Source organism: Sinohyriopsis cumingii, chromosome 15 (genome assembly GCF_028554795.1).
Source record: "Sinohyriopsis cumingii isolate HCF-2022 chromosome 15, ASM2855479v2, whole genome shotgun sequence".
In the NCBI taxonomy this organism is placed as follows: domain Eukaryota; kingdom Metazoa; phylum Mollusca; class Bivalvia; order Unionida; family Unionidae; genus Sinohyriopsis; species Sinohyriopsis cumingii.
The window spans coordinates 76,139,196-76,208,092 of NC_142975.1; the positions used below are offsets into that span (position 1 = coordinate 76,139,196).

General features: G+C 34.8%; 1 protein-coding gene across 1 annotated transcript; it reads right to left on the reverse strand.

The window, feature by feature from the left end:
• Nucleotides 1-37,676: 37,676 nt before the first annotated feature.
• LOC149782099 (uncharacterized) lies at nt 37,677-49,670 on the reverse strand. The gene is made up of 5 exons (XM_089934824.1): nt 49,609-49,670; nt 48,371-48,492; nt 46,510-46,557; nt 44,320-44,496; nt 37,677-38,907 (listed from the first exon to the last, which is right to left on the reverse strand). Exons 2-5 carry the CDS (start codon nt 48,483-48,485, stop codon nt 38,669-38,671), a joined length of 579 nt encoding a protein of 192 aa, XP_089790950.1. The 5' UTR covers nt 48,486-48,492; nt 49,609-49,670; the 3' UTR covers nt 37,677-38,668.
• Nucleotides 49,671-68,897: the final 19,227 nt, after the last annotated feature.

Below are 68,897 nucleotides of genomic sequence, written 5' to 3' on the forward strand. Positions count from 1 at the left end.
TCGATCCAGAATCAAACACAAAATTTGTTCTCTGTGCTACGTTTCACTGACGGATTCCAGTACAACATACCTATCCGACCTCACCTATGTATACACACCAACAAGATACTTACGCTCCTCTTCTGACAATCGTATACTAATTAATCCCACTACGAAAACGGAGTCATATGGACAACGTTCTTCTGCAAACCAGGGCCCAGCAACGTAAAATGAATTGTCCACTGAACTCAAACACAAAGACACAGTTATCACATTGAAGAATGATTTTAAAACTCACTTATTTCGACTGCAAGAACAATATTAAAGACCTAATAATGTTTCCTTTAGCTGAATTAACAATTAGTCTTGAAAATTAACGATCTGCTTAGGACAATATAAACTGGATTCACTTGACAAAGATTTAAATATTCATGAATATAGATTCTAAGTTAGCTAATGATCAAATGTATCATTGTTTATTATTATTATTATGTGTCTTTCCTGTTCATGTTGTATTTGTTAAATTTTAAAGAAAGACCAACTTACGTTTATACCAAGAGGAGCCAGCACATCCACCGAATTGCAATGTTTGCTTTCGAACAAAATCCTTATATAGGCATCAACATATCAGGACTGTGCATAATTATTGAGTTGCCGTATAGTTTAATATTCACGTTGACCATAGCAAAATCAAACATCCGCCATGCGAGACCTTCAATAAGATTTAACATTATAACACTGTATTTTCTGTAAGACACCACTAGCATGAAATAGTATTAACTACTTAAGTGTTTTGGTGGGATTCATTTCGTTTTTTTGGAGGGATTTTGGAAGTAAAGCAAAAAACAGATGCACGCACACTTGCATATATACGACAGTAGTTGAGACGGTAAAGATATTTCAAGGTTTGTTAACAGGAAAGGTCAATAGTTGAATTGTACGCGGACACTATTTAAAATAAAATTATCATACTATTCATCAAGTTGACATTTTAAACGTTAGAAGGAGTCCAGTATGAAATAAACATTCTTCAGGAAAATCTAAATGTGTTCAAAAGCACTTGCATTGGTGGCAAAACGTACTTGTTGACTTTTTCGTTACACGCATTGCTGCTGAGGATATTTGGACATTGAATTGTTATATGTCTGAATCTGAAACACAGAAGCATGGCGACATAGGCTATATCTCGCTTCTACACAGGGACAGAGAGTCAACTCGTATTCTATGCCAAATTCAAGCTTGCTCTTTTTCGTCCATACATGAAGCAGGCATTTCAAGTAGAATGCAAATTTCTAAAATTGTTTATTTAACTTTCATTCAATTGTTTTTTATTTTTTATTTTACAAATCTTGATGTCCATATCACCAATGCCCGAAGCCTGTATCATTTGCTCATAGCACATCATTTCAACCAAATTACCGTGCCATCTAACCTAAATTACTCTCTACAACTAATCCTGTGACGCAGTCACTGCTATCTCTATATTAGCATATGCGAATAGATGGCGGATCCGCATAAGCTATAACAACTAAAGTATGTTTCGTCTCTATTTCTGTTTGGTAGACTGCTATTAAATTTGGAATATTCAAGACATGTGGTTATTTAATAAAATCTGTCATATGGTATAATGATTTTCATCCATAATTTTAATGACATAATTTGAAATCCATCATGTAATCAATTACGTAATGAAAATAAAAGCAAAGAAAAACAAAACATTTTATAACCGGTTAGTTAGAGATCCCAGGGTTTATGCGAGTGGTATAAACTGCTCGCCTTTACCGATCACTACCGGCTGTCCATTTGTGGCCTTGATATTTATATATTATTTGTGACACAAGTATTGTATTATAAATCCATTCATAAATTTCAAAATATTTTGCATCAAAATTGAGTTTACTAACCGTGCAAGGTACATGATATGTTAGGCCCAAAAACTGTATACTATGAGATTAAAACATATTGTGTATATGCCAAAAATAAAACCTTCAAGGGACGGGTCAACGTTTCTTTTTCTTTAAACACGACATAAGAAAAAGAAATGTAAATAATTGATATTTATTTGAGCTTATATCGTCAGTATGAGCATGTATTTGCTGTTAGATTGAATATGGATTGACGTTTAGTATAAACACAGACACAATGATATTTCTTCTAGTATGAACATGGATACATCACATATACGTTAGGCTAAGTTAATTCGTGTATTCAATACTTTCACAAGATGGTTAAGAGCTACAATTCAGTCAGGTGTTTCTGAAAGTTCCAGATTTCCGCAGTAAACATATTTCACAGTGTATGAAGTTCTTCTGGATACACTTAGGCATTTTGCCCTTAGTAATTTGTCGGTAACATCCCTATTCTGGTATATCCTTCATCTTTGTAAAGGAAGTAAAGGAATTCAGTTTGGTGCATTGGATTAAATAGTCTTATTAACATAGGTATTTCAAAACAAGCCATATATCATACATTTTTTTAACTTTACTCTTTATTCTTCTATCTTAGTGCACTCACTGACAGCCGTGAAGGAAGGGAATTATTTGTATCCAGTTCTATGATCATTACCATTTTTACGTTTGGAAACGAATATGCTTCAAGGAATGTAAGAGAAACACGTGTATAAAGTGATGAAAAGAGAAGGCCAAGGTTGAAGAATATAATGGTGTTGAGAAAGATAATCTTGATCATGACAATGAACATAACATGCATTCGTGTATTGTAGGTGCAATCACCTCCCACCTTAAGTAGCAGTCACCATTGATGATGAGCAATGCTAGGAGATAAGGCTAGTCATACCTCCTTGACTTCAATCAACCCAAAGCAAAATTAAATTCCATGAAGCTATAATTGATTTACTATTCGGGTTCCTAATTGAATGTATTCAATTTTCTTTCATTCATGCTTAATTTATTTATTTATTTGTTGTGCAAAGTGGATATTTTTACAAGATCGTTTTGCGCCAACGCTATTTAAAATGGTGAAAAATTGCATAGGTTGGAATGATTTTGTTGTGCTCGACTATGTTAAATTACCCATCTAAACATAGAAAACAACTACATGGCACAGTGTACGAAACAGCCCACTGTCGCTACATGATTAAATGAAATAGAAGAACTAAACATTCTGTAAGACATGTGGTCGCAAATGTATCAGAATAATTACTTTAAATTAAATACATTTATAACCTTGAAAAGTTTCAAAATTGTGCTAAATACTTTATTATAGACTAATACTTTCAACAATGTACAGGACAGATTCAGTTTGTTTGCTGTTCTTCTGTACGACCCTTTTGTCCCCAAAAGGTTCGGAAATATATCGAAACCAGCAACGAAGAATGAAGATCATAACAACTTTGCGTACTTGTGTTACATAAACAATTAGCTAAAATATTGTAAGGCTGATTTTGTTTTGTGTTATTTTCAATTTAGAAGAAATCGAGCAATCATATTTATAGCAAGGTCGATGTAAATAAGTTTCCTCCTTGAATACGACAGCACAATAACAACTAAGATACAAATGAAATAATTAAAGGAAAGAAATTAATTTTTTACAGTTTTATAGTCAATTGATATATCCCTTTGAAGAAGTCATTTAAAGTAGTGAATCTCCACAATTGTATCCCCACAGGAAAAGGGATATTATCATATTTAAACTGCAGAAAATTATCAATTTTGAGACCAGTTATGGGAGCGGAGGGATTGTCTTTATGTACAATGAATGGTATCAGTTAAATATATTTCTTCCAAGTAGGATTTAAACTTGTGATTTCAGAAAAGTATAACAAGGTCCCGTTGCAACAAGTCCGTACTCGATATAATCATGCGCATATCTTCCCACCTTTCACCTCCAAGCTAACTTGTGTCGTATAGTAAATATATTTGTCATTCAGCTACCATTCACAGGCCGTCAAATCCACATCCAGGGTTTCACCCGCCTATACAACCTGAAAACAATCCGAAATGTATCACGTAGGTCATATGCTCTGGAGCCCTAAGTCACTCTGCCAACGACCACCACCAAACGAGCATGAGCCGCGAATATCGATAATGTATTGCCTAGATCCATTCACTGGAGCCACAATCCACTCAACCACGTGCTCATTCCCATTTTCCACCTATAAACAATAAAGGAGAAAGATCGAAGGAAAGGATGCCGTTTGATTGAGAAACTTCTTCGCTAGGCAAGCGAAATTGAACACTCAGCAATATGTATACGCCCTTTGCACATCTCTTTATAAATGCAAAGAATGTTCATGAAATTAGAGTTATCAATTGACAACTATGCACCAAAAGAGAGAAATGTGCGTATTTCTGAATAAATATTTACTGATACGGTAGTCAGATGCTGATGATGGGCACTGTTTATTTAAAGTAAATCTCTTCAAAAATATAAACTTAACGAATAAAATAAAGGACTTCAAAGTCCATAAATAACGAGATTTATGTTACAAAAAATTATATTGTTCAGGCATTTGTTTGCTTGTAGTAGATAAATAATGAGAGATCTGGAAGAATACAATTAAATTCAAACGTGTAATTACGTTTCTTGCGTAGACTGTGGCTAACCCATAAAGAAATATAATAAAAACGGTGTGATGGAGGTATTCCGTATTTTTAACACAAAGACGATAATGCGTACAATTTTGGACGAGTTAAAAAATGGTCATAATTACGTGAGAAACAAAACCAACTTTCAAGAGAATGAAAATTTTGGTTTGCTTATTTCAAGCAATATTCGTATCTTCGTATATATCAGACAATAGTAGACTTACAGAGTATGTTCAATGATGACAGCATCGAGGTAAGCCGAATCAGCCCTGATGGCAAAGATATTAAAATCAAAACATGTGGAGCGATTAAATTTTGTTTATCATGCTCATTAATACTCTGACTGCGTCCACATCATTAACTTGGCCATCTGAAGAACGCATCAACTTAACATGGAGACTCTAAACCGATTCCAAAAAAAAAGGTATCATTTCTTGAAAACAAAGATTCACAGTAGCAAATGTCAACTCAATATCTCAATTAACTGTTATGGAATCAACCGTATTAATTTCAAACGTTGGCATAATTTGAATTTAATAATACTGTTCAAAGAATCGGACAAATGTTGCAAATTTCTGAAACTAAAATTCTCCACTGGAGATGACTGTTTTGCTACTTGTCGCTTAGACAAGAAAAAGGTTTTAAGCATATTGTACTACCAGCTGTATTTATACCTTTTAAAATTATTAAAGGTCTATACGTCGGAGCTGCACCAAAACGTGGACTTTAAAAAGTGAGAAATGGAATAGTACTTAAGAGAAATTCACTGCGCTCTTAAAAGTTGAGTGGCTGATACAAACGTCAATCAATACTGGGACAACTTAAACGATTGAGAAATAATATGCAAACTGATATCACATACATCTCTAAAGGGTGGGAATTGGTGAAATTGTACAAAGTCTGATATATATATAATCGATCTGATGCTCTGAGAAAGGTTACATCTAAAGTTAAACAGGCAAGGAAGCATCGATTGTTGAAAATATATATTAGGACACTTACGAATCTAACATTATTTGACAAAAATCAGTCGAGAGTTTAAGCTACAAAATAATATTTGCAGAGAGCTATTTTCGTACCTTCTCGGGGTGACAGCTTAAAGATTCACATTGGTTAAAGTAAATATGAAGGCTTAAAGAAAGCTGATATTACGGGCATTCATGACAACCAGTATGACGAGTAGAATATTCAAAAGATTATGAACATCAGGAGAATAAATGGCAAAATCAGAGTACACACTCGATATAATGAATTCTTTTATAATTGGGGACCAAACGAAAGCATGCCGCAGTTAACATTGAAGGTAGAAGGGCAATACATAGGTAGAATAATCAAACGTAAAAAATCTTTAAATTTTAGCAAAATAACGAGTGTCTAGAATATGATAGATCTATTAACATCAGTACATTGGAAAATGAGAGAGTTGAATCATGCACAACACGTAAATGTAGTATTAAAAATTAAAATTGGGTAGACGTTAGTGAAAAGATATAGATCACATGGTGACCTGAAATGCTGGCAAAATTTAATAACTACTCAATGTGGATGGCAACAACTACTTGCAAGATTTCATACTGGCAGACCAGAGTTAAATATATTAGAGAATGGGCAATAACAGTATGCAGATTATACGATTATTTCCATATGCGAAACTTGATGTCTGAAAGAAAGATGATGGTGCGTTCAAACTGAAACACAATTAAACTATTTGATCCATAACAATTCATAAATCCACCACTTGGTGATTGGATATGTATTGATTGAGATATTGAAGACCTCACAAAAAGTGAATCAGAAGAGCATAAAACTTTGCACCTTTTCTGTTTTAGCTTTTTACAATGATGAAGTCCTGAATGATAACAGTATTTGAAGGTTTGAAGGTTAAATCAAACTGATAGATAATATACAATCTGAACAGTTGGTGCACAGGTACAGCAAAATAAAAAGTGTTGCTCAGTCAGTTGAGATTGCGTTCGATCGCTATTAAAATATGATGGGGCTACTGAACTTAGGACCGCAATGATGTAATGCAGGTGAAACATAATGATACAATTCCAGCAGTGCATAATCGATTCAAACCAGAAACTTAATTAAGGTGATGGAGGTGACGGTTCGTTTTTGTTAACAAGTGATGTTATTATGACATTGGGTGATATGATGAATACAACAACGAATAGTAAATCATGTGGTTCGTTTGAGAGTGACCTAATTCCAAAAGTCAACATCGATATATTTCCAAGACAAAAGAAACGGAGGACTTTAGGATAAAAAAAGATAGAGTGGGTAAGATTATGTTGACACAATGGCATATGATACTAATGTCTTTACTGTTGAAGTCCCTGTGTAAAAACCATAGCTGCAGAACAACAAGGCTGAAGTTCCTCAGGATTTTAGTTGTTTCTACTGTCAGTTCAATTGATCACGCACGAGTTTCCCTGCACGCGGCCATGGGTGATTTCAAAACATTCAAACAATAAAATAATAATTATTTTTCAAATCTACGCAGATGCTTTATTTTGATCCTCATTGTTATGAACACTGCTCTGGTTTTTCTATTCGAATAGGTTCCTCGCTATAATAATGCCAAATCCAACGTGCGTTGAGGATATCATCGTTCTATGCACCAAAGCTTCCATCGATCTTCTTGATTGCTTTATTTACAAATTTGGCCAAAACAGAGAGAAAATACCTTCTCTGAAACTACTCTCTATATCAGATGATTGACTAATCAAGCATTGGCTGTTTCAACCCGCTGCAAATGTCCATTGAATACAGCCAGTTGTTATGGTCTTTTTCCTTATCGATGCACACGTTGAGATCTTCACTGTGTTTTTCATCTATTAACATCAAACTTCTTAAACTGTTCTTTAGACTTGATTAAGTTCACAATTTTTAGCCTCTTAATTCGTTCCTCAAGAAGAGTGAACATATCGTATAACGTCTTTGATTAAAGATGTTATATACTTCTCTGTCATGTTAATCATACGGATTATATTTATCGTTTGCATATGTATGTTCTTGCACACGTGTAGAATCTACTTCGCACAAAAGTATGTTTAATATGATAAATGGGTTGTGTCAACCCACTAGGTAACTTGGAAGTTCCATTCCCTGTCCTGTCTTTTTCAACTGCAAATGTGTTATCAAATATTAGTCTAGGAGCATGTACTGTTCTAATGTTCCCTTTCCTCGACCTGTCAACTATGACGAAACGTTTCACAGTACAGTGTTCTAGTTTTGTTAGTGTAATTACGAATCAAGTTCATCAAGTCATTCATTGCAACTCCCAGATGTATCCGTTCCATGTACTTCTACATACGTATCAACGAAATGTGTTCTAAACTACCAGTTTACTAAACTACATCTGTGCTAAAACCGATTGATAAACTCTTTGCATCATCTATCCATATCCTAGTGCTGTCCGCCAACTTATGATCTTCCTACGCACGATTGTCATAATTATTTTACTACAACAGCTTCATCACCTTCAGCCAAGTTTTTGATATTTGAATTCTGAGAAACTGCATACGTCTCAATTGGTTTGAGAATTTGTTCGAAAATGAAAGTTGCTCCATTTAGCCAGGAAATATACCTGAAACTCGGAAAATGACTTTCCAACAGGAATTCTATAATATTTCAAAAGGAAGGGCGAAAGAGATAAAGGGTAAACGTTCACTCAAAAATGCTTTGGAAAACACCGATGCGCAACGAGGTGAAGTATATGTAAAATATTTTTCAATTTTAGTGCAGTTAAGATCTAAAGTTCATAGTCAGGTTGGAAAATAAAGTGAACGATAAATCAGAGATTTATCCCAGATACGTTTAGCTAGGTAACAAGCAGCCATCCGTAAATCTGTGAAAAAAATCATTCGCAATTAAACTGATAACTGTTTTTTTTTTTGTTGTTGCTGACAAATCTATATTTTCAACCAGTCTTGTTAAAACAGCTGAACAGTGCAATTAGCTTACTGATGATGATAACGAACATATATGGTACTACTGTATTCTTGTGATCCTAAATCTATTCATTGAACGTAATTTAGCATTTGTAGACGCTTTTAATTTACATCAAAAAACGAACATTTAGTAACAACATGTTCAGCAGGGTCAAAAAAGGTCTGACCAAGCAATAGGAATGATATGTCTCATATTCACGTCGTTTTATTTACAGTTTTAGACCTTGTGAAGTGTTGCTAGATTCTGAGGAAATGAGCTGATAGTGCAGATAATATCTTTAAATTTTATTTGGAGCTGCCTCGTCAAGTTTAACGATGTTGTAGATTATTGACATTGCGTTACTTTTGATTCAAGTGCGTTTTTCGGACTGCATCTTATCGGCTTTTGTTGTCTATTCGAAAGTATACAAATAAAATGATTCGGCAAAGGCCAGTAATCATTACAAAGTCAAAAGCAAAGATTAGAAAGTGTAAGTTTTGAAAAGATTAATATCAAGGCTGTAAGCAGGTAAGCTCAAATGTGTTTATAAACAGGCGCATTGTGTTTTTCTGCAACTGCAGTTGGTACAATAGTCATTAAACATATGCGAAAAGTCTTGAACGAAAAAGTGATTCGCAATAGTATTTTTGTCTGTGACGAACAGTTCAGTCATCGGTAGCTCAATCGGTATCAATAAGTTCATCACCATACCTACCGTACACCAAGTTGGCATGCTCTAACATAATCATAAAATGAACGAATACATTGAAATAAACCGCAATCGGATGAAGAAATTTAAATATATATAGCTGCATTACTATTTGTTGGTCAAAACAAAGCTCTCTCTCTCTCTCTCTCTTTATATATATATTTAAACGAGGACGTTATTACTGGTATTTTAAGAAATTTGATCTATGAAAGAACGAATTGTGGTAATAATGAAAAGTTTCATTTTCATGTTTGAAACGTAGTTCAAAGCTGAAAGTAACACTTATACAGTAAACATAGACAAATAGAACGCTATATGAAGCAGATACCTGAATCCAGATGAGTCATACTGATGCATAATACAACTACAGTAATTTCTTGAGGTATCAGCCCTTTGTGTTTCGCCTGGACTAGGTTGAAGTTAATATTTATTACCTGCGTCGACCACGTTGGAGTCATCACAACTGTCCTCGATTTGGCTAGATGCTTCCATGTTCTTCAAGGATGCAAATTATAATGCTGACGACATCCAGTTACCCTCGAAAACGTTAGGAATGCGGCTGGGGATGCATAAGTTCCAACAATTTGCGTAACAAATATCAACTTCAACCTAGTCCAGGCGAAACACAAAGGGCTGATAAACGCACTCGACAACGTTTTCTGCGTCATCCTGCTAAATTATATCGTTGACTTCTGCTTGAAACTTTACGTCATCTTCTGTACCAAGGACACTATGACTCTGACCCACAAAAAATGATGACGACGCAATTATCCGCGTCGTAGAAGGCCTGTGATTACTGTCCGTGACTCCAGACGCTAGGAGTGAAAACCAACGTGATAAATTACATGCGAGAATAACAGGTCATGACCACAGGAATACAAACCATCCGGTTCTCCTGTCAAATAATCCCTCAACAGGGCATCTCTGCATTTACGCTTGTATTCCTAGCCCTCCTACTCTGAGCGCGTAATAATTACCAGGATAAAACCCTAATAACTAACAGCGCGGCCTGTGCGTACCGTCAGATAATGAGCCAGATAAGTCGTTACTAGAACGAGGATTCGGGTCTGTAGATTATCCAGAAATATTTATCGGACACTAGCCGATCCTTTACTTCAGCTTGCAACACCGTCACTTATTCAAGCAGGTTGTTGTGGTAACGTACTTGAAGGCGTGTGTCCTCCAGGATCACCGGAGCAGCAACTTCCGAATCCTTACCGCCTACTTCTTGGAAAGAACAATGTTGATCGAGGGGTTTGGAGAGTGAATGAGAATGGTCGCTGCTCCACCACATCACTCACATTTATACTCAAGGCATATGCACTTGTACGCAAAGCCTCCTCATTTCCCCATAAAAGTTTATATTATATAGTAGTAGAATCAATTGATCAACCTGGATCATATGTCACGATTTGCTTCCTTTTATGACCTGATTTTCTTTGCATACATTTGTCTCCGTTCTGTTCATATGTAATGTTTTGTAGCCAGTGCTAAAGATTTTCGATGATTGTGTTCGAGCTTTAACTGTTTGTTCCATTGTTCATAGAGCTTGAGTATTACCTTTACCTTGCAATTAAAGCAGGTCCGGTTAAGAGTTCATCCCATTAACCTAAGATTTTACTGTGTTAGCATATTTGACGCACGTATTACTCCCTTTTCTATTCTTACCTGCTTTTACACTTTATCTCTCAGCAATTGTAATCTTTTTCTTTCATTCAATGATTGTAGTCACGTATCTAAATGGATTCAAACATCGGTGCATTTTTATAGACATGGTATTCATACTCACATAATTGTTCTTTTCTTGGAATTGTGCGTGTGAAAGAGTTTTGTTCAGGTTGTTTAATATTTCTAAATTTCTTGCTACTACGCAAGTCTTTATAAGCAAATATTTGATATCAGAGACAGAGTCAATAACATTAATCTTTGAATCTTCGGTTGCAAGAAGTTTTCCTTCTAATAACTTCATAGTAGGTAAGCGATTATGGTCCATATTCTTTAACAACCTTTGAATATTGGTTTAACCTAAGTCACTATAATCATTTTGCATTCTATCCTTTAACATATTTATATGACATATTTGTTGCTGATCCTGCTCCCATGAGTGTGAATAGCATACTTTAAGTCATTTTCGAGGTTTTGACTTGAACAAGGATCGTGCCATTTAGTCCGAAAAGGATTTTGAGGTGTGAACAAGAGATTCATAACTTTATCACCAGGCTGAAAACTTCTTTCCGTTGTTGTTTTGTCGTACGACCTATTGCTGCATTTGGCGAACCAGTAGCATAATAATGGTCCTTTACCTAAGTCGAAGCCAGTTAACTAGCACATTTTGACCATAATAAGTTTGTCCGATATTGGAGATAATGCCCGTAGATCACTGAAGTTATGAAAATGGAATCTTCTTTCAGCCGAAGATTCAGAGATTAATGTTCGTGATTATGTCTCTGATTTTAAGTAGAAGTTGTCAAAGACTTGTGAAGTATCAATAACTCTACTGATTCAAAAATCTAATTAACATAATTAGATTTTTGAATCAGTAGAGTTATTGATACTTCACAAGTCTTTGACAACTTCTACTTAAAATCAGAGACATAATCACGAACATTAATCTCTGAATCTTCGGCTGAAAGAAGATTCCATTTTCATAACTTCAGTGATCTACGGGCATTATCTCCAAAATCTAGTTCTGACTGAATCTCTATCAGCAAATACAGCAAATTAATACCATCTTCGCAATGCTTGACTTTGTCAATGCAATATAACCGAAGAATATTCTTCAAAGTTTGGTAAACCCTTTGCAAAGTCTCTAGATTTTCACGGTGATAAAAGATTCAATCTGTACGAATCCTAATTCATGCTTGACTCGGCAAATTGCAGAAATATAAATTGACTCTTGATCAGTCTGGACTGATTTGAGAAAGCTAACAAGCGTTTTGAAAAAACTTTATCAAACCTTTTATTATGTCTTTAGTTTAATATTTTGCAAAGGAATTGCTTCTGGAAATCGTGCGGACAAACTTATTATGGTCAAAATGTGCTAGTTAACTGACTTCGACTTAGGTAAAGGACCATTATTATGCTACTGGTTCGCCAAATGCAGCAATAGGTCGTACGTGACCCTTATGTATCATCCGATTGATCATTCCTCCGATTTGACAAGTGTGGCAAGATCTACCGTATTTAGCAACATCACTTTTAAATTTGCAGCCAAGGAAGTTTCATGGGATAGATTTTTTACACTCCTGTTTCCTGTCTTCAGAAAGAAACTTTTTTAGTACAATTGTTACTTTTCACCGGTGAGTACCCCAGGTAGTCTCCATTTTCTCATAAGGACCGCATTTGTTTAACCAAATAACACATTGAGACTAATGTGGCTTCGAGTTTGCTAATAGACGTCTGAAACGAACTGAATGCTGTTTCCAATAAATACAGATCTTGGAATGGAATCCAATTTCTAATAATCCTAAATGATCTATCACAAGTCCAATAATGTAGAATGACCTGAATGAATTCCAATAACCTTGAATGTGCTTATCTTCCAGTAGTATTGATGGATCCCATTGATGTAATCTAAAATGTCTTTGAACGAATTCACGACAATCCCAAAGACTTACTTTAGTGCAAAATGTCAATGAAGATTATCTAATTCCAATTAAAAATTTAAACAAATGGTTACTCTCAAAATACATTTGAACACAAAAGTAAATCATTCCACAGAAGGAACTTCCAACAGGACTGCCTTATTTGTTTACGACATCCTTTATATACAGACTGTCACCTGACCTATGACGCAATAATATTTTCTGGAAAACTTCACTAACTCGTAAACAACATCAGGTTTTGAACTTGAATTTTAGTAAATATGACACAAGTCAGGTAAGCACAACCCTCATATATGTCAAAGGTTTGGTAGGTCAAAACTCTACCTTCAGTCACAGACAAATATTAATCACACATCACATAAATTAAATAGGCCTAACATGATATAACCCATGATGCAAGTTTGATTTGGAAGCCGAATGAGAAGCATGGACCATTTAGTGATAACAGGTAATTGTTGACAGACGGCCACACAATGGGCAAGCACAGGACCCTTTCATAAGCTAACTTGGTCTTATGACAAGGAACTAAAGAAGAAAGATGTGCATCAATCCCATATATCGGCTAGTCACAGAAAGATAGTGTTGCAAAGATCAAAAGGAGTACCACGAATACCATATTATATACTCACCCATACTTAATCCACCTCAATGTAAATACATTACATCTGCCATGATTTTACATTTCTACGCAAGATGTAGTGTGGCAGATAATCCCCTTCCACGCTTGCTCTGCGACGAATCTCTGTGTTGGAGGATAAATACCTACAGATCGCAACATACAGTGACTCAGCAGGTGGGGAGTTCTCAATATTACTGACCGAAATTTAGAGAGCCAAATATTTTTTGAAAAGGGTCTTGCATATTTAATACATCTGTGTTTATCAGATTATTTACCGTATGCATCAATACGCAGTTATTGCCGATTTAAAACAGTTATTTGCATTAACAATAATGAATCCACTAAAGTTATGTCATGATCTTTTCAAAGTAGATCATGAACTGCTCTTGAAAGTTTGCATTTCATTTTTAATTTATGCAACAACGTCTGAACAAAATTTATAGTACCGACTTGATGGGAGGCAAGCCTTTCATCCTCCCGTGAACAGAATTCATGCTAATCTTATAAAAGATGGGTAGTCTATTGAATAAACAGTTTCAAAAAATAATTCCAGGTGGAAACAAAGTCAAAATTGTAACAAAGTACAGAAAGCGTTGAATTTACACCTCAATGTGAATCACAAGCTCAGAGATTAATTTCTGATTGCGGTACACAAGAAAAACAAAAATACGCGTTTAGGAACTTAATTATATTCATCCTTAGAACAGCCCGAGTCTAATTCAACATATGTATGTACAGTAATTGACTGATTGTTTAATTGTTCGGAGGCGCTGGAGGTGGTTAACGCTAGTGCTAGGATTTTATTTCGACCATGATAGTCTGTTTCCTTTATTACAATATACGATTGCTTCAAGTAAACTGCCACATAGTGTAAGAACGAAAAATCAAAAATAGCACTATTTCATGTTTAATACCTCGCAAAAGTACACTACTAAGCAGACGTAGATACACAGGAACGTGGACAATGCGTTTATTGAAAAGTTCATCAGATTTCCAAACATCATGTAGTCATACATTTAAACATATACCCTCTCATAGCCAAAGATACATCCGAAATTTATAGCAGGTTTTTTGAGGTCACTGTACAGAATATCCAGACCTGATAATTGTCTTGGATAAATCTTAAGTTTGGATATGTACATTTCATCAACATTTAGACTTCGACCTGGAACTAAATTTAAACCCAAATTGTTCTTGATTACGAAGCGTGAATATGAGTTAAAGTCAAATGACGTTCTGGTCAAGATTTTCCGACAATGATGACAATGTAGCAAGAAAAGCTCAACTGTTGAAATATACTTTTAAATATTCCAGGGTATATGGTGGAATGAGGGACAAAACATTTTTGCAAGTAAAATACGTCATGCCAAATATGGATATGGGCATAACTTGGGCCCATATATCACTTCGACCTAAAATTAAATTATATTTCCTTTCTCCGGGTTTCGATGAGGGCGAATCTTTTAATAATTCAGAACCTTCTACAAAGAAATGTGGACAAAACATTTCAAGACCCACTGTTTATTTTCGCCAGTTTTCAAACCAAGATACATAATTATTATTCTGAAAATAAGGTATTAATTCATATAACGGATATAAATGTTGTTTATTTCTTTTCTTTTCTAGAACTCAGAGAAAGAATATTTTGTTCGTTGAGTTACCAGGACGCTGATTTTATTTATACAAAGTATCTTAGGCATAGCCACAAACAATCAAATGGCCTGTAGCTTATTGACATTAGCTCCTAATTGTACGAACTCTAGCGAATGTGTGTTTCAGTGTTCTGCATGTGTGTGTGTGTGTGTGTGTGTGTGTGTGTGTGTGATTCCTGAGGTGTATTCAATGTTTACATAAATCAGTACTTTTCATTTCCCAGCCAATGGACAATATAATTAATTGATCTTACTCCTCTGACATATGTAACATTTCAAGTTGGTACACGTTGATCCATAAAGGAAGAAGCTTCTGGCAACATCCAGGATACCACACTCATTAGCAGCATTGTCATCAAAATCCCCTCCATTCCGGAAAAAGAGTCCACCCAAAGTTGAAATCGGCTTGCTGTTCAAACCCGACCAAACACCGCTAGCTGCCTCTGTGGCTCCCACCCAGAAATCACATGGACCAGCACCTGCAAGAAAGTTATGGTTTTTCTCAGCATTATTCTACTTGACCCATCTTCAACTAGTCTTTGACCTGGACAAAAACCACTATGTAATATGTAAATTATGTTTACAAAATGAATGTCAATATCTAATGTGTCGTGATGCATTATTTTAAAGGAGAATTAATTCGATTAGATCTTGGATCTGCCAGGTTGAATATCACTATAGAAGGCGTAAATACCTCATTGAAATATACATATTGTAAGCTTGGTCTCCATTCTGTACACATATCTAGTCTGATAGCAGCATTCATGGCACCCAATGAGTCTGCTAACAGCACACACATTTATTCCACTTACAGCATACACATTTAGTCTACTTACAGCACACAACACATATTGAGTCTACATACAGCGCACACAACACACATTTAGTCTACTTACATCAGACACATTTTTCTACTTACAGCACATACAAACATCAATGTAGACTACTTCACAGCACACACACCACATATTTAGTCTACTTTCTGCACAAACAACATATATTTAGTCTACTCACAGCACACACAACACACATTTAGTCTACTCACAGCACACATATTTAAATCTACTTACAACACACATTTAGTCTACTTACAGTACACCTATTTAATCTACTTACAGGACACACAACACATATTTAGTCTACTAACATCACTCATCACACATATCTAGTCTACTTACAGCAGACACAACACACATTTAGTCTACTTACTGTAAACACATTTAATCTACGTACAGCACACTCATTTAGTCTACTTACAGAACACAAAACACACATTTCGTTCACTTACAGTACAAACAACGCAGATTTAGTATGCTTACAAAAACATTTAATACCCTTACATCACAAACATTTCGTCAATTTACAGCACTCACATTTAGTATATTCACAGCAAAAGCAACACAAATGTAGTCTACTTACAGCACACACAACACAAACTTAGTCTCCTTCCAGCATATACATTTAGTCTAGTTACAGAACACACATTGATCTACTTAAAGGACACACATTTAGTCTAATTAAAGCGCAGATAGCATCCATTTAGTCTATTTACAGCACACGCAACATCCATTGAGTCTACTTTCAACACACAGCACACATATACTATACTTACGGCCGCTTCGGTGGCCAAATTCGTTAGAGCGTATACCTCAGTTCGGGAGATCGCGGATCCGAACCCCGACCGAGTCATACCAAAGACTGATAAAAATGGTACTAACAGCTGCCTCGCTTGGCGCTCAGCATTTAAAATTAGTGTGTGTTAGGACTGGTCGGACGGGTGTAAGGATAATGTGACTGGGTGGGACATGATGCAACATGTCTGCGACATAATGCCTCAATATAAACTGCCACGCTGCACACATCGTAGCTATATGACTGAAAAATTGTTCAAGCTACGCTACGAAATCCAAATCAAACACATGCTCTACTTACAGCACACATATTTAGTCCATTTACAACATACATCATACACATTTAGTCTACGTACAACACAAACAACACAAATGTAATCTACTTACAGCACACATAACACATATTAAGTATACTTACAGCACACACAACGCACGTTTAGTCTACTTAAAGCAAGTACATTTAGTCTTATTACAGCACGCACATTAAACTACCTGAAATATATATTAAGTCAACTTTCGGCACAATCATTGTGTCTTCATACAGCATGCACTTGGTTTACTTACGGAATACATTAAATCCATTATCAGATTAAAGAAACTAAATGCACGTTGAAAAGATGGAAGTGCCATGTACATACATACAACAAAGACGGTGTTAGTTCTTTCATTGACTCAAACAGTGTGTTTGAGGTTAGACGAACCAGGAACCATCTAGCTTTACGAGACGAATTGAACAGCAAATTTTCCATTGATTATGTATCTACAGCACAATGCAAATCGTATGCTTGTCCCATAACGTTTGGATTTACATCATTACGTGACCCATATGAATGTCCCATGACTTTTGTATTCAAATCATTACATGAATCATATGGATACCCCATGACTTCGGTAGTTACATTTCGTAACTTGTGTATTTACACCTTTACATGAATGTCATACAACCTCTGTATTTACACAGTTGCATACAACCCTACACAGGGTATATTAATATTCCATTATGTTCGTTATTCCATCATTACGTTAATCATATAAATGTCCCATGTCGTCCGTATTTACATCATGACACTAATCATATGAATGTCCCATGACTTCTATATTTACACATTTACATACAACACTACACAGGGCTTATCAATATCCCATGACTTTTGTTTACAGAATTACACAATTATATACAACACTACACAGGGCACTCGAATATCCCGTGACTTCTGTCTTACTTAATTACATATATCATTATACTAGGTCATGGTTGCAAGGAGCATGAAATTATATCTCCAAGACTACTAAATTTTATTTGTATTAATCTGATAGACATTTAAAAAATTTAGGAAAATAAATGCAGTTCTATAAAAATCGATATTTTTTGCATACGTCTGATATAATTTAATAACAGACGATATATCTTGACTGTATTTACCCACCATGCTGCCATGGCGACAATGACCACTGAACTATTCAACATGCATATATTAAAGGCCATTTTAAATTTCAATAATTGACAACTAAATAGTTTAGCTAACCTTGATATATTCAGCTAATTGTTGATATGGGCTAAACAGCTTTAGGAAAATGTTTATTAGATAAACGATAATACATATATTCTGACCACGTTCTTATTTTCAAAAACGATGGACAGATAGATAGATAGATAGATTGATAATACCTTTATTTGCGTCGGCGAATGCTCTAACCATGTCAAATGTTACTAGATCAAATCCCAGAAGGTCTCCGCCGTCAGTCTGACACGCCGTTCTTGCATCTGTGAACGATTTTCCTATTGGGAAGGCTCGGATGCAAGTACTTGATTCCGGAGAAGCAGATGTGTAGTTGGTAGGACACTCTGTGAAGAAATAAGGTTGTACAATTATAATAATTGCAATGAATATATATATATATATATATATATATATATATATATATATATATATATATATATATATATATATATATATATATATATATATATATATATATGTCTATATATGTGTGTTTGTGTGTGTGTATGTGTGTGTGTCCGAACGCAAATAGTATAAACTCCGAAAGACTCATTGATGTTGGATATTTTGAAAGAGTGGCTCTTCTTCATCACTTTCAATATGATGGTCTTGTAATTGGATTTAAGATGCATTTTTAGAATATTTCTATATATCAAGATTAAGTCAAATGGTTTGTTTCAAACTACTGCGGAAGTGGGAGAGAGTGGACGTAGGAGAAGACAACGGGGCAAATGGACCATGACTTCTGGATTCCTAATGTATAGGCCTACTGTCATCAATGTACGGTTAAAAATGTCCAGTTTTCTTTTCATGTTAAGGTTACGACTTTTGTTATCAAATCGTAATATTTGATGAATAGATCTTTAGGAAAGCTAACGTTATTGCTTGAAAACAAATTTGTGTTCACGCGTCACATAACCTTTCACTTTTTATTTGAAAGCCTAAACGTTAATAGGTTCATTTCTATGGTACAAGAAATCCACGGATAAAGTATCTTGAATGTATATAAATCAAAGCTGAACTTATTGCAGTGAAAATAAAATACTAAGCAGCAAGAAAAAGACATGGTGATGACGGATATTAAAATAACATAACATTCTGCAATACTGTAGTTAGAATATAATGATAGACGTAAAATAAAATGATTAGCAACGTTAATGTTCAATGCCCTGAGATTGGAATTCTAATCTTCTAGTCGAAGTTCATTCTGATAATAAGCAATCAAACTCAGATTAGTATAAGACGCAATACATTATAGATGCTGTTTAATTGTTGACAGATTCGAAATTGTTTTGTTTTTTTCACTGTTATATTATATGTTTGTTATTATCTTTATTTCATACCATATTCATTTGAATGGAGTAAACATCACAGTAGTTTACACTTGAACGTTATTGAATTTCTTGCAGCAACAGATACTATAATGAAACAGGTTTTCCATTGCTGCAACGAGTGTTACAGTGTACAAACAAAATCATTTTGTCATGTTGCTATGCAAACAGATTTGCTTTTGTAAGGCACCCAGTTCTATAATTTATTTCATGGCTAATATTATTTACGTTATTATACACGTATCATATTTGTCATGTGTTTCACGTGCAAGAGCATCTCATGACATCACACCTTACAACATAACTTTACTCAAATGCGAAATGACCGATGTATCTGAATATATTTCCAAGTCGTTTCTCTGCACATCTCTGAGATTTAGAAAAATAAAATGAGTAATTTTAGTCATGCGATCAATATAATTTTACCCATGCTCTCATTATTAATTATAATTATGAAACTCGCTCAATAATTTCAATAGTTTGGTCATGAAAGCAGCATATTTGCAATGAACACTCAAATACGATCCACTGTATAGCGGATAAACATGTGATGCATTTTTTAAAACAATGTCATTGTGCAATCGTCTCAAGACATAAACAATACAAAAAGACATAAGAAAGATAAATGACATGTATATGTATGAATGAAAAGCACTAAAGAACGAATTTAGACAGCAAAGAAAAGGGTTAAAGTAGCTCTAGAACTTACGATGTCTCCTGGAGATCGCAGCTAAGAAAAAAAGAAGGATGAGGAGACCTGAAATAAAAAGCAAGACAATGATACTTATATGTATTAGTATATAATTTCAAAAGGACTATAGCCAACTGAATACATTGTGTTAGGGAAGTGCAGGGTATTATAAACTGATCAAGGACGACTGAAATTTTAAAAAATGAAAATAAACAAGGTCTTTGGAATCAGGATAAATATCACGTTTCCCAATCTGCTAGTTTCAATATAGAGCACAAATCCATCAACTGACCTAAAGAGTTATCTTATTTCATAGCTCAAGTCACGTTTTCACATGAAGTATATATATATATATATATATATATATATATATATATATATATATATATATATATATATATATATATATATATATATATACACAACTCCAGGTGCAAAGCCAAAAAAGTCTGTAAAATTCAATGAACAATTTTATTCCCTGAAAATCAAAGTGAAAATTTAAAAAGAACTTAGAGAAATACGATTTCAAACCCAAATAGTCCTAAAAATGTTGTCACAAGTCCAAAAGTACCGGTTTTTCCGAATGAATTCCAATTGGTGGTACAAAAAAAATTAGAATTTCGAATGTGTGCTGATGTGTTAATCGTCTTGATGTAGCACAATGATATAATCCAAAATGCCCTTGAAAGAATTCACAGTAAATCCCAAATAGTGATTTAGTCCCAAATCAATGAGTTCTTTATAACTTCAGTGAATTATTTAAGTAAATGAATAATGAATATCCTCTCATCTGTACACAACTAAAATAGTGATTCCTTTATGCAGTTGTTATGATTTGGAATGAATTATTATGGTGTCAACAACGTCAATATATGAAAAATAAAAACACAATAAGAGAACCAGGATGATTGCTATTTTCCTATCAAATCTGTCAACATCTCGCTCCTAGCACATTCTTAATTTATAAAACAAAATCTGTACATTGAACTCAGTGTATATAGTCAAAATGTTCATAATTTTAAAACAAGACAATAAAGACGCGAGTTGTCAGGTAGGCCTCTTTCTCAGTTACTGACAATGGTCAGCTACACAATATAGATATACATAAAAATGGAAAAGACTTTGGGTAGAAGAGTCTTAAGTTTTAGAAAACATACCAAAAATACCACTCAGTCCTCCAAACCCTCCGGGGAAACCATATTACTGTGAAAAGACTCCGCCGACGAGAGCAGACAGTGTCATACATAGACCTCCGATTTGTACAAGCTTCATTATGAACTTGAAAGAGACAAGAAACGAATGTTGTTGGGAACAGGTGGACACAGGTCATAATTAATATATCTGGATCAACACACTGGAAAGTTCAATATTGAGCCAGTACCTTCGGGTAGTATACACAGACATTATCTGTCACATGGGTCCACGTACTCAAGTCACAGTACTAATGATACCAAATTTCGGAGTGGTAAATAGTTGATGTACGGGTTTCGACGATTCTGATTGGTTGATAATGATAAGTAAAAATTCAGTAAACTTATGTACAAAGCTGATTCTTTCAATAATTAAAATGAGAATGAGAAACGTTATACTAACTGGTACATTACTTATAGCATAGCTTGCAGCTATTAAGAGTTCCGAAACAATTTAAGCATATCATTGCAAATTGAACTTGTGTTATTAGTATATGCAATGATCTACATAAGTTTAAACGAAATAGTAAGACCATAAAACATTGCTATTCTAAGGGTATAAATATAAACTCAATCAATAATATCATTAAACATCTTCGATAAATAGTTCCTACCATCGAGCGTCATCCGATGAGTAATAGTCTCCTAAACCTTTAGCAGAATTAGCAATAAGATTTGAGACTTAAAGTTCTCCTTAGGACAACATAAATTTGTCTCACTTGACAACATAAATTTGTCTCACTTGACAACAATAATTTGTCTCACTTGACAACATAAATTTGTCTCACTTGACAACATAAATTTGTCTCACTTGACAACATAAATTTGTCTCACTTGACAACATTTTAAAAACTCATGAATGTAGATTCTATGTTAGCTAATAATCAAATGCGTTGTTTTTGAATTAATTTCTTTTCTGTTCATATTGTATTTGTTAAATTTTAAATAAATGCCAACTTACGTTTATATCAAGATGAGACAAAACATCCACCGAATTCCAATGTTTGCTTTCGAACAAAATCCTTATATAGGCATCAAGATATCATGACTGTGCATAATTATTGAGTTGTCGTATAGTTTAATATTCACGTTGCCTAATGCAGAATTAAACATCAGCCATACTTAAGTGTTTTGGGGTGGGTCTTTTTTATTTGTTTTGGGTTTTTTTTTGGAAGTAAAGCAATAAATTAATGCACGCATATTTAAATACATACGACATTAGTTGAGACGGTATTTCAGATTTGTAAACAGGAAAGTTCAATAGTTTAATTGTAACACTATTTTAAATAAAAGTATTACACCATTCATCAAGTTGATATTTTAAAAGTTAGAAGGAGTCCCTTTGAAATACACATTCTCCTAGAAAATCAAAAACACTTGCATTTGTGGCAATACGTACTTGTTTACTTTATAAATAGACGCATTGCTGCTGAGGATATTTCGACACTGAGTTGTAATACATCCGAAACAGAAACACAGAAGCATATAAAATTGAAGGATTGGTTTGAAAATGATATTGTGATAAAACATTTAAATACAAATTTAAATAATTGATGTAAGAAACAGAATTGACCTGAAAGTTATCAATGACTGAAAACAATAGGCGTGAAGTTGGACTAGTGAACTATTACCGAAACAGGAAAGAGCTTTGTTCTAATAAATTTTGTTAAAATTAGTTATAAGACAATGTGCGTAAAGAAAACAAAAGCTAAATTTTGCTGATAATTAGTTATAAGACCGTGTGCGTAAAAGAACCCACATCACAATTTCAGGTCTAGACATTAGATAAAAATGTTTAGGCCAAGACACGTTATGCGGGTTAAACTAGGGTTGACTCTTATACTTGTCTAGCAGGTTGTCTGTTTGACGCACAGATAATTCATGCATGCTACCAGCTGAGGACAAATTCATAATGCAGGTTATTTATCTGACGCCAATATACGTTGTGCCGGCAGTGCATTTGTGCATTGTGGGTGGCACAAATATCGTATAAAAAATCCATTTATAGATTTCACATTATTTTGCATCAAACTTGAGTTTATTAACCTTGCAAGGTAGATTATAGTATAGGTCCCAAAATATATACTATGATATTTTAACATAGGTTATCTGCCGAAACTAAAATGAACTGAGTAGCTTAAACTTGTCAAAGAAGTGTCAACATTTGTTTTCCTAAACACGATACATGAAAAGGAAATGTAAATAGTTGCTATTCAAATTGAATTTCTTTGCCAAGGAATGCAGACTGACGATTGGAGTAAACACTATTATCAATACAATTATTTTGAAACAAGCGATATATAATATATGCTTTGAACTTTACGCTACTATCTCAGTCTACTCACTGAATTAGCCATGAAGGAATGGAATTATTTGTAGCAAGTACGCCTGATCGTTACACATTGTCTCGTGTCGAAACGAATATGCTTCAGAGAATATAAGAGGAACACAAGTACAAAGTAAAGAAAAGAGAAGGCCAAGGTTGAAGTAGGTAATGGTGATGAGAGCGATAATCGTAATCATTGCTGGCACTACTGTCTTGTAGGTGCAATCACGTCTCACCTTAAGTAGCAGACGACATTTATGATGATCAATGATAAGAGTTAAGACTAGCCATAACACACTGACGGTCATTTCGATCAGCCCTTTGCAAAATTTAATTCCAGGTAACGAGACTGATTCAATATTCAGGTTTCTAATTGAATGTATTCAATTGCTTTTCATTCATTTTAATCTATTTATTTATTTCCTATGACAAGTGGATATTTTCACAAAATGGTTTAGAGATAACGCTTTTTAAAATCATGGAAAACTTCACTGTCCACCTCCAAGCAAACGTATGTCGTAAGTAAATATATTTGTCATTTAGCTATCATTCACAGGTCGCAAAAGCAACACAGCCATAGATTCAACCCCTCCCCAAAAAGAAAAGAAACCGACATGTATATCCTAGCTCCTATGCCCCGACGCAGTAATTTAGGCAGCCACCGACAACCTCCCAACAATCCCGTGCCGCGAATAACGATATATATTGCCCAGCACCAAGCACATGAGCCACAATTAAATCAACCACGCGCTCATTCTCATCTTCCACTTACAAATAACGATGAACAAAAGGTCGAAGGAAAGGATGTCATGTGCATGGCAAACTCATTCGCTAGGCAAACGGAATTGAAAACTCTATATTTATAAACACAATGGACATCTCCTTATACATGCAAGTATGTTCCTGAAATTAGGGCTATACATTAATGATTATATACCCAACAGAGAGGAATACTATTTCTGAATAAATATTTAGTGATGCAGTAGTCGGATGAGGAAGGTGGGCACTGATTCTTCAAAGTAAATGAGCTATTCATAAAAACATAAATTTATCGCATTTAAAAAAAGAGTTTAAAATCTCCAGTTGACGGATAACGAGAGTTATGGCACACTGGTTATATTTAATAAACAATTCCTATTTTAGAGGGTTGTGTTTATTTGAAGTAGTCTAATAATGTATGTAACAACGACGGACGTAAATCTAGTGGACCGTTTGTCATTGACTTCATTCCAAAAGTTAATATCGTTATATTTTAAAGACTTAAAACAAACTGATAACAGTAAGATAAAAGACTGTAGGGGAGAAACATGAACAAAAAGTGGGTAAAATTATGTTGGCACAAAGGAATGCTAATCTCTTGACTGTTCTTGTCCCATGTGACAAGCCTTGCTGCAGAACAACAAACCCGTAGCCCTCAGGTTTGTAGTTGCCTCTACTGGCAGTACAGTTGTGCATGACGCATGAGTTTTCTTTGGCACAAACAGATCGGGTAATTTCAAAACATTTAAATAAATAAAATAATAATGTTTGAAACTAAACAAAGAATGCTTTATTTTAATCATTATTGTTATGAAAAGTGCTTCCTATGATGAAAACAAAATGTGTTATCAAATATAGCTCAAGGAGCTTGCATTATTCTACTGTTCACTTTCCTCGATATGTGAACCATAACGAGACTTGTCACAACACAGTGCTTTAGCTTTGTTAGTATGTTTCCTAAACTACCTTTTAATTCAGCTACCGCTGTGTGATAAATGATTGATAATACTAGTATCGTCTGATTCTTATTTCTGTCCATTACGCCACCATCTTCCTACACACTATTTTTATATTGTTTCACTACAACAGCTTCATCTCCTTCAGGCACCTTTTTATATTTAAAATCTGCGAATCTTGATAAGTCTCAAAGGATACGAGAATTGGGGATGAAGACAAAACTAGCTCCATTTACCAAGGAAATGAACTTGAAATACTGAAACTTAGTTTCCAAGGAAATTCAACAATTATATTTCAAATGGAACGTACAAAGAGCTCAAAGATAAACGATTTTACGATGTGAAACGAATCGGAAGTAACTCTGAAATATTTGTCATTTCTATGGCAGTTAAGCTTAAAACCCATCGTCGGATGTAAAGATTCACTCTGTGTCGTAATTGATAAACAAACAATATTTCAATTGAAACATTGGATATTTTGTACAATAAAGTGAAAGAAAATTACAGATTCATCACAGGTACATTTGAGCCAGGTAACAAACAGCCATAGGGATACCTGTGAAAAATTCCTTACCAATTAAATTGATAACTGGTTTCTTTGTTGCTGATAAATCTGCATTTTCAAGCACACTAGTTACACTTGTTGAATAGTGTTGGAAATTTGCTCGTTGATGATGATACAGAAAATAGATGATTTAACTTTATTCTTGTGAGCTTAAATCTATTCATTGGACGTTATTTAAATATTTTGGAGATGTTTTAACGTTATCTCAGGAAACGAATATTGGTTTAGCGAAAACATGTTCATCCGGATCAGGCTACAGGTATGACATGACTCACATTAAGATCGTTTTACTGACATTCGTAAACCTTGTGAAGTGTTACCACATCTTGAAGAAATGAGTTTATAGTGCATGTAGTATCTTTCAAGTTTTACTTGATTTGGAGCTGCGTCTTCGCGCTTCAACAATGGTATATATTTTAATGCTAAATACTTTCATCTTATTGACATTGTGGTACTTTTGCTACAAGGGGTTTATTTTCGGCATGTATTCTAGCGGTTTTTTGTTGTCAGCCCTCATTGCATTGTTATATGTTGTCAGACAAAGCTTGAAATAAGTGTGTGTTGTTAAATCAGTTACCTTGTTTTCTTCAAACACCTTGGGCCAGGTTGTGTTGCCATTTTAATTTACCAAATAAAATTTCAGATAATATTTCACATTTTATTGGAATTATGTTAGTCATCTTTCAAATACTTTTAGCTTCACCGTGTACTTGTGTATAGGTTATTTATAAATTGTATTACCGAATAAAAATAGGATATTCAACGAAAACCAATACCAGTAAGATTGAAACAGATCCTGACAATGTCAGTTCGTGAAGAACAAGGATCCCAAGAAGAGAGTGACTTAGTATGCAAATTGGAAGAAGCAGCAGTATAATGTAAAACTCTCTAAAATAACACAACGTGACAAAAATGAAATAATATCAAATAAAACAATTCACTTAAAAGATGCTGTAGTAGCTGCTTAATATATCTTGTTGATTGGCATAAAATGTAAAGCTGCTGCTCAGCACGTGACGCCGATACTTGAATCAGATGGATCATACCGATGCAAAATAACACAACAATAATCACTAATGTTGTTTTACGACAATCACTAAGTTTAAGTCATGAGCAATATAATACGATCAATCGTAAATAGTTGTACATGTGTGAGTGAGCGAAAATAAACGTTCTTGTAAGATAGTTTCATTATTCTGGATGACTTTCATTTCACAAGTCCTCGAAGTGAAGCTCAGTACAAGAAATCTATGTTAGTTTATGGCCATCTTCGCAAGACACAACCTATAATCCGCAAATCTTTTTTTATTATCAGTTGATGCTTGTGCTGATATTTCCTAGCTTTTCATGAGATGGCATATACAAAAGTACGTTATTTGCAAAACAATGTAACAATCTCCTACACATCAATGAAATTCACTTTTCATCGATCGCTACATGACTTTGTTTTAAGTTGAAACTTCGACTAGCTCATTCAACCAGAGCAAAAGGTCATGCTATATTAAAATGAGCTGTTGAAAGGGTATATATCAGCGTTTCAAGGTGTGAGTAAAATCATCAGCACAAGTGAGAATAAATATCAGAATTTGAAAATGTATACGGTCGACTTGCATCTCTTATGCATCTATGTTCACTTCGAACTTGACATCAAACCATAATTTCATTTTTTTAGTATAAGAATCTTAATTTTTACAATATTCCACACAGTGACTAACGCTACGCATGCGATATTACGATACCATCTTTTTCATTAGGCCTCAGGTTTAACGTATGTAGAAAATAGGTGTAAATTCAAGCCCATTTTGAGCCTGTACCTGAACTGTCACATAAAGCGATCGTATACTGTCATTTAGACAAGGACATATAAGTGTACCTCGCCTCACTTAAGAGAGATAATTCTGCTAGAACCAAACATGGTTAAAAGCTATTCTAAGTACGAAAATAATTGGATTGCGAAAAAAGACGTTAAAAATGTACAAAACGGCACACTCACTTTTTTAAATAAGCCGTACTATCTACCATATATTCTCCAAATGATCATCACTCATAACGTAGCAGGAAGTACAGTAGGTATGAGAGAAATTCGTTGCTTCCCAAGCAGTTTCTAACAAAGGTCAACAGCAGAAGGGAAATGTTCGGGTTGCTAGAGCGTTGGGCGAAAACCGACGAGGAGCCAGAGGTGCCTGTCGAAGGAGAAGATGGGTTTCTTGACGCGCTCCAAAGAAACAAAGCAATTGCAAAAATTTGCAGAGAAATTTAAGACGCTTGTTGAAAAATTCAAGTAGGGTCAGTGTAGCGTTCATCATCCACCTGGAGGACCTATGAGACTATACTCTCACCTTCGGCCTCTACATTCGCGGTCGCACCGCTCGGCCAATACCTTAGAAGTGGTGAAGCGAGCATACTACACACACACGCACAGAGGCGCGTGATCAGTAAGGATTATGTGGGCTACCGACGACTGACATACCAAATGCATTACGGCGACTAGCCCAGCGTAATCTTTTCCGCCATCGTCAGCGCAGCACCAAGGTGGCGACGGCACTAGCCAGTAGTGACGACCGCCTATCCAATGGAAAGTACCGTGGTCTCGCTCGCATTTAGCACTACGAAGATGGTGTTGCACGGCGGCCAAAATCATGCCAAACAATCCGCAGACCGAGTTCACAGAGGCTACCTAATAAAAGACCGATGATCTGTTTAATGACCTGGCCATATTCCTACTTTGGTCATTGACCCAAGCCTGTGCCTATCTCCATAGTAAAGTTGACACAGGAAGGCATACGTTATGGACCCCGCTTGTCATGGGGGGACTCGGTGCTTTGCGAACGCAGCATCTGTGACTACAATTCAGCTTACAAAATCGAACTCATCAACAACGGAGTAGTGGCGCTATTTAACGATGCCTCTACATCTTTGGCAACCATTAAGTGTATGCATGACTCGACCACGTCTGATTCGCTGCTACCGTCCTCGATTTGGCCAGCTGCTTCGAAGAAAATGTTCTTAAAGGATGACAGTTATAATGCTCATGAAGATCCAGTTTACCATGAAAAACGTTAGGAATGTGGCTGTGGGTACATAAGCCACAACAATGTGTGCGGCCAATACCAACATCAACCTGGGCTATGCGAAGCATAAAAGGTCTGCTAGACTCACTCAACAACGTTTTCTGAACCAATTGACATCATTTGCTCCTGCTAGGAACAGTTCAAGATCATCTTCTGCACCAAGGACACTATGTCTCTGACCAGCAAAAGACCAATGATGACGGCATAATCCATATCACACTAATAAATACTCAAGACATATACACTTACACGTGACGCCCCTTCAATACCCCTAAAAGATTCCTTTATATATTGATCAACTTATCTTTCGGTTTCTTCTCCGCCTATATAGTGCAGTGAATTTGCCATGTTTATGCAAATACACGTCGAATCATGTAACAGGATTGCATAATGTTTCTTCATTTTCTTTCCTCGAAATGTGTTCGGAAGAGGCAATCAAGCTAGTGAAAGAAAGTTTAAATGATAGCATTACCATTCTTTGCGTCACTTTCAGAATGCAGTTTACATACCTATATGTCAGGTTTTGCTTCCTTTTATGACATTTTATCAATATTTCTCCGTTTAGTTTAAACGTAATGTTTTGTGGCCCAGTCATGAAGAGTTTCTAAGATTGTGTGCGTACTTAAAACACTTTGTTCCATGCTTGATAGAGCCTGAGTACTGCTTTACCTTGCATTTAAAGGCTGGTCCGGTTCAGATTTCATCCCATTAATCTAACCTTTAAAGTGGTAGTATTCTTGACGTACGTATTACTCCCTTTCTTAATCTTTCCTGCTTTAACGTTTTGTCTTTCAGCTGTTTTAATCGTTCTACTCAATGATTATATTCACTTATATTTATCAAGGATGGATTTAAAAACCGTTGCATTTCTATAGACTCGGGATGATTATGTGGGTTTCTTTGATTGCAAACCGTACGTATTTGTTGTAGTATACTGAATATAGCCCGTCCTTAAAGTAAACTAATCCCTGTTAAAGAATTGTCATTTGTGGTATTTTTTTCAATTGCCCGTTCCAACACATCATTACATTTATTGTCTGAGCTAATGCCCCAGTTACAATGGTCAGATCAAATATAGTGTTGCTACTAACATTTGCAGAATTCCCCAGCTTTAGTGCAAACTGAAGATGTCGACGTCATGTTGGAAAACAAATACAGGTTTGTCATTATTAACAAAGCTAGAAGTGTATGAACTTTGGGGTTATTTCCTGCTCTTTCCTCGAAGTCTTCATTACGTGTCATTGTTATGCTAGAATTATGTGTACAACAGATGCTGTAATACACATGCCAAATTATGTGTTGCACCACGCTCAACATATTTCAAACTATGTCATGATCCTGCCTAAAATGGTATCATTAGGACTGATAGTTATGTTTTATTATGAAATCACTTTGACACACAGTTTTGCTCTTTGGATTACTAAAACATGTTACAGAATACATTTCCTTGTAATCTAGACAAGTATGCAAGCATTGAAAAGGGCATCAAACTATCCACGAATCCGAGACATAATCGTTACAAATATAGTTGTCGTCCTACTTACAGAGGTATACGTGGTCTGATATGTAATCAATCTGACGGATTTGCACCATGTATTGTGCTTATATGTCTCTTCAACAGGATAGATTGTCTTCAAATAAAATCTATAATAGTGTTTTTTGACTGTATATGTTTTAGTGATGTGCTACTTAGTTTTTTCAAGTTTGGGTGTCATTCTGAGTAAGTATGGTTAACTCACTAAACAAACCTTTAGATGAAATTAAAGTAGAAGGAACAGCAATTACAACTCTATTTTTGGTTCAATAGTTAAATATAAAAAACTTTCACATATTTTATACACCAGTATTAACAAACGTTTAATGTACCCACAGTCTGGAGCATAGAATTTGCCTGTGGTATTTATTATGTCGGTAAATATTTACAAACTTGCGCACATGCCACACACTTCATATCGTGAGTTTAATACAAGGTACTTCTCCAGTGATACAATCTGTGGACCAGCCAACAATCGTTTAGAAGGTGGAAGTGTGATGTTAAAATGCCAAATCTGTCTTTAGTTACTGCATGTATTTTCCAAAATGTCTTCAAAATGGATGTGTTTTTTATCTTATAAATATGATTAACATTTAAATGTCCGTTTGATGATGAAAAATGAATGTTCATAATTAAAGGGCAAATGCATTAGTTGTCTACTTAAAAACTGCAATACACCTCCTTTATTTTAGGAAATCAGGTACCGTTTTAGAAAATACAAACGTTATTTGTTGATAAATAATTACAGTTCATCATGTATTCTTAAATATTGGTCTTTCTTTATGACTATATATATATATATATATATATATATATATATATATATATATATATATATATATATATATATATATATATATATATATATACAAAATTAGAATGAATGATGCTGAAGGATAATTCATGCAAGCGCTTATGCTTAGTGTTATACTTTTACAGGAATGTGCATGATTTAGTATTGCCGATCAGATAATATTTTTGACTAATAAATACATACGTTTTTTGTTTTAAGGGGTGGAAAGAGTGAGTCTGATGCGACACATGGATACCTTGAGGCTGTTTATATATTTATCAGTCATATCAACGAATTATTTACCCCGATTCGGAACGAAACACGAATGCGGTTTGATATTTTTTATATACATCCCACCAGATTTTAAATATTTTTCACCTGACAATGTGAGTGTGAATCAATTTTTAACGTAGCTCTAACAATTTCCAAGTCATATAGCAGTGTGGCAGTTTATAGTGACAGACAGGTAGCATGATGTCCCACTCATTCTAATTATCCATACAGCAGGCATACCAGCCCTAACAATAACCTCTTAATGATGAGCGCCAGGCGAGGCAGCTGCTAGTACCATTTTGATACATCTTTTATCATGACTCGGCCCGGGCGCGAACCTGCGACATCCCATCTCCGAGGCGGACGCTTTAACCACTTAGACTACCGGAGTGGTTCACTTGACAATATGAATAGAATTGAAAACAAATTGACATGTATCAAAGTTAAATTCTTCTATCGACGCATTAATTAGGTAAATAAAATTCATGGATGGATATGATATTGCTTCTATTGCTTTATCTACTTGTATAATATACCATGAGAATCCCTCTAATTATACATTAATTACCTGAACTGTTTACTGGTCATTGACACAAACTATGACTGATCAAATTCAGTAATTGTTCAATATCTAAGGAAAAAAGAAACGCAAATGCAAAGCAAGACGCAATAAGTTCTAGTCGGTTAATCTACCGCTTGCTTTAGGTTATATTAAGATCTGGAAATTATACATTTCCTCTGAGAGCTGAGTGATCTAGGTTTTCTAGGTGACTGGGAAAAGTCTGGCCTCTTTCCATCCAGTGAATAAAATTTGTCACCAATTGAACCGTTTCCCCATGTTCGTTTGGTATGGATCACTGAAGGCTGTTTCCAACAAGGAGTGGATTACAATGAGAGGGTTTTGTGGCAATTCCTCTTATTATTCAGCGAAGCAGCAAATGCAGTTCAATTGGGTGGTTACTCATGGACCACTTAATTATGATCTTGCTGGCTCAGATGTAGTATCATTCCTGCATCAGTGTCGCAACCAGGGTTGGCTGTTGATAGTAATTCATCCGGAAAGTCCCTAACCAGAAGTTACGATATGTACAGATGTCAAATATTATCAAACAGCCATGATAACCTGTATTCCATTCCTATTTGGATCGACTCCTCCTTCACATCTGCTTTTGTCTGGGTAGCCTTGTAAAGGTAAAAAAAACCATTGGTTTTGGAGAAAGTAATACGAGCAAGAAAGTCGTCAACTTTCAATGCTTATGTGTGAATGTGGCATGTAATGAGAGACTGGTGCAAAGCCAACAATACCTTCAGGGATCATGCATGAGTGTATATTAGTCATGCTAAACATCTATCAAACCCACGAGCCAATTGTGGATTGGATGGATCGTTCACCTATTTTCCAAAATCGAATCTCTCATAGATTAATTCAGATAGATTTGATACTTTGGCAAGAACCTTGCTGAAGTTTCTATCATATAAAATATCTTTAGCGATAGTTTTTGTTTTATCACGCAGGATGAGTGAATAACATGCCTTTTAAAAGGGCCACAACTATCTCCAGGTTAGATCGGTTGATCCCATGGACCTAATCATGTAACCAATCTATGCAACCAACAAAATTCTGCCATCAGTGTTCAATCAGAATCAACATAAACTCTCTTATCTTCAATAGATACATCAGATGCTTGTTTTATTATTTCGAAAAATCGCGCACTGGATGATCATCGCAATCCTGAATCAATATTCCACCTACAACTACATCACTTGCATCGATTTTAAATAATGGACTGAAATGTAGAGCTGAAAGAACTGGTGCACTCAAAATTGTGGCCTTTAATTTATCAAAAGCATCCTAATATTTGTCAGACCAATGAATCTTTCGTTTACTGCTCAACACACTAGGAAACATCTAAGCGAAATTTCCGATAATATCCAGCCATACCGAAATCTAGCCTCAGTTGTGTTGTACTAACAAGCACTGGGAAATCAGAGACAGCCTTGATCGTAATTTCTTCATGTTTAACTTAACCTTGTCCCACAAAATGTATACAAATAATAATAATAATAATGATAACAATAATAATACTTTATTCAGTAATTAAGGCTACCGGCACATATTACAAAATACAAGGAGATATAATGTGCGCCACGGTTTAAAGAAGTTAAATATGGAGTTCATCATGATTATAGATACATAATTTCTAATAATCGGTGCATTATTTTGTAAAGATGTTACTAAGTATATTATTCACCAAACGTCTGAGTTATCAAAGATTGTCTAAGACGAAAAGCCAAATTGATGTAGTAAGAAAGATTTCTTATAATTAATATATTGTTCTGATTCATTAAGGATACAAATTTTTCTACGGACGCAAAGAGATAATAAACATCACTGAAGTATTGCTTTCTTATATGGTCTTAAGCTGGACAAACTCAAACAAAATGGAATTCATCATCTACCAAATAAACATTATTTTTCCGACATAGTTCACAATACCTATTATTTCTCTCAATCCTGCTATGCCCATCTGTCTCTATTTTCAGTTTATGCGCTAAGCAGCTACATTTAGCAAATAATTTCCAAAGAATATGGGAGGTATTTTTCAGGTCCTAATTCGGTTATATGCATGCTATACTACCCACATTTATTTGAGTTGTTAATATCACTTTGCCAGCTTTGTAGTGTTCAATCCTTAAATGTTTGCTAAAATAGTGCGAAAAATTGTTTTTCGTCTCCATCATCTTGCATTAGCCAAACATACCCAAACTCCAAACGAAATAACATGTCTTTAACTTTGGTATTAGTGCAAATGTTACACATGCTAGGCCGAACGCATATTTACTGAGTCAATAATAGAATTTCCGATAGGTTTACAAATAATATCTCCAGGTGTCACTGTGGATGATGACGCCATCGATGTACGCACCATCCTGCTGTAAACAATATGTTATCACGCTCATTAAACACTAGAATGTTAACGGAGAATGTTTCATACCAATGGGCATCATTTTGAATTGATAAAGTCCATCTGGAGTTGAAATTGCCGACATTTCTTATGCTCTTTCCGTGAGAGGAATTTGCCATAATCCTCTTAAGTGATCAAATTTGATGACATATTAAGCATTCGTGGCATTGGGAATGGATCGGTTTTGTTGACACTATTGACTTTTCTATCGACGGCACAAATGCGAAATGTATTATTTGCTTTAAGCACAATAATACATGGCGACCTCCACTTTATTTTCCTTTGTTCTATAAAACCATTATCCAATCATTAATGATTTATTTTAAAACAATATTCCTGCCTGAAAGAGGATTTATCTTGTAAGCATGCTGTTGCACGGGTATAGAACATCAGAAATAAGTGCTCATACATAATTGATTTTGTCTTGGGTTTGTGCATGCCAAAGATTATGGTCAAATTTTTTTAATATTTCTAACTTTTGAAGATTGATTAAATCAATGTCAGTATCGTAATATTGCATTCTATCCTTTATCACATTTATATGAAAACATCGTTTCTGATTCTAGCTCCCATGAGTATTAATGCCATAATTCAATTCATTTTCGTTCTTTTCGATTGAATAAGGATCATGACATTTAGCCCGAACAGGATTTTGAGGTGTCGGCAAGAAAGTCATAACTATTTTGCCAGGCTGAAAACTTCTTTCCTTTGTTTTAATATCATATCTTAATTTCATTTTTGAATCAGTAGAGTGAATGTTAGTTCTTGCTACTTCACAAGTCTTTGACACTTGATATCAGAGACATAATTAAGAACATTAATTTTCGAATCTTCGGTTGAAAGAAGTATCCATTTTAATAACCGCAACGGTCTACGGGCATAAATCTCTAAAATCTAGTTCTGACTGAATGTCTATCAGCAACTACAGCAACGAATACCATCATCCCAATGCTTGAGTTTGTCAATGCAATGTCACCAAATAATATTCTTCAAAGTTTGGTGAACCCTTTCCAAAGTCTTTAGATTTTCACGGTGATAGAAGATTTCATCTCCACGAATCCAAATTCAAGCTTGACTCGTTCGCAAATTCCAGAAATAATATTTGACCCCTAATCAGTCTGGACTGATTTGAGAAAGCTAACAAGCATTTAAAAAAGAAAAACTTTATCAAACCTTTTATTGTGGTTATAATTTAATATTTCACAAAGGAATTGCTTCTGGAAATCGTGTGGACTAACACGTTATGGTCAACATGTATTAGTTGACTGACTTCTTCTGAGGCAAAGAACCATTATTCTGCTAATGGTTCGCCAAATGCATGAATAGGCTTCAAGTGATCCTTAGGTATCTTCTGACTGAGGTTTCCTACAATTTGACAAGTGTGGCAAAATCTACCCTATTTAGCTACATCACTTTTAAATTTCCAGCTAAGGAAGTCTCATGGGCTAGATATTTTTACACTCCTGTCTCCTGTCTTCGGGAGCGAAAAAACTTTCATTACTTTTCACCAGCGGGTACCTCAGGTAGTTTCCATTTTCTCATAAGGACCGCATTGGTTTAACCAAATCACACATTAGGACTTATGTTGCTTCAAGTTTGCTAATAGACATCTGAAACAAACAAGATCTTAGGTTGTTTCAAAGAAATTCAAATCTTGGAATGGCACCCAATTTCTGTTGTGAATATGTGATCTCTAATTTAGTAACAGACTTAGCTAAATCAACACGTTTTGTAACCTTCGACAAAAACAATGTATTTCACTAAAAAACGAAATGAAAATTCGAAATACTCTTGCTGTATTGAGAATGAATTAAATCCCTAATAATCCTAAATGTTATATCACAAGTCCAATAAAGTAGAATGATATGAATAAATTACAGTAACCTTTACTGAGCTTATCTTCCAATAATCCGTGCTGCAAGTTTGATGGAAGCCAAATCAGAAGCATGGATCATTTAGTGATAACAAATAATTGTTGACAGACGGGCACACAATGGGCAAACACGGGACCCTTTCTTAAGCTCCCTTGGTCTTATAAACAGGTACTAAAGACGACAGATGTACATCATTCCCATAGATCTGCTAATCACAGAAAGATTGTTATGGAAAGATCACCAGGATTACCACGAATACCACATTATACACCCACCCATGGTTAACGCACCTCAATGTAAATACATTACAACTGACATGATTTAACATTAATACGCAAGATGCAGTGGGCCGTTAATCCAATTCCACGTTTGCTCTACAACAAATCTCTATGTTGGAGGATAAATACCTACAAATCCCAACAGATAGTGAATCAGCAGGTGGGGTTGCGAACATTACTGACTTACATTTGGAGAGCCAAAAACTTATTTAAAAAGAGTCTTGTATATTTAATACATCTGTGTTCATACGCATCATTTTCTGTCCGATCTACCTATATATGCAGGTATTGCCGATTTCAAAGTCATGCGCATTAACAAGTCAGTTCAAACAATGTATCCAATGAAAGTTATATCATGATATGATGAAAGTAGATCATCGACTGCTCTTGAAATTTTGCATTTCATTTTCAATTTCTTCAACGAAATCTCAACAAAATTATCGTACCGACTTGATGGGAGGCACACTTTTCAACCTCCATAGAACAGCATACATGCTATTCTTATCAAAGGTGGGTAATCCACTGACATAAACAGTTTTAAAAAGTTACAGGTGAAAACCGCAGCAAGCATTTTATAAAGAACAGAAAGCGTTGAATTTACACTTTAAGGTGAACCACATGCTAAGACCTTAATCGGTGACGGTGGCACACAATAAAAACAACAAAACGTGTTTAGTATGTAGCATATATTCATCCTTAATGCAGCTGGAGTCTGATATAACATATGTAAGTACAGTAATTGACTGAATGTTTAATTATTCGGATGCGCTAGAAGTGGCTGACGCTAGTGTTATGATTTTGTTTCGACCAGGATAGTCCGTTTGCTTTATTACAATATACGATTGTTTCACGTATACTGAGACATGTTGTAAGAAAGAAAAATCAATAATCGCACTATTTTATGTTTAATACCTTTCAAAAGTACAATACTAAGCAGCTGTACATACATAGGAACGCGGACAATGCGGATATGGAAAAAAATCACCAGATTGCCAAGCATCATGTAGTTGTGCAGTTAAACATACCCTCTCATAGCCAAAATAATTCGAAATTTACAGCAGGTTGTTTGAGTTCACTGCACAGAAGATCCAGTCCTGATAATTGTCTGGGATAAATCTTAAGTTTGGATATGTACATTTCATCATCATTTAGACTTCTACCTGGAACTAAATTTAATCCCAAATTGGTATTGATTAAGAAGAGTCATTATGAATTGAAGTCAAGTGACTTTCGGGACAAGATTATCCGACAATAATGACAATGTAGCAAGAAAAGCTCAACTGTTGAAATATACTTTTGAATATTCCAGGGTATATGGTGGAATGAGGGACAGAAACATTCATCAAGTAAAATACATCACGCCTAAAAAGGTATTTAGACATAATTTGGGTCAATATATTACTTAGACCTAAAATTCAATTATTATTATATTTGTTTTCCTCTGTGGACCAAAAATTTAAAGACCCATTGTTTAATTTTGCCGGTTTTCTAACCAAGATATTTAATTATTTTACTGCAAATAAGCTTTTAATTAATATAACTCATATGACTATTGTTTATTTTGTTTTCTTTCTAGCACCCAGAGAAAGACAATTATGTTATTGAATTTTATTCTGGACCTGATTTTATTTATCCAAAGAATCTCAGGCATAGCCTCAAACAATGAAATGGCCGGTAGTTTATTGACATTAGCTCCTAATTTTAAGAAATCTATCGAATGTGCGTTTCAGTGTTCTTCTCATGTGTGTGCGTGCGTTTTTCTCTTTGTAGATGTGGGCGTGTGTGTATGTAGGTCGGTGGGTGGGTGGGTGTGATTCCTAATGTTTATACGATGGTTACATAAAACAGTACTTTTCATTCCCCAGCCAATGGACATTATAATTATTTGATCTTATTCCTCTGACATATGTAACATTTCAAGTTGGTGCACGTTGATCCATATAGGAAGAAGCTTCTGGCAACATCCAGGATACCACACTCATTAGCAGCATTGTCATCAAAATCCCCGGCAGTCTCGAAAAAGAGTCCACCCAAAGTTGAGATTGAGCTGCCGTTCGAACCTGACCAAACACCGGAAGCTGCCTCTGTGGCTCCCACCCAGAAATCACAGGGACCAGAACCTGCAAGAAGTTATCGTTTTTATCAGCATTGATCTACTTCAACCATCTTCAACTAGTCTTTGATCTGGACAAAATCCACGATATAATGTGCAAAATATGTTTACAAAATGAAAGCCAATAACTAAGGTGTCGTGATGCATTTTTTTTTAGATTAGACATAAATACAGTTTCATGAATCTGCCAAGTTCAACATCACTATAGAAGGCGTAAATACCTTATTGAAAGATACATGTTTCTTTATATTGTAAGTTTGGTATCCATACTATACATATATTTAGTCTGCTTACATCATGCACGACACCCCATGAGTCTACTAACCGCACACCCATTTATTATACTAACAGCACACGAATTTAGTCTACTTCCAGCACACACAACATCGATTTAGTCTAATTACAGCACACACAACACACAATTAGTCTACTGACATCACACACAACATCGATTTAGTCTAATTACAGCACACACAACACACAATTAGTCTACTTACATCACACACATTTTGTCTACTTACAACACATACAACATCCATGCAATCTTCTTACAGCACACACAACATATATTTAATCTACTTACAGCACACACAAGAACTCTACGGTGGCCTAGTGGTTAGAGCGTCCGCCTCGATGGGGAAGTATGTGGGTTTGATCCCCGGCCGAGTCATACCAAACACTTTTAAAAATGGTACTAACATTTGCCTTGCTTGGCGCTCAGCATTAAGAGGTTAGTGTTAGAACTAGTCGGCCTGATGTCAGGATAATGTGACTGGGTGGAATATCATGCTACATGTCTGCGGCATGATCCCCCAGTGCTACACATCACTATAAACTGCCACACTGCAGACATCGTCACGATATGACTGACAAAGTGTTAAAGCTACGTTAAAAATCCAAATCACACACATGCAGTACACACAAAACACATGTAATCTACTTACAGCACACATATTTAATCTACTTAATTTTGATCACACAACACATATTTAGTCATTTTACAGCACAGACAACACACATTTAGTCTATTTACACAAGCACACAACACATACTTAGTCTACTTACAGCACACCGCAACACATATCAAATCGAGTCTTCTTACAGCAGTCACAACACGCATTTAGCCTACTTACAGCACACAACACACACACATTTAGTTTACTTACAGCACAATCGTACATATTTTGTCTGCATACAACACACACAACATACATTTAGTATACTTGCAGCACACGCAACACACACTGAGTCTATTTACAGCACTCAAATTTAGTATATTTACATCACACACAACACATTTAGTCTATTTACAAAATACACATTTAATCTACTTGCAGCACGCTCATTTCGTCTACGTGCAGCACACACAACACACATTTAGTCCACTTACAAAAACATTAAATATACTTACAACAAGCACATTTAGTCTATGTACTGCAAAAACAAAACCCACTTAGTCTACTTACAGTACACTCAGCACACATGTAGTCTCCTTACAATATACACATGTATTCTACTTACAGCACACACATTGACTACTTAGAGAACACATATTTAGTCTAATTAAAACGCACACAACACCCATTTAGTATATTTACAGCACACACAACACCCATTTAGTCTACTTGCAACACACACATTTAGTCTTCTTACAGCACACACAACATTCATGTAGTCTACTTTCAACACACACAGGACACATATGCTATATTTACGACAGCTTCGATGGCCAATGTGGTTAGAGTGTCTGCCTCAGATACGGGAGATTTCGAGTTCCAACCCCGACCGAATCATACCAAAGACCGATAAAAATGGTACTAACAGCTGCCTCGCTTGGCACTCACCATTAAATTTTAGTTTGTGTTAGGACTGGTCGGCCTGGTGTAAGAATAATGTGACTGGATGGAACATGTTGTTGTTGTTGTGGGGTTTAACGACATTTTCAGCACACGATAGGCTATGCATGGCAGCCAGTATTAATTGTGGAGGAAGAACGCGGGAAAACACCGGGAAGAACCACCGACCCACGAGAAGCTACTGGAAGCTTTCTCACATACCCACATTGGCCGAATTCTAGACTCGAACCCACGCAGACAGAGGTGAGATGGCAGCGATCCGTAACGGAGAGCGCTTTAGACCACTCGGACACTCGTGGCCCCGGATGGAACATGATGCTACATGTCTGCGGCATAATGCCTCACTATAACCTGCCATATTGCAAACATCGTAACGATATGACTATTGACAAATTATTAAAGCTACGCTAAAAAATCAAAATCACACACATACTCTACTTAACGCACACATAATTAGTCTACTTAAAACATACACCACACACAATTAGTCTACTTACAGCACATACAACACACGTATAGTCTACTTTCAGCACATATAAGACATATTTATTATACTTACAGCACACACAACGCACATTTAGTATATTTATAGCACGTATATTTGATCTACTTACAGCACGCGCATTTAGCAAATTTACAGTACGCAGATTTAGTCTATTTACTGTGATGTGATTTTGATTTTGATTTTTAACGTAGCTTTAACAATTTTTCAGTCATATCGCTACGATGTCTGCAATGTAGCAGTTTATAGTGATGTCTAGCACTGGGGCATCATGCCGCAGACATGTAGCATGATGTCCCACCCAGTCACATTATCCTGACACCAGGCGGATCAGTCCTAACACTAACTTCTTAATGATGAACGCCATTTTTTAAGTCTCTGGTATGACTCGGCCGGGAATCGAACCCACGACCTCCCGCATCCGAGTCGGACGCTCTAACCACTAGGCCACCGGAGCGGTTGGTCTATTTACAGATCACACAATACACATTTAGTCTATTGGCAGCACACGTTTAGTCAAGTCAACAACATATACAACTCACTTGTATTCTATGTAATATACATATAATGTACTAAGAGCAAATAAATTTAGTCCACGTGAGACATACATTTAGTCTACTTTCAACAAACATTTAGTCAACCTAACAGAATACATTTAGTCTACATACAGAATACATTTAGTCTACATACAGAATACATTTAGTCTACATACAGAATACATTTAGTCTACATACAGTATACATTTAGTCTACATACAGTATACATTTAGTCTACATACAGTATACATTTAGTCAACCTAACAGAATACATTTAGTCTACATACAGTATACATTTAGTCTACATACAGTATACATTTAGTCTACATACAGTATACATTTAGTCTACATACATTATACATTTAGTCAACCTAACAGAATACATTTAGTCTACATACAGTATACATTTAGTCTACATACAGTATACATTTAGTCAATTTTTAGCAAACAAATTTAGTCAACTTGAGACATACATTTAATCTTTATACAAGATAAATTTAATATACTTAGGCATACGTGTAGTCTGCCACAAAATATTTTTCTGTATACTTACAGTACATGATTAGTCTACAAAAGGCACACACATTTAATCCACACACATGAGATGTATAGTTAGTCTCCTTAAACATTTAAACTTCCTAAAACATATATTAAGTCAACTTTCGGCACGATCGTTGTGTTTTCGTACGGCTTGCACTTGGTTTACTACGGAATACATTAAATCCATTATCAGATTCAAGAAAGTAAATGTAAGTTGAAAAGATGAAAGTGCCATGTACATACATTCAGCAGACACGGTGTTAGTTCTTTCATTGGCTCAAACAATGTGTTTAGGTTAGGCGAACCAGGAACCAACTAGCTATAACGGATGAACAAAACAACAATTTTCCCATTCATTCCTTATCTAGAGCATAAGGCAAACCATATAATTTTCCCATCCCTTCTGTATTTACATCATTACGCGAATAATATGAATGTCCCATGACTTCTGTATTTACATCATTACGCGAATAATATAAATGCCCCATGACTTCTGTATTTACATTATTACGTGAATAATATGAATGTCCCCTGACGTCCGTATTTACATCATTATGTGAATCATAGGGATATCCCATGACTTCGGTATTTACATCTCGTTACTTTTGTATTTACATTATTACGTGAATCACATGAATGTCCCATGACTTCTGTATTTACATCATTACACGAATTATATGAATGTCCCATGAAAGCTGAATTTACATCATTACGTCATCACTTCAATGTCCCATGACGTCTGTAATTACATCATTACCCGAATCATATGAATGTGTCCTGACGTCCGCATTTACATCATTACGTGCATCATAGGGATATCCCATGACTTTTGTATTTGCATCATTACATGAGTCATATGAATGTCCCCTGACGTCAGTATTTACATCATTATGTGAACCATAGGGATTATCCCATGACTTCAGTATTTACATCTCGTGACTTTTGTATTTACATCATTACGTGAATCACATGAATCTCCCATGACTTCTGTATTTACATCATGACGCGAATTATATGAATGTCCCATGACAGCTGTATTTACATCATTACGTCAATCACTTCAACGTCCCATTACGTCTGTACTTACATCATTACCTGAATCATATGAATGTGTTCTGACGTCCGCATTTACATCATTACGTGAATTATAGGGATATCCCATGACTTCGGTATTTACATCTCGTGACTTTTGTATTTACATCATTACGTGAATCATGAGAATGTCATACGACATCTGTATTTACACAGTTACATACAACACTACACAAGGTATATTTTAATATCCCATGATGTCCGTATTTCCATCATTACGTGAATCACATGAATGTCCCAAGTCGTCCGTATTTACACCATGACGCGAATTATATGAATGTCATATGACTTCTGTATTTACACATTTACATACAACAATACACAGGACATATTAATATCCCATGACTTATGTTTACAGAATTACACAATTATATCCAACACTACACAGTTCACACGGATATCTCGTGACTTCTGTTTACAGAATTACAATATTATTTGAATATCTCATGGTTCTAATCAGCATGAAATTATATGTCCATGATTACTAATTATTATTTATATTAATCTGATAGACATAAAACAAATTTAGGAAAATAAAAGCAAGTCTATATGAATCGAAGTTTCGGGCATACGTCTGTTAGAATTTGAGAACATACTAGATATCTTGGCTGTATTTACTCAACATTTTGCCATGTCTACAATGCCCACTCTACTATATTAAATTTCAATAATTGGCAACACGATAGTTTAGAAAACCTTGACCTATTCATCTAATTGTGGATATGGGATAAACATAGTTAGGAAAATGATTCTCATTATAACGATAAAGAAAATTGCCTGACTAGATTCATATTTCCACAAATAATAGATAGATAGATAGACAGACAGACAGACAGATAGATAGATAGATAGATAGATAGATAGATAGATAGATAGATAGATAGATACAGAACCTTTATTTGCGTCGGCGAAAGCTCGAACCATGTCAAAAGTTACTAGATCAAGTCCCAGAAGGTCTCCACCGTCAGTCTGACATGCCGTTCTTGCATCTGCGAACGATTTTCCAGTGGCGAAGGCTCGGATGCAAGTACTTGATACCGGAGAAGCAGATACGTAGTTAGTGGGACATTCTGTAACGAAATCAGTTTGAAGATAGAATTATACCGATTGGAATGTGTGTGTGTATATATATATATATATATATATATATATATATATATATATATATATATATATATATATATATATCGACGCACATAGTATAAATTCCGAATGTCAAGACCCATCGAAGGTGAATATTATGAAAGATTATGAAAGAGTGGCTCTGCTTCACCACTTTCTGTTTCATCATCTTGTAAATCCATTTAAGATGCATTTTAAAATATTTTCTATCCATCAATATTAAGTCAAATGGTATGCTTCAAACTACTTCGGCAGTTATGTTCGAGTCTCTGATTCAGCCAATGTGGGTATGTGAGAAAGCTTGCCAGTAGCTTCTCGAGGGTCGGTGGTTCTTTCCGGGGATTTCCCGGGTTCTTCCTCCACCATTAATACTGGCCGCCATGAATAGCCTATCGTGTGCTGAAAAATGGCATTAAACCCTTCAATAACAACAACAACAACTGCGGAAGTGGGATAGAGTGGACGTAGGAGAAGGCAAAGGGGTATAGTGACCATGACTTCTGGATTCCTAATGTACATGCCTATTGGATGTCATCAATGTTTGGTAAAAACATGCCCATTTTTTTATGCAAAGGTTTCTACCTTTGCTATCAAATCGTAATATCTGACGAATAGATCCTAAGGAAAGCCAAAGTTATTGCTTGAAAACAAAGTTCCTTCCACGCGTCATAAAACCTTTAACTTTTTATTTGAAAGTCTAAATATGACCAGGTTCATTTCTATAGTACAAGACAATCCCCGGATAAGGTTTCTTGAAGATATATGACGCAAAACTGAACCTATTGCAGTGAATATAACATATTTATGAGCAAGAAAAAGGACATGGTGATGACGGATATAAAAATAACATAACATTCTGCAATATGGTAGCTGCCTCAGAATGATAGACGTAAAATAAAATGACTAGCAACGTAATTGTTTAATGCCCTGAGACTGGAATTCTAATCTTCTAATCAAAGTGTATTCTGATATTAAGCAATCAAACTAACAGATTTGTATAAGTCGTAATACATTATAGATGATGTTTGATTGTTGAAAGATTCGAAATTGTTTTATATTTCACTTTTATCTTTGATTTTATCTTTATTTCATACAAATACTCGTTTAAGTGAAAAAAATATCACGGCAGTTTCAACTTAAATGTTGTTTTGTTTCTTGCAGAAACAGATACAATAATGAAACAGGTTTTCCTTAGCTGCAAGTAGTGATATAGCGTACACACAAAATCTTTAAGTCACGTTGCTTAGAAAATAGTTTTACTTCTTGCACGGCACCCAGTTCAATAACGTATTTCATGGCTACTAGTGTTTACGTTATTATACATATCGTACTTTTCATGTGTCACACGTGCAATAGCACCTCAATACGTCACACCTTAAGACATAGTGTTACGCAAATGAGTGATGAGCGAGTTATATGAAGCTATTTCCATGTCGTTTATCTGCATTCGTCTGAGGTTTAGAAAAATAAAGCCAGTAATTTTCGTAATGCGATCAACATACTTTTACCTTTGCTCTCATTCTTAAGTATATTTATGAAACTCGCTGAATAATTTCAATATTTAGGATATCAAGGCAACAGTTTTGCAATAAACACTCATATAAGATCCACAATAACGGACAAACACGTGATGCATATTTTTTTAAATGACATTGCGCAATTGTCTCACAGACAGAAACAAGACAAGAAGACATAAGAAAGAGAGTAGAAATATATATATATATATATATATATATATATATATATATATATATATATATATATATATATATATATGAAAAGCACTAAAGAACTTGTGATGCATTTATTTTGAGATGCACTTGTGTAATCCTCTGAAAGACAGAGAAAGACCACAAGACATAAAAAAAGATATTTGAAATATATATGTATGAATGAAAAGCACTAAAGAACAAATTTAAATAAACTACAAAGAAAAGGGTAAAATTTGTTCGAAAACTTACGAGGTCTCCTGGAGATCGCAGCTATGAAAACAAGAAGGATGAGGAGACCTGAAACAAAAAGCAAGACAAGGATACGTATATGTATAATCGTACAATTTCATACGAGCTATCGCCAGATGAATAGATTGTGCTAAGGAAGTGCAAGATCTTATAAAGTGATAAAGGTGGACAGAAGTATAAATTAAATGATCATAAACAAGGTCTTTGCAATCAGGACAAAGTATCAGGTTTCACAATCTACAAGTTTCAAGATAGAGTACCAATCCATCAACTGACTTAAAATGTTATCTTATTTCATAGCTAGAATCATGTTTTAGGATGCATTATCTAACCACTACATTATATATGAACCACCCCATATATATATATATATATATATATATATATATATATATATATATATATATATATATATATATATTTCCGACTATGCGAGCAAAAACGAAAAAGCTCTGTAAAATTCAAGGAATAATTTTTTCCCTATAATACAGGGTGAAACTTTAAAGGGAACATAGAGAATTACGAATTCGGACCCAAATGGTCCTAAAAATGTTGTCACAAGTCCAAACGTACTAATTTTGTCCATACGAATTCCAATTGGTGTTCCGATTAAATTCAAAATTTCGAATGTGTTGATGTGTCAATAGTCTGGAATGTGATAATGTGCCAACAGTCTTCATGTATTACAATTATATAATCCAAAATGTCCTTGAATGAATTCACAATAATTCCCAAATATTGATTTTGTCCCAAATCGATAAGTACTTTATAACATCAATGAATAATTTAAGTAAATAAATAATGAATATCTGGACAAACTAAAATAGTAATTTCTTTAGACAGATGTTACGATTAGAAATGAGGTATTATCCAGTGGAGTAAATAACGTCAATATATAAAAGACACAATAATAGAACCAGGATGATTGTCATTTTCATATCAAATCCGTAAGCAGCTCGCTTCTAGCACAATAATAATTTCTAAACAAATCTGGACATTTCATTCAATATATATAAACAACTATTTATAACTTACAAACAAGACAAGAAAGATACGAGTAGTCAGGAAGGACTCTATCTCAATTACTGACGATGGTCAGCTACACAATATTGATATACATAACATTATATACGTTTTATAATATATGTAATTTAAAACAGATGAGGCTTTTAGATATATGATAACTAACAAAGGAGAGGGTAATCTAGCAACAGCATGACAGAACAAGGTCAGAGCAGCGATGGCTAATCATTACTGCTCTAATTCAAACCAGTCTCAGTTTATACTCTAATGATCCAAGATTTTCTTGAGCAAGCGTTGGGTTACATACATCAGAGGTTTTAAACAGGATCTAGAAATAATTTTAGGATGACAGAATGGAATGGTTAATGCAGCCCTTGCTGGAATACAAATTATCAAAATGGTGGACACACCTGGATCGAAGCAAATTTGGTAATGTGAGCAAACTAGAGACGGGAATAACAAAATACTTTAAATCACCTCACGGAAAGAACACAGGCACATATACATATATACAGACATGCATACATGTAATATGAAATATCAATTTGGTATTTTCGTACGTATGGGTGATTTTGTAACATAAATTATTCTTTATTTTCATTGTTTCGTTCTTTAATATTTTCAATTGTATTTCCACAGATGCGCTTAGAGTTCATCCGCGTTCGTGTCTGAGCTCTGTTTGAGGAAACTCTGCTCATTTTACTTCTTAATCATTGGTAAGTAATGTCTCCCAAATTATCCTCATTTCATGTCCGAGGCAATACACATGGTTTAGAAAGGAGGGTTAAAGTCTGGAGAAGACCTTTCGTAGAAGAGTCTTGAGTCTTAGAAAACATACCAAAAATACCACTAAATCCTCCAGTCCCTCCAGAGAAACCATATTGCTGTGAAAAGGCTCCGCAGACGAGAGTAGACAAAGTCATATATAGACTTACGATTTGTACAAGCTTCATTATGAACCTGGAAGAGACAAGAAACGAATTTTGTTGGGAACAGGTGGACACAGGTCATAATTAATATATCTGGATCAACGCACTGGAAAGCTCAATATTGAGCCAGTACCTTCCGGTAGTATGCACAGACATTATCTGTCCCATGAGTCCAAGCACATATTTCAAAGTACTAATGATACAAAATGTCGGAACTAGTCTAGAAATAAGGGCGCGTTACACAGTTTATATACGGGTTACGAATCCTCTGATTGGTTGATAATGATAAGTAAAAATTCAGGAAACTTATTTACAAAGCTGACCCTTTTATTAATTTAAATGAGGCAGAGTAAACGTTTTACTCATGCAATGTCAGGTTTTAACTAGATTTTAGGAACCCCAAATAACCCCAAATAATCGAAGACGCAGTTGAGTCCTTAGGTTCAGTAAGGGTGATACAAGTTTCAAGCACATGTACGTTTAAAAATACCATGTCTCATGTGACATCAACGATGGTTTGGTTTGGAGTATTTTAGAAATTGAAAGATGTATATATATATATATATATATATATATATATATATATATATATATATATATATATATATATATATTCTTCACCATTTACTTCACCAGATACTTACAGCATGCAAAAGACACGTCCTTCTTGAACTAAATATATTGTATGGAAAGATGCATAATCTTCTCCTAACACACAACGCTTTCCCTGATTACTGCTGATGTTTTTTCAGAACTATTACTTCAACTGTTTACTTCAAGGTTGTGGTAAAATGTATAGTTTGGCTAGTAATATAATATAGCAGAGCGTTAGATATTATTGTATCAAGTAATGAAATAGTGTTGTAATACAGCATGTACAGTAATTCTTCGATCTTAAAGTAACTGGTACACTACTTTACTCAATAACATAGATTACAGATATTACGAGATCCAAAATAATTAAAGCATATCATCACAAATAGAACTTGTGTTATTCGTGTATGCAATGATATGTTTAAATTTAAACGAAATAGTAAGACGATAAAACATTGCTATTCTAACGGAATGAACAAACTGTATCACTTCTGATTTATTTTATTTTCTGTTCACATTGTATTTGTTAAATTTTAAAGAAAGACCAACTTACGTTTATACCAAGATGAGCCAGCACGTCCACCGAATTGCAATGTTTGCTTTCGAACAAAATCCTTATATAGGCATCAAAATATCACGACTGTGCATAATTATTGAGTTGCCGTATAGTTTAATATTCACGTTGACCACAGCAGAATCAAACATCCGTCGTGCAAGACCTTCAATAAGATTTAACATGAAGACATAGTATTTTCTGTAGGACACCACTAGCATGAAATATTGATCCCTAGTTAAGTGGGGGTTGGGGGATTGTTCTTTTACTTGGGTGGGTGGATGGAAGTAGAGCAAGAAACTGATGCACGCACATTTGAATACATACGACAGTAGTTGAGACGGTAAAGATATTTCAGCTTTTGTAAACAGGAAAGGTCAATAGTTTAATAGTAAGTGGACCCTATTTTAAATAAAAGTAGCACACCATTCATCAAGTTGACATTTTCAAAGTTAGAAGGAGTCCGTTTTGAAATATAAATTCTCCTAGAAAATCTAACTATGTTCAAAAACACTGGCATTTGTGGCAATACGTACTTGTCTACTTTTTAAGTAGACGCATTGCTACAGGGGATATTCGACATTGAGTTGTAATACATCCGAAACTGAAACACAGAGGCATATAATATTGAAAGATTTGTTTTTAATTGATGTAAGAATAGATTTGAACTGAATGCAACGTCATCAATCACTAAAACTAATAGGCGTCAAGGTGGACTAGTGAACAATTACAACAGAGGATGGGCTTTTTTCTATGAATGTTTGCTATAAATAGTTATAAGATAATGTGCGTAAACAAAAACACAGCTAAATGTTTCTGATAATTAATTATACGACTGTTGCGTAGGGGAACCCACAGCACAGTTTCAGGTCTAGACATTAGATGAAAAAGTTGAGTCCTAGACACGTTATGCGGGTTAACCCGGTTTGGACTCCTATACGCGTCTTGCAGGTTGTCTATTTGACGCATATACATGTTATGCGTGCTATCAACTGAGCACAAATTCATTATGCAGGATATTCATTTGACAAGTTGTGTCGGCAGTGCATTTTGTGCATTATGTATGGCACAACTATTATATCATAAATACATTTACATATTTCACATTATTTTCCATCAAAATTGAGTTTATTAACCTTGCAAGGTAGATTATATTATAGGTCACAAAATATACACTATGATATTTAAAAATAGGAAATGTAAACAAATGCTATTTAATTTGAACGTCTTTGAAAAGGAATGCAGGCTGATGGTTTAAACAATGTTATTAATATATTTATTTTAAAACAAGCGATATCTAATATATGCTTTGAACTTTACGCTACTATCTCAGTCTATTCACTGACTTAGCCATGAAGGAAGGGCATTATTTGTAGCCAGTTCACCTGATCGTCACAATTTTCTCGTAACGAAACGAATATACTTCAACGAATATAGGTGGAAAACGTGTACAAAGTGAAGAAAACAGAATGTCAAGGTTTAAGAAGGTAATTGGGATGAGAAGGATAAACATGATCATTGTTGGTACTACAGTAAGGTAGGCGCATACACCTGTCGCCTTAAGTAGCAAGCGACATTTATGATGATCAATGCTAAGAGCTTGGGCTAGCCATAACACCTTGGCGTTGTGTCCAATCCGCCCGTAGCGAAAGTAAATTCCAAGCATCGAGACTGATTTAATATTCAGTTTTCTAATTGAATGTGTTCAATTTTCTTTTATTCATTTTAATCTATTTATTTATTTCCTGTGACAAGTGGATATTCTCACAAGATGGTTTAGAGCTAACACTATTTAAAATCATGGAAAACTTCATAGGTTGGAAAGAAATTTGTTGTACTAAACATAGTTACAAATTACTCATTTTAACATTACAAAAACGTGCAAAACAGTCCACTGTCGCCACAGGACTAAATGAAATGAAATAGCTTAACATTCTGCAGAACATTTGGTCGCAACCATTCAGTTTAACTACTTTCAATTAAATATATTTCGAACTATAAAAAGGTTCAAAAATATGATATATACTTTTAGTATGGACTGAAACAAATCACCCATGTTATGATATACATAATACTATTAAATATTGTATAGGACCGTTCATTTTCTTTCCTATTTCGTACTAATTGTATCACCAATTTTCCAACCTGTATAACTATGCTGTTCCTCTGTATGGCCCTTTTGTCCCCTTAAAGTCAAGAAAAAATCGAGCACAGAAGCGACGAAAAAAGACCATGACGACTTTGCATACTTGTGTTATAGAAAAGATTTGCTGAAATTGTATATGGCTGATTTTGTTTTATGTTATTTTCAATTTATAACAATTCGAGCAATCCAATTTATATAAAGTTTGATGAAAGCAATTTTCCTCCTTGAATATGATAGAACAAAAGAAGTAATGAGGGAAAAGAAATTAATAATTTGTACAGTTTTGCAGTCAAAGGATAGATCTCTCTTAGAAAGTCGTTTAAAGTAGTGAATGTCTGCAAATGTATATCCACAGCGGAAAAGGGATGTTAGCATATTCAAACTGCAGACAATTATAAATTTTGATAACGGTTATGAGAGCGGATTGGTTTTCTGCATGTACAATTACTAACGTCTAAACTGAAATGTATTTCTTCCAAGTAGGAATTAAACTTGTCATTTAAGACATGTATCACTAAATGCCATTGTATCACGTCCCTAATCGACAATCATGCGTACATCTTCCCACCGTCCACCTCCAGGCAAACGTATGTCGAGAGTAAATATATTTATCACCTAGCTACCATTCTCAGGTCGCCAAATCCACACATCTAGGGCTTCAACCCCTCCCCAAAAATGAAAAGAAACCAGTATGTATATCCTATCTCGTATGCCCCGGCGCCGTAATTCACACAGCCACAGACAACCTCCCAACAATCCCGTGCCACGAATAACGATATATATATTGCCCAGCGCCATGCACAGGAGCCACAATTTACTCACCCACGCGCTCATTCCCATCTTCCACCTTCAAATAATGGACAAATGGTCAAATGTAAGGATGCCATGTGCATGACAAACTCCTTCGCTAGACAAGCGGAATTCAAAACTCAGTTACATGTATAAACACAATGGACATCTCTTTATTCATCAAAGTTTGTTCCTGAAATTAGGGCCAAACAGTAATAACTATATACCCAACACAGATGAATAATATTTCTCAATAAATATTAAGTGACGCGGTAGTCGGATTTGGAGGGTGGGAACTAATTCTTCAAAATAAATGAGCTATTCATAAAAAAATAAACTTATCCCATAAAAGAAAAATGTTTAAAGTCTACAGATAACGGGAATTATGGCACACTGGTTATATTTAATAACTAATTACTATTTTGGGAGGGTTATGTTTATTTGTTGTAGACATATAATGAATGTAACAACGACGGACGTAAATCTGCTAGCTCGTTTGGCATTGACTTAATTCCAAAAGTTAATATCGATATATTTTAAAGACTTAAAACAAACTCATAACAGTAAGATAAAATACTATAGGAGAGAAACATGAAGATAAAGTCGGTAAAACTATGTTGTCATAAAGGAAGACTAATCTCTTGACTGTAGTCCCATGTGACAAGCCTTACAAAAAAGCCGTAGCCCCTCAGGTTTGTATTTGTCTCTAATGTCAGTTCAGTTGTGCATCACGCAAGAGGTTTTTTTTGTTGTTTTTTTTTTTTGCACACGGATAATTCATTTGTGCATCACGCAAGAGTTTTTGTTTGCACACGGAGATAGGGTAATTTCAATACCTTAAAGTAATCAAAATAATTAAAACATTTTAACCTAAACAAAAAATGCTTTATTTTAATCATCATTGTTATGGAAACTGCTTCCCATGATGAAAACAAAATGTGTTATCAAATATTGCACAAGGAGCTTGAATTATTCTACTGTTCCCTATCCTCGATATATGAACCATAACGAGACTTGTCACAACACAGTGCTTTAGCTTTGTTAGCGTGTTTCCTAAACTACCGGTTAATGCATCTACCTCTTTGTTATAACCGATTGATAATTTTGGTATAATCTGTATCTTAATTCTGTCCACTACACCACCCACCATCTTCATACACGTTATTTTTATACTGTTTCGCTAAAACAGCGTCATCACCTTCAGTCACTTTTTTATATTTAAAATCTGAGAAACTGGATAAGTCTCAACTGATAAGAGAATTGGGATCAAATACAAAACTAGCTCCATTTACACAGGAAATGAACATGAAATACTGAAACTTACTTTCCAAAGGGAATATAACAATAACATTTCAAATGGAGAGTAAAAGGAGATCAAAGATAAACGTTTCATAGTGTGAAACGAATCGATGTAACTCTGAAATATTTATGCAAAATACAACAACAGTAATCTCTAATGTTCTTTTTCGACAATCACTAACTATAAGTGATAATCAATATAAAATGTTCAATCATTATCAGTTGTACATGCTTGAGTGAGCAAAAATAATTTTTTTGTGTCAGATAGTTTCATTATTTGGTTAACTTTCACTTGACAAGCCCTCGAAATGAAGCTGATTACAAGAAGACGAAGTCAGTATATGGCCATCGTCGCAAGACACAAGCGACAATCAGCAATTCTCTTTTATTATCCATTGCTGCCTGTGTTTAGCTTTCCTAGCTTTTCAGACGAACGCATATACAAAAGTACGTTATCTGCAAACCAATGTAACAATCTCCTACACAACAATGAAAGTCACTTTGCATCGATCGCTACATGACTTTGTTTGAAACTGAAACTTCAACTGGCTCATTCAACCAGCGCAAAAGGTCACGCTATATTAAAATGATCTGTTGAAAGGGTATATATCAGCGCTTCAAGGTGCGAGCAAAATAGTCGGAAAAAGTGAGAATAAATATCAAAACTGGAGAATGTATCCGGTCGACTTGCATCTCTTATGAATCTATGCTCTCCTCAAAAACGACATTAGACCACAATTTCCTTTTTGATTATAAGACTCTTAATTCCTACAACACTCCAGACAGTGACGAACGCTACACGTACGATATTACGATACCAATAGTTTCCTTTCGCTTCAGGTTTAATGTACATAGAAATAAATGTAAAATTCTAACCCATTTAAAGTGATTGTATATTGTCATTTAGACAAGGACATACAAGTGTACCTCGCCGCACTTAAGAGAGATAGGTCTGCTAGGACCAAAACGTGGTTGAAAGTTATTTTAAGTACGAAAACAATTAGAGTGCCAGAAAAGAACATTATAAATTTAGAAAGCGGCACACTCACTGTTTTTTTTTAAATAGGCCGTATTATCTACCATATATTCTCCCAATGATCATCACTCAGAAATTAGCAGTAAGTACAGTAGGTAAGAGAGAAATTCAATGCTTCCCAAGCTGTTTCTAACAAAGGTCAACAGCAGAAAGGAAAGGTAAGGGTTCCTAGAGCGTAGGGCGGAAACCGACAAGGAGCAAGAGGTGCCTGCCGAAGGAGAAGAAGGGTTTCTTGACGAGCCCCAGCGAACCAGAGCACTTGCAAAATTTTGCAGAGGAATTTAAGACGCTTGTTGAGGAATTCCAGTAGGGTCAGTGTAGCGTCTATCATCCACCTGCAGGACCTGTGAGACTAGACCCTCACCTTCGAACTCTACATTCGCGGTCACCCCACTCGGCCAATGCCACTGAAGTGGTGAAGCGAGTACACTACACATGCACGCACCAAGGCGCGTATTCCTTAAGCATTTTGTGGACTACCAAAGAGACCAGTAATATCTGTCTCGCCATCGTCAGCACAGCACCATGGTGGCATCGGCGCTAGCCAGTAGTGAGGACCGCTTGCTTTGGGTCATATTAACATCTGGAAATTATATATTTTCTCTGAGAGCTGCGTCATCTAGATTTTCCAGGTGACTGGGAAAAGTCTGGCCTCCTCCCATCCAGTGAGTAAAGTTTGTCACCAATCTCAATATTGAACCATTTCCCCATATTCGTTTGGTATGGATAACTGAAGGTTGTTTCCAACAAGGAGTGGATTACAATGTGAGCACTTTGTGGCAATTGCTCTTATTACTCAGCGAAGCAACAAGTGCAATTCAATTGGGTGGTCTTCTCATGCACCTCTTAAATATGATCTTACTAACATAGATGTAATATCATTGATCCATCTGTGTCCCAACCAGGATTGGCAGTTGACAGTAATTTATATGGGAATTCCCAAACCAGAAGTTGCAGTATGTACAGATATGGAACAGAGAGGGTGAATAGACCACTTGCTTGAATTATCATTTATGAAAAATAAAACCTCATACAAGCAAAATGAAATATATAAGCGTAATAACGCCACACCGAAGTCTCTAACTTACCGAGAGTTTCTCTAATTTGATTAGTTTATTTTGTTGCTTTATCTTTGTCTTTTGTGTTTTTCCAAATTTGTATGTGCGTTTTGTTTACGCGCCGGACGTTTCATTGACGTCGCACCCTCCCTGCTGCTATAATTCGATCATTATTATATCAATAATGACACTGGGTACATAATCGTATACAGCTAGATTAGCTAGAGAACGATTAGAAGCAATCAAAACGTTTTTGCCTGTTCGTGATGTTCTTAAACTGAAACTTCAAGAGCGTCAAGAAGCACAGGTTGAATATGCAGAAGGTACATAACAATCATTTAGGCCTGTTACAAAAGTTACTGAAAGAGTTGCAGAAGCTACTGAAGGGTTTCTTCCAACATTAAAACAAACTGCTAAGCAAACTGAAAAGATAGCAAAAAGAACTAAACAAACATAAAAGATTTTAAGTCATTGTCCAACTGCTCCTCTACCTCCTCCTGTAGGTGAAGAAGTACTTGGTATTGGTGAAATAAAAAAAGATCTTGCACCTAAGCCTAAAGTAAGAAAAGAAAATATTGAATTTGATTAATAAATGTATAGAAGGTGTTATTGAGGAACTTAAAAGTATTAAAGAGAAAGATTTATCTCGAATGACATTAAAAGTTTATTGTGAAAAGTCCAAAATTTTAAAACCTCGTCATGATACTGAAAGTGATAATAATTTAATTAAGTGGGTATATCGCATATATTATAACAAAAAGCAAGCCAGAAATGATGATCTAAACTTTATACGTTTTTCTGAAGGCATTATAAGACTTTATGATAAATAATTCACAACAAAACCCACAATCTTCTCAGCAAGAACCTTCTTATCAACTTCCTCCACTACAGCAACAAATAGAACAACAACAAAAACAGCCTCCTCGGCGACAGCGAAATCCACAACCTCCTAAGCAAGAACCTTCTTCACCACAGCCACAAAAACGACAACTTCCTCAACCTTCTGAACAAAAACATCTGAAGGCTTACATGCAAATACTAAAGAAGCAGAACCACAAATATCTTGAACGACGAGGAATAGCAAAAGCTATCGCTGCTAAACTTAAAGATGTAAAACATACTTTGAAGGACGAATATGTTTAACTGGTAGACCCTCAAGAATGGGTTGCTATGGGATATGCCGCTCATAAAAATCTAGATAATTTAAATGCTACTAGTCGGGATTTTATTAACTTTAAACAGGAAGAAAAAAATTATAGAGAGGATAGATGTTGAAAATGAAGAAGCGACTGTTGAAGAACTTAAACGACTTTATAATAACCCTGATGAAAATTACGAACTTAAGTCAGGCGCTACTGGAAGTGGTTACACGAATCAGGGAAATGGTTGTTGTTGTTTTGTTTTTTGTTTTTTGTTCTGACAATGTCCTTTCTGACGTAGATAGATTAGAAATTCTGTTCGGAGGACAACGCGCGGCAAAATAATCCTCCAGAAATTATTAATGAAATATCTTATATTTGTCGAAGATTATTTACAGGCGGCATCGTGGACATCAATGTTAATCATTCTCTCATTAATGAAATTGTTGATGATTATTACAGCGATTGAGAATAATTAAATCAGTGGGCTGAATGCTCAACGTAGGCATGTAATAACTAAAGTAGTAAACTCACGATTATCAACTTACAAAGCGATTTACGGAGATGGACTTGGTGATGTTGTTCAAGGTTTACTTAAGAGAATATAGCTCCAAAAGCAATACCGATTGCGAAACAATTAGGGATGAAAGCTATTGACGCTATTCGCGATAAACGTATCAGTATTGTTGGTAATGTTGCCGGTAAAGGATTCTCGGCAGTCAAGGATATATTAGTTCGATTAGTAACCACAGCAACAAGTAGAATTACACAGCACTGAAGTTATGCCTGCAAATGTCAGTAAAATACTTAATCATGCTGCAAATAAAAAATTAACAGAATAGGCTAACACACCCCAGTAAGAAAAAGAAAAGAATATAACTGCTAGTCTGATAGCAAGAAGTTGTCTTCGGGTTAGACGATAACAATTATAATGAAAATGTTTAAGCGTATATCCGATCCAGCGTTCGATATAGATACGCCAGTTCTTAAAGATGAATCAATACGCGATTATCAATATTATTCATATGATGCACGATAACCAGATCAGCGTTGTCGAATCGAATTGCAAGTTCAAGACACAAGCAGATATTTTTACCTACTGAAGCGTTTATTGAAGTAGAAAGGAACTTTTGAAAGTTGATAATACAGAATATAATGCCAGTGATATAATTAGTTTCTTTAATAACGGCATCATTGCGTTGTTTTACAGTGCTACATACATGATTGATGGAACAAATATTGAAAATATTCAAAACGACGTCGATGTTGCTACAACAGTAATAGGTCTAGCAAAATATTATGATGACTATAGAAGATCAGCTGGCCCGTCAATGATGTTCGCTAGAGACACTTCTGACTTCTTTACAACAGACAGTATGTTATAAGACGACCAAAAAACGCTGCCGACAACAATGACGTTGATTCAAAACCTTTAATGATTAAAGTTAATGCACACTTTAACTTAGGTTTTACAACGCGTCTTTCAGTGTTAAGAGGAAATAGAAGATTTGGATTTTGTAGACACGTTAGAAAGGTTATTTTCGGGGCCAAGCATACAGTTGTACTTGTAAAAAAGGCTACTGACGATGATACTATTTGGCAAGAAGGTGTTGGCGTTGATGCTGGTAACGTATTATTACAAAACCTTCGCTGTGGATGCCGGTAATGACTCCAACGATTGCCAAAGTACAAAATATACTCTCTTTTATGGATTCAGGTGGTAAATCATTATTATCATATTTAACAACAACTACAGACAGTGTTCAAACTACCACCAATGGTTTATTTACGTGGCATATATCATCTCAGCAAGGTATTTTTGCGCCAAGGCATATTTTCATTGTTTTTCAAAATACTGAAAGAATAAAGTCACAAGAAGAAAGTCCAGTGATATTCGACAAACTTGGGGTTTCTGAAGTTTCACTGAGGATAAATGGACATCAAGAAGCAGCTGAAGATATATTATTAAATTTTGACTTAAATCATGTAGCACGTGCATATCATCGGTTAATGACATATATGGGACGTGATCAAATTATAGATACTGGTTTGCAAACATCACTAGATTTTACAAATCTGTATCCGATTTATTACTTTTCGCAGGAACATTTTGATATATCTGGAGAATCTGTCGTTGGTATTCACTTTCGAGCTCGAAATATAGAGCAATCGTGGTTATACTCAGCGACAAATCGATGTTACTTGAAGGTGTTCGCGGAAGAATACGAGCCATTGACGCTCCAGTAGAAAACATGTAATTAAATCGCTCACGATATTTATAATGTCATATCATCATGGTAGTGTTAGTCTCACACCCGGTCAGATCTAAAAGCTGCAATCAAGTTCAGCGAAGAACTGTGGAATAAAATATCACTAAAAAAAGATCAGATCACAGGTGGTCAGAATAAACTATCATTATCATTATCAGAACGTCAACTCAGGCATTTCAATAGCGCAAATGATTAAAAACATGCGTTCAACTCAATCTTTCTGCGGATGCGATTAAAGACTCAATTACAACAGGTGGCATATTTCCACTTTTTGCAGCTATACCAGCGATAATAGCCGCTGAAGCAATAGCTGTTGCAAAACCAGCTACACCTGGTGCTGTTGTAAATGCTACTGGGATGGCATTAAAGAATGCAACAGGACAATGATTTAAAAAAGGAGGGAAACGCATAAGATTACTTATCAATACGGAAAAGGTCTAATACTTCCAGAAACACTTCGTTAATTCTTCCAATGTCAAATTTTGATTTACTTGATGCTGCTAATTAAATACCAAAACATTTTAGATGTGTTTATATGCATGATCAATTACCGAAACAACCAAATAATATTGAAAATAGTTCTGGTCCAGGAACTCATTCGGTGGCATACGCATTTGATCCAAGTGGAATTGATTATTTGATTCGTGTGGGTTGGCTCCACCAAACGAATTTATAAGTTACGTAAACAAAATAAAAACTTCAGTCTGGTATTCAATATTACCAACAAAAACAGTAACCGATCCGCCAATATGTGGCCGTGAAGTAATTTCTGTACTCAACACTATATCTTCATCAATATTGTCACCTCATAAAGTAGTACACCACTATACAAGTAGACGCTTTAGATAGATCTTAAAGTATAATGGTAGATATTTACGGAAGAGCTTCTTCCATCAAGACAGGAAAACAAAGATGATATTGATTTGTCAAATTGCCTATCTTATGAACCTCTCTGGAGTTGACCGAGATGAAGTTGTTGTTTTTCAGGATAAATACGGTGTTTTAAAGGCGATTAATATAGTATGGTATGACATAGTTCCTAGAGTTATGAATGGAAATAAAATAGTTGCTTTAAGAGATCCAACAGCTGATGAAGATGCCGCAACAAAAAATTATGTAGACAATAGCTTTAATACAGTAGATACTAAATTAACCACCCTACGAGCTGAGTATGATGCTTGTGTATACATGTTTACAAATCTTCGTACAAATTATAGAAAATTATTGAAATCGCCGATGATTTCTTTTCAAGTCCGTTGACTGTTGAAGTGAATCTATTTGAAATTAACACAAAATGTGACGATATTAAAACAGCTGTATCAGGTAATGAAAACGATTGGGAAAAAAACTTGAAGTGGAATTCCTGATATCATTAAAAAATGTAATCTGATTAAAATTCCCCACAAGCAGATTATCAACATAGTATATACACTGTCGTCGTCAGGATTATCAGCATGGTCACAGCAAAAATAACACTATCAACATACTGCAGAAGTCACCGGTGTGTATAGGCTGTCCGTGTTCAGCGGTGCAAAGTTTTGTATATTTACCACGTATCCCAGGCGTCATTCAAGCGATAGTTTTTTTTTCTGGAACTATGTCTATTGTGTTCAATAGCTGAGACGAAGAAACATTTATACTAGAATCATCTGATAAAAAATTAACCGCAGCGTCTTATTGGTGGTGTCTGGAATTTGTCGCTGAAAAAACCTCAATTGATTGCTAAATAATCAAAATAGAATGAACTCCCCAATCAACGTTCAAAAATTTAGATATGAGCAAGCACGTGAATGGCAAACAAAACTAAAAAATATCATTGACGAATATACAGTAAAAGAAAAAATATCGCAGACGTGTAGTTATTGTTGATATAATTGTATATTTAGCATATGATGTTATTGCTGGAACCGGCGTATTATTATCAGCAATAACAATGACATCACCAGCAGTTGTAACAATTTGTGTTTCAGCTGCAACAACGACTGCTGACCTTTTAAATAGCATTGCAAAAAAATATGTACATGCAAAAATACAAAATTACATGATCACACATTAAAACTGTGTGCATTGACGGTAGCATATTTCAAATTATCCTCGTTATTATCAACAAGTCTTGGTGATGGTCAAATATCAGATTCTGAGATTCCAAATACGATTAAAATTTATGAAGAAGCAATGACTGGATATAATTCAGGATTTAAATAAGAATGTCAGCTCCGAACGAACTACTAAAACAGATTGTCGTTAATACAGCTCCGTCGAAAACAACGATGATATCAGCTCAACTATTCCAGAATTTAGTATTATCTTTCTAAACGCAATTCCAGCGAAATAAATAGCGCTTGCACAATTACCAGTATATCACATCTGGCCAAATATCAGATCAAAATCATTTGTTGGACTGCCAGCAAATAATTCGCTTGTATTTGCAAATAACAATAAACATGATGGAACTCCCGATCGGCAGTTTGCTAGAAGTCTAACTGGCAGTCATCCGATTGAACAAAGCAATGATGAATTCCAGCGCAGAATCAAATCTATAACTGAAAAAGAAGTAGAAGTGGCTTTAGCAGTTCACGAACCAACTTTATCAGATGCGATAGAAATATATTCGCAAGATTATGTTGTAGATATTTATTTTTCATCAATCCGAAGTACGTTAGGATGGTTTGAAATAGCACCAGAGCATAAAGGACCGCCAGAAACTCAAAGAGATGAATGCACTACAGAGACAAAAAAAATATTTTTAAAACTACTAGAGTATCGAAATATGTAGCCATGGAATCCTAATTTTCATTTATCTCCTATTCTACACAAACGTGACCCAATAAACTTGATAAACGTGTTGTTAATGAAGAAAAATTTATATTAATTGCTAATAAAATTAAAGATGAACATGTGATTATGTCCACGACATTAGTAAATTTATTTAAAATGATATTTTGGACTTTCCTAATAGCGATCTAAAATGGAAAATCATTGAAACACTATAACATTTAAATCAAATTGTTTCAGTTACCGAGTACGCTAATCGAATTATTATTGAAAACATAAATGTTGGTAGTATTCTGTTAGCGATGAGTGGGACATAATGTATTATAAGCAACTATTTACTGAACATTATAAAATAAATGAAGCAGAATTACTAAACTTTATATTACCAGGACTTTCCAGAGACGATCTAAAACAAATCACTCAACAATTTGATCAAAGAAAACTTTCCTAAAAATATTGAGTCAGAGAGACAAATAGCCCACCAGCATCTCTTCTCAAACACAATAATGATCCGTACGGTGGCGGTACACACACTTCACCATGAATTGTAAATATAACCTCAACGATCGCGGTCAATATGGTACGTGATACAATTGGTGGCAGCTATCAAGTAGATCTTAAAAATTCATGTGATGCTCAACAAGGATATATTCTGTATACATTTACTCCTCAAGTATCTCCTGGAGATTTCATTGTGCATGAGCCTATTAATCATGTTTATCTACGTTGTCATAATCCGTTATAATCAAGGATACATTTCAGACATACTGAACAATCCGGACACTTAATGTATTTAAGAAATGAAAATTTAAATATAAATCTCTACGTAAGATCTTAACGATTTTTGCAGAGTGTTTTACAAATAATTCTTTAATCAAGAGTCATGATATAACGTACCAACATAAGATAGATTTTATATACGACAAAGCGGTACTTGAAAACGTCATAAGAACAATAAAATGACACCGCCCCAAATCAATACAGAAAAATTTAGTGTGAATATAATAATTGATGAATAGAGCATTGAAAAGTTTAATGTACTGCAGCGAGAAAATAATATTATTATTACGTGTGATAGAGATCAGATTATAAATTATGCACATTCCTGTATTGAATTAGATCGGCTAAACATGTTGTCTAATTATTCAGATTGATGGATATATTACCATAAACTAAGATAAAAATCTCATAAAAATTAGGAACATCAGTTTTTTACTGATCTAAATTTCATCACTATTTTCACAAGTGATGTTGTTGCTATAGTCACTAACAGCACTTTCGTTTTCACGATTTGACATAATTTTTCTCAACTGTCTCAAAAAGCGCGTGTTAATAATCATTTTCGTTTCGTATTCGTGAGCTAATTCTGATCTAATTTTGTCGATTAAGCTTGAGAGAGATACAAATGTTTTGACCTCCGTATTTTGCACAGCAGCCATAGATTGGAACATAACTTGTTGGATGAGTTTTACAAATCTATATTCAGCTGGTAGTGAATATCTAGCTTTAAATTTTTTTGTTTATAATAATTCAAAATACAAATTTTTTTCTGGATCAAGTCGAAATTTTATGCCGTGTTTGTTTTTAATTTTTAATTGCAGAAATGATATCTCTCTCTCTCTCTCTCTCTCTCTCTCTCTCTCTCTCTCTCAGTCTGGAAGTGTGCATTCTGAAGTGAACAAGATGTAAGCGAAATATTTTCTTAAATTAAGTGTGTTAATTATCACACAGATAGTTAAATTATTGTATATTTGCATAATTAGTTTACAATAACACAAAATATAAATCGTGAGACTACAAGCAACAAGCGAAATAATTACTGAATTACTCTGCCGCAGAGAGATTAGCTTGACAGACTTATCTACCTTCAACAATATCGAAAAGTTATAGTGATGTACTTGACATACCAATGATATAAACATCAGAATGACTGATCAATCGTTCTATCATACATGTTTTACGACTGTGGAAAATGGACAATTATCTATATATTTTAATTTTGTCCACTTTCCACTTCGACAATAAAAACCTTAGACCGATAAAACAACAGTTGTATTTAGCGATGTAGAATGTGACAAAAAATTAAATAAATAAATAAATAAAAATATAAATAAATAAATAAACAGTAATATAATATGAGAACAAACGACTTAGCTGCTTAATTACTCAACCGGAGAGAGACAGAATTTGCCCCCTTCAACAATACTGAAAAGTTATTTTTTGTTTATATTTTTGGAGAAAACAGATCTTTCATATTTTCTGCGACGCGGTGAACCGAAGGCATGCAAATATCTCAATATTTTCCAGCTGCGTTTATTGACTGAAATATTTATACTTCACAAGTTTCTGTATTTACGGATTTAACCGGTCTCTTTCCAATTGTTTTATGCATACCAGTATTACCAGATCTACAAATTTGGCACTGAGTAATGGCTAGTAAATTATCTAAAGAGTTATCGAGTTTCTTGTTATTAATATGATCGATAGCAAGACCGTCCTCGATTCAACCCCGAAAGCACTCGTGTACAAATTTATGACAGTGATAATTTTTATTCCTGACACTAAACATGAGATAACCAGCATTACTGATATAACCGACTGATTTTTTTGTCGACATTTGCTGATTACATTATCACAGGATACTTCGTAATCCTTGATGATAGGATCTCTCACAAAGTATGTTTTGCTCGATTTATATATAATATCATGTATTTAAAAAATGGTCTGTATACACAATCATTTGGAAATTCTAGCTAGATAATCTTTCACATTTTTTATAACATTGTTATTATTGCCAGTGTCATTTTTTTATCATAATATCTTTTGAGCTCTCTGTATTTTTACCACCACACTGCACACACACCTGTGGTTTTCTTCTAACCCCAACACCACATTTCTAACACGGTTTAGGTCCTAAACTCACTCTCCGTACACTTTGTAAATGATATCCGCAGAATTCGTTTACACAAGATTTGTCACAAGGAGTTATAGAACCTATCAGAAGCCACCTACGTTCATTCTTTATTTGAAACATTATATATATATATATATATATATATATATATATATATATATATATATATATATATATATATATATATATATATATATATATATATATATTCGTTTTAATTATAATATGAAGAAGATATTATCCCTGTTTAAAATTAAGCCTTCTGAAAAATATATTTAATCTTGACACAATATCCCCTGACTTACCGGTGCTAGCTCTGGTTGGTGCATCTCATGTGTGTTCAACGTTCAAAATCTTGCACAACACCGATGGTGTTATCGATGATACAATGAACGATCAACGAGCAATGACAATTATTAATTATCTCTACAATCGAAGATATTTTTTCATATAAAATTTATTTAGGAAGTAGACGATACTTGGATCATCACTGATAAACGTGAGCCTGTCCTTCTTAATGACAAAACCGCCGTATTAAGTAAAAATTTCAAACCAGGAATGTTGACTGGTATTGACAAACCGTATTATGAACCGCGATTATTTATGGAATGTATCCGATAAATGATAAACCTAGTGTCATTACTTTAAGACCGATGAAATTTTCAAAAATAAATCGTGTAGCTGAACGAGTAACGGGACATTTTACAAAACCGATACGTGGAAATGGTTTAACGGATCAGCGACGTAAAAAAATAAACTTATGGGCTGAATCAATCAAGGGTAAAAGAGCTACAATGAACAATGTTGCTGAATTTGGAAAGAAATTAAAATTCCCAATAATAGTAAGAACGATAGCTGGAAAGATTTTATACGAAACAAAGTATAAATCGAAAGGAGCGTCGATTGAATTATTGGTCATAATGCGCATGAGTGGACTAATGCAGTAACAATATTTCTACGAAATCGAACTGTGAAATTTTACCAAGGAGACATATTTGATTTTATTAATCAGATTAGTAAAATTGATCCTGTATCTGTATGGCTGTTTCAAAGTTCTGAAAACGACAAGGAATTGATTAGACCAGATGAAAGTATTTGTATCGGAAAAAAAGTAAATTTGATCAGTTTGTACGACATAATGGTGAAATATATCGAACTGAATTTCTTTATATAAAAATGAAAAATCTTGCGTTGAAATATACCATTGACGATGTCATGCATGAAAAGTTACTCAGTAATTGTTTTATGATTCCATCAGTCGCACCTCATTTTTCTAGAGAAAAATTCGTGGAAAGCTACGAGGTTTTGATTTTTTGAATGATATAATATCAAGTTTTATCGAATACGGACACGGTGGATTATGTAATACAAAATACGATTTGTTATGTCTGGTTTGGCAAACAGTAGTCAGAATAAATGTGGGTACCAACGGTGTTATTACGGTATATGCTCGATGTAAAAATAATATTATCGTCGATTGTATGTGAAGCAATTATATCATATCGCCGGCTGAAAGACATTTGGTTACTACAGCAAAAGAAATAGTCTGATAATGAAAATCCTGTTATCACTGATTTTGAGAACAAAATCGCAAAATAAATCTTGCAGAAAAAGAATCGGTAAATTCGCCCAAGAAGGATCGTATGATCATAAACGACATTACACAATATTAATTATAGATGATGCAGAACTCGATTTTATAGTTGCTGATACCACCAATACAAACACATTTATTAAGTCAAGAAACAGTTTTCTTGCCAAATGGAACTACATTAGGTACAATTGTGAGTTATATTGATGGTTAGTCACCGCAGTTTACTAAATTAAGATCTTCAATGCTTGCGTACGTTTCGATAAATATATTATCAATTATAAATAGTTTCTGAGTTCGCTGTCAGAGTCGCTACGGATTCATTTTCATATCAATAAAAAAACAAAGGGTTGCTAGAACAAGTACATATTGGCTTTTATGCTTCATGGGGTGAATGGAGAATAAAACAAAAAATATATACTTAATTATTCTGAATGCGTTAACGTTGAAATTAGGGGCATTTGTTACCAAAAAAGTCAAATATCAAAATTGTTATCTACACCATCTGTATTTGATCCTGTAGCTAAACATAACCCAGTTTAACTCAATGGCCTGGTTGTGGTGGTAAAACAACTCGTGTGATTGAATTATTTCGGAATTTTGATATAGTTGAATTAACAACTACACACAGACTCGCAAGATAAATGAGAGAAAGAACTATTAAATCATGCACTTATCATACAATCTCATGAACGAATGGGCGAGAAATACATTCCAAGGGTTATTGTTTGGAAGGAAATATGCACCTTTTTATTAGAAACGTTAAACATATTTTTGGACATTGGTTATTGACAAAAAATACTGCTGTAATAATGTGTGGCGATCAGGGTCAACCACCACCTTTTGTTGGATTGTCTCCACACGATTGGTTAAAAAAAATTTTGGATTATAATGAAGAAATAGATGATGATCATAGAGCACTTGATCCCCAGTTAAGAGAGTTTAAGAAATTAATCAGACTAAAACCGAATACAGTTCAATGTGAAATAATGCGTGAACTAATTTCCGAAACTTCTATTAACAAGTTTTGGAATTTATGGAGACCAAATGATTTGATAGTGGCAAGTAGAAAGATACTTCGTGATACACTTCAGAAACAATCATTTATGTTACATAAGGAAATGTTTTCAAATCTACCCGTACCATTGTGTTATCGACCAGTAGATACACGACAACAGAATATCGACGTTGATATAACAGGATCGTCAGAAAAAGAAAATCTTGTATTAAATGATATTGTTTTAGTCCCTGTCAGTGTTGTTGATAGCGTAATAACTCCTGACGAAGTCAGAGACAAAACTCCATGGACGCTAGGATACGCAAAGACATTCATTCATCACAAGGATTAACCATCTCTCATACAAATGTTTGGATAGTCAGTGATCGTATCGAATGGTCAAACTTAGTTTATCTCGCAGTGTCTCGAGTCAGAAATATATCTCAGCTGCGGAGAATTGGCAAAGACTTGTTGTGGCAGTACTCGTTAGATACTCCAAGACAATTCAACGTAGACAGAATTAACAGTGGTCTTGGTCATACACGCGAAAATGTAATGCTGTCGTTTCTTGAATGTAATCGACGTCGAGATGCTAGTTTACAAAATTGAATGCGGTGGCAATTGAGTGTCTTCAGGAATTAATTGTAATTGTTCACGCACAAATCCACGTTCTGAGCAATCTAATCTGTAGATTGCAGGTCTACCCGTGGTCCTTACCACGCTAGAAATTATATGTGTTGTAATACTCCAAATAGAATCAGTCGCTCTTTTTTACCGCCTTCAAGTTCGCCGAGTTCATATAAATATCTTACAGTAATATTACCTAATACTGGTTGTTTTGAAAATTCATGTCGTTGTATTGGTATATGTTTTCTTGTAATCGCATAAATAGGTTTCATTGCAGTTGTTCGAATAATATCATTTTTAACTCATTTATCACACTTGGTAATCTTGCAACCCATTTGCGAGATCTCGTATCTTTCTGAATTATTTCCTTCGCATATTGATATCCAAATAACCGCTCAGCAAGTGTTCGATTAAATCGTTCAATAATTGTTTGATCACAATAAATTGCAGCAAGTCCTAGTCTGAATTTGACGCTATGTTTTTTCATCTGAGATGATACTGCACCTAGAAATTCCTTGCCAGAATCAACTTGTAATAGTTGTGGCCATCGTAAAGGGTCCTCGTTGATAAATTCGTTCAAAATCAGAAGAAACTTCAGTTGCTGTTTTAGCTGATAACGGTTCTGCTTCCTTACGTTTACTTGCCACA

Bases quoted from the DNA above. Each gene is read 5' to 3' on its own strand.
- LOC149782099 (XM_089934824.1), bottom strand. From the start codon at position 48,485: ATGAAGCTTGTACAAATCGTAAGTCTATATATGACTTTGTCTACTCTC. The intron at 46,558-48,370 runs GTATGTTTTCTA...TTTTTGTTTCAG, and splicing joins AGGATTTAGTGGTATTTTTG to GTCTCCTCATCCTTCTTGTT. The intron at 38,908-44,319 runs GTTCTGTATCTA...AACTTCTTGCAG, and splicing joins TTTCGCCGACGCAAATAAAG to GTTCTGGTCCCTGTGATTTC.